At 42.1% G+C, this 72,089-nt stretch overlaps 2 protein-coding genes and 1 pseudogene across 3 annotated transcripts; 1 reads left to right on the top strand and 2 right to left on the bottom strand.

Moving 5' to 3' along the window:
* Positions 1-18,652: 18,652 nt before the first annotated feature.
* LOC147892532 (autophagy-related protein 18c-like) lies at positions 18,653-23,285 on the bottom strand. The gene is made up of 4 exons (XM_087387055.1): positions 22,293-23,285; positions 21,868-22,174; positions 19,668-19,794; positions 18,653-19,258 (listed from the first exon to the last, which is right to left on the bottom strand). The coding sequence occupies exons 1-4, from the start codon at positions 23,058-23,060 to the stop codon at positions 19,162-19,164; spliced, it is 1,299 nt and encodes a 432-aa protein (XP_087243181.1). The 5' UTR covers positions 23,061-23,285; the 3' UTR covers positions 18,653-19,161.
* A 15,838-nt stretch (positions 23,286-39,123) lies between these two features.
* LOC147892531 (serine/threonine-protein kinase AFC3-like) lies at positions 39,124-46,464 on the top strand. Of its 2 annotated transcripts, none has more exons than XM_087387293.1 (12): positions 39,124-39,384; positions 39,627-39,807; positions 40,046-40,072; positions 40,472-40,625; positions 40,722-40,773; positions 40,906-41,020; positions 41,274-41,365; positions 41,766-41,913; positions 42,116-42,180; positions 42,287-42,378; positions 44,833-44,938; positions 45,664-46,464. In XM_087387293.1, exons 1-12 carry the CDS (start codon positions 39,244-39,246, stop codon positions 45,805-45,807), a joined length of 1,317 nt encoding a protein of 438 aa, XP_087243419.1. In that variant the 5' UTR covers positions 39,124-39,243; the 3' UTR covers positions 45,808-46,464. The 2 variants fall into 2 exon arrangements, with proteins under 2 accessions (XP_087243419.1, XP_087243418.1); XM_087387292.1 differs by having other exon boundaries at positions 42,287-42,384; positions 45,664-46,459.
* Positions 46,465-56,508: 10,044 nt separating this feature from the next.
* Positions 56,509-61,337, bottom strand: LOC147892530 (uncharacterized; annotated as a pseudogene).
* Between the last annotated feature and the right edge of the window lie 10,752 nt (positions 61,338-72,089).

Raw genomic sequence — 72,089 nt, 5'->3', positions numbered from 1 at the left:
CATAAGTAGTCATCTTTCATTAGATACCTATCTTTCAGGGAATAGTTATTGGTGGACTGCCCCTCTCGCACTTGTTGCAAAATCTCACCAAAATCTACATCATTGGCATATTGCTCTCTCATGTCTTCCAAATCCTTAGGATAACCAATAGTTACATTGTTCACCTAGGTATTCAAGACAAAGTGTTTGCCACTCTGTTCTGGGCTCCCGGAGTATGGACAATCTAAAAATGATACATTGACAGCAGATTTGCCCATTTCATGGTGATTTCATGTGCTTCTCGAAGAGCTTAGTTTGAGTCAAGAAATATCTCAGACGTTGGTGATTAGTCTTTATTGTAAAGTCTGCACCCAAAAGATAATGCTTCCATGTATGGAGGGCATGAATCATAGGCAACAACTCTTTCTCATACATTCCCAAATATCTCTCGGCATCCCGAAGTCCCAGGTGTCGTATGCCTCTGCATGACCATTCTGGTGCAATGCAACACACTCCCCATAGGCATCACAATCCACATCAAAAGGCTCATACAAATTAGGAACTATCAAAATTGGTTGTGTGGCCAGCTTCTCTTTCAGTGTAGTGAATGCTTTCTTCTGTAGAGTACCCCATCTGAAAGTTGCATTTTTCTTGGTTAAATCATGAAGTGGAGTTGCTATATCCACAAAATGCCTAATGAATCTTCTATAGTACGAACACAGGCCTAGGAAACTACGAACTTCATGCACAGTTTTCAGCTCTGGCCATTCTTGGATGGCTTGGATCTTTGCCGGATCCATTCGTATCCCATCTTTGGATATTATATGCCCCAAATAGTGGATCTCTTCCAAAAAGAATTCACTTTTCTTGTTTTTTGCATGGAGCTGGTGATTTCGCAGCTCTCGGAAAACGGTAGCAAGATGTTCCTTATGCTCTTCTTTGTACTTAGAGAAGAGAATAATGTCATCGAAGAAAGTGCCTGTGAACTATCTATAAGGGCGGAAGATACGATTCATCATTTTATTGAAGGTAGCCAAGGCAACATTAGCCCCAAAGGCATCACCAGATACTCATAGAGCCCAAAAGTAGTGCGAAACATTGGAATCTACATTGGATTATTCTAGAGGGTTTCAGCATGAGGGTTGCTAAGGCAACTTCATTGACGAATTGGCATTGGACCGAGATGTGTCGGTGAGAGGGGGTGTTGGAAAGGTCACCTCCCCATCTGTAAGCCTCCAAATGACGAGAGCGTGGGGGAGGGAGACCTAGGGAATCTACCCATAGAAAGGAGAGGAGAAGTGGTTACCACATGGACAGCAGCAAGGCTGCCATGTGGGCAGCACATCCACCCGGAGCTTTAGAGGTTGCATCAAAGGAGCTGATGTGTAGGAGAGATGGTGGAGCATATTGCCTTGGATCTAGCTTGGCAAGAGGCGACTAAAGAGCGGCACACGAGTGGAGCTGGAAAGAGAGCGCTGGCAGGGCCAGTGAAGGAGCCCTTTTTATAAGGGCTGGTTGGGCTAAAGCAACCAATCGGTGTGAAGGAGCCCTTTTTATAAGGCCTGGTTGGGCTAAAGCAACCAATCGGTTTGGCCAACCAACCTGGTCGGCCCACAGTCCAAGGGGTTGGCCTGCATATGGGCTGGACCCCTACGTGGAATTGAGGGCACATGCGGTTCAGCCTCCTGATGGGTCGATTGATTTGGGGCAGGATTGCCACTATAAAAGGAGGGACTATTGGCTCATATTTTGCACCCAGCGGATCAGCAAACAGAGGAGCAGCAAGAGCTTCATCTCAGGTCCTACATCTAGGAGGCAAAGGAGGGCCAAGAGTTGTTGCAGACTGAGCTCATTTGGCGCTGAACCCTAGGCTGTCTACTAGGGCAACAAGGTGCTGAGATCTTTGGACAGAGAGTCTACATATGCTCAAGGTGGAGCACACAGGCTCAGAGATCTAGAGGTACCAGCAAATAGTAGGGGAACCTTTGGTAAGATCAGAGAACCTTTGGTAAGATCAGAGGACCACATCCTGGTGGGACTGGAGCTATCTTATGTATAGTGTCCATAGCTTTGGGCGGAAATATATTCTTTTGGTGGATTCTATATCTAGCTTGGTTCACTATCTTTTGGTGGATTCTATATCTAGCTTGGTTCACTGTCTATTTGCTAGTCTGCACAACACATCTATGTGCAGCACATTAAGTAAAGGAGTTTGTGATTCCACCAACACCACAAACTGTGTGAGCTCCTGGGCTATTCTGTCAGTCTTCCACTGTGTGTACCCTCTGTTAGTTGATTTCTAACAGTTTGACTATATCATAGATTATGAAAGATGACCTCTTGCTGGTCACCCTTGTCTGCTGTGCTTGCGCTGATCTCTCTACCTTGCTGCTTGTGTTTGTCTGCTGCTTGGTGCACTGCTGTTGGTCATTGCATTGCTGGTAACTTCTCTCTCTCTTTCTTATTGCTGCTTGTTCTTGTCTACTGGTACTTGTTGCTCTCTGCACTACTGCTTGCATCTTGGTCATTGTGTTGCTTCCTGCTTACCTGCTGCTGCTGTCAAGGCAGTCCAAACAAATGCCTAATGCAACATTGTTGGGCTACTTAAGGCAGCTTACACAGCCAAATGACAAGTCCCTCCCCTTGATCAAAATTACTGATACCTACCCATACCTCCACGTCAACCCTCCCCCTCCACCCCTAGCCTCTCCTTCAAGGCCCCCTCCCATCACATTGCCTCTTTTCATAAATAAAGATCCCTTCTCAGCCCTCTACCAGAAAGAAATACCCTCCAGAGGGTGAAATATGCACCCAAATGAAGGGGCCTTGTTGATAGCCACTCCTGCTAGCACAAGAAGATAGTTCTTGTCAAAAATGAAATCTAACATTGGGCTTTCTGTATTCACTCAAGGTCAGGGTTCTTTATCCTCCTTCAGGACTTGATTTGCCTTGATAGTCCTACTATCCTTCTACCAATACTCTTGTGTGGTGTGATCTGCCTTCTTCATGTATTGTCACCGAATTCATTGTATGGCCTGGCTGATACTTATGGCACCATGTTCCACTTTGGTAGAGAGCTTTGCCTAGCCCATCTACCGACCTTGGGGACTTCTTGCTCGCCTTCACGCCAGCCTATCAACAGCCCCTTATGCCCACCATCTCTGGCTGAGTATACTTATGGCACCATGTCCACTTTGATAGAGAGCTTTGCCTAGCCCATCTACCGACCTTGAGGACTTCTTGCTCGCCTTCACGCCAGCCTATGAACAGCCCCTTATGCCCATCTCTACTGGGCCACAAAGGCTCCTAACCTTCACACTCAATGCCATAACTTTAGTTTTTGTCAACCACATCTCCCTTTTCAACCTTTGATCCATTATATTTTGTTTTTTTGCAATTCTTAATAACTCTGAATGGGCTAGGTAATCTAGCCTCCTACCACCTCCAGTGATGTTTGATCCTCAGATGCTTGATGGTTGAATTTCTCAATAGACCAGCATGCAAAAGTCCCATTATTTAGGAATAGTGACACATTTAGGGCATTGCAAATTATTGAAGGATATTCCCTTCAAACTTACTCTCTTAACTCCTTATGATGGAAAGTGCCATTGATTTTAATATGCTCTACCCACGTCAAAATTCCTACCTTCTGTTGCAAAAGTTTGACATTAAGTGTAGAATGCCATACATAAAATACAAGTTAATGATCCTAAGAAAGAACACAGTTACATATTACCTAATGGCTTTTGTGGTGTCGTAGAAGTAGTCATATTGCTAGTATCTATGATAAAATAATACAATAAAAGTTGAGCAAGAGTAATCAAGAGGCAAATCAAAAGATGATGAAAACTGTAAGCTTAGTAAGTGAACATCACCTGCAGCATGAGACGGATTCAAAAACCAATTAGATCCTTGTAATTCTTATCCACAATTGTTGCTTTGCTTGGATGACCAACGCTCCTAACTTGATGACTAGAATTCATGTCATTGGCCTTCATAACATGCAACTTTGATTTCGTATGCTCAATCATGCAACCCTATCTTTGGAACAATATCCACTTATTTTTCAACAAGCACCTTATGTAGGTCTTAGACAAAGCAGTGTAAGCTCTCATAGTTTTAGCAACTAGATGAAGTGACTCATTGTTCTCACTTTCGAAGGTAGTGGCATGTAGCATCACTTCATATATTTGATTTTTGCTCTTAACCACGACGTCATCTAATGAAGACTTAGCATCATGACTCCCTTGTCCATGGCTCATGTGCGTCATGTGAGGCAATGTGTTGATGTGTCAGTGTGTCATTGTATAAAATGTCATGACCCTCTTGTCCATAGATCACACTCACAGAATCTAAAAACAATGCTTTACCATCTTTTATCTTTGGACATGAGTTCAAACCTATCACAGTGAGCTTTATCTCTTAACTTTTCCTTAGCCATATAACTTTCTTTAAGCCATAGATGGTGTGGTAAGGTGATTCAAAAGATGATTCTTGAAAACATTCTCAATGACACTCAAAAGTCATCCACCATTGCAGTGACAAGTAGCAATTGAGCAGTAGACTATCCAGTTGGCCAAAAGGAGTCCTATAAAAGGTCCCCGTAGGGGGCATAAGTAAATTAATCTAGCCCTCTATAGGCTGCCAAAACAGGTCCTCAGGAGTGCACACAAGGGTACTAGAGGGAGCAGTGAAGGGAAATAGCAAGCTGCAGAGAATCCATCCATTAGACCACCCTTAGATGTGCTTCTAGGCACAAGAAAACAGGGCACTCCAGTCCTATAAAATGCCCCCATTGGGGGGCATAATCTAGTCCTCTGCAAGCTACCAAAATAGGTCTTAGGAGGGTGCACAAGGGGGGCACTAGAGAGAGTAGTGAAGGGCATGTGTAAGGTGCAGAGAATCCATCCACTGGACCAGCCCTTAGATGCAGAGAATCCATCCATTGGACCATCCATCTGTAACCGTGATACCTCCCTCGAACCTCAATGCTCATGAAATGCCCGAGGGGGGAAGTGATCCATCCATTGGACCAGCCCTTAGGTGCAGAGAATCCATCCATTGGACCAGCCCTTAGATGCAGAGAATCCATCCATTGGACCATCCATACAGACTAGCCCTTAGATGCAGAGAATCCATCTGTAAGGTGCAGAGAATCCATCCATTGGACCATCCATCTGTAAGAGCATCTGTAAGGTGCAGAGAATCCATCCATTGGACCTATCCTCCTCATATGGAAGCTCGTAGATGGGGAGCTGACATCTAATCCCAACATCATTGCATGCTACATATGAAGAAGTAAATCATAGGCTTCCTTGAAAATTACACATATAGCCTTATGCTAACGCGAAGCCCTTAGATTTTATTTAAAGAAAGCGGGTGTGTGAGAGCTTGAGAAAAAATGGAGACATAAGGGAAGGGAGCCATAGTAAATTGCTGAAAATATCCGTATAAGCTACGATGGGCATGTTTTATTATGCTCACAAGGATCATGTACAAGGGGTTTTCTTGAGGTTTATGCATGCAGGTGACATCCTCCCCCTTCTTCAGAGTGAATCTCCTGAGAAGCAATTGGAGACAGAATCCCCATGCCCAAGTCATGTCACTTATCCAAATTCTCGAAGCTTCAATATTCCCATTGTAGACCGATTGGTCCACTAGTCAATCTCTCCAAAAATGATTTTTGAGAGTTGATCTCTAAGTTTTCTCTCTTGCTCGATGCGTCTAGCTAGAAACTAAGTAGTAATATGATAACACCCAAAGTCTAGATATTTGATATGATCTTGACTTTTTTACCTTTAATTTTCTCGAGGGTTTCTATATTCTAAGCAAAACCATCCGAGCATTTGAGCAAATTGAATCGTGAATGTATATTTTTGTCTCAAAGTTCATAAAATGAACCATACATAGGGACCCCTTTTGTGAATAAAAGGGTCTTTGGGCTCTTTTGTTTACATTGCCCATATTGGGCAATTTAAAAAAAGAGGTCCAAAGGCCCCTTTCTTCAAAGAAAGGGCTATTTGGGGCTATTTTTTCCATGGACCACATGAAAAAAAGGCCCAAAAACCTTTTTGCTGAAGAAAGGGGTATTTGGGCCTACATGTGCCCAAAGACCCATTTTTTCGAAGCAACCCCCTTTCATTGAAGAAAGGGGTTTTTGGGCTGCTCTTTCTCACATGAAAGCAACCCCCTTTCATTGAAGAAAGGGGCTACCCCCCAAAAAATAAGTCACAAATATGGACAGATAAACAAAGAAATAGAGTCATTTATAAGGTGCACCTATAAAGGGACAAATAAATGAACTGCCCTAATAAAAAAAGCTTCCGTCTATTTACTACAATCCCAGGTGGTTGTCGTTTACGTATCGGCGAGCTTAAGACCTTCATTGGGACACTAGGAGGGACAGGCTGCTCTCTTGCTAGATCCTTCATTCCAAATTCAATGGTATGCAAACAATGTGGTCACAGAAGGGTTTGACAATGCAGATTTCAAAGGGTTCATGGCAGATGAGGCCCAAGCCAACTAGAGAGCTGTATGTGCCACTTTCAATGGTGGACTTGACAATATAATGGAAGGGAAAGAGCGTTCTTGCCTTTTCCATTGGGAGCAAAGTCTTCATTCTTGATTTCTTGGATGCTGGCTTGGCATTTTACCGCCATGGAAAGGGAGAGAGGTTGGCCTTAAGGGATGGAGAGGTCGACTTGGTGTACTGTTCGACTATAGAGAATGCTGCGAACATCTTCATGCAGGCTCTTGGAAGAGACTTGTTGGAGAGGTCTTGTTATGGCGCTGAATACGCAAAACAGAAATCCGCCCCCTTCGAGAAACTTTGCATCGGTAGGCCGTGTAGGGTATTTGGCACCATGTGTTGGTAGTAAGAAAGCCCTTTGAATGGCTGTACTGTCAAGGATAATGTTTAGTGGGGTCTAATGTATAGTGATTGTACCATACTTGCCAACGTTTGCATTGCTAGAGTGGTAAGAATGGACAAAGTCCCTGATGTATGTGGTCATTGTAGGACTGTCCTCCAAGGATTTTTGACAACCACCTGGGATTGTAGTAAATATACGGAAGCTTTTTTTATTAGGGCAGTTCATTTATTTGTCCCTTTATAGGTGCACCTTATAAATGACTCTATTTCTTTGTTTATCTGTCCATATTTGTGACTTATTTTTTGAGGGATAGCCCCTTTCTTCAATGAAAGGGGGTTGCTTTCATGTGAGAAAGAGCAGCCCAAAAACCCCTTTCGTTGAAGAAAGGGGTCTTTGGGCCTCTTTTTTCCACATGGCCCATCTGAAAAAAAGAGGCCCAAAGACCCCTTTCTTCCATGAAAGGGGTTTTTGGGCTGTCCTTTCCACATGAAAGCAGTCCAAAAACCCCTTTCTTCAACGCAACGGGTTTTTGGGCTGCTCTTTTTTAGAAGAAAGCTTTCTCTTTTTCCCATGAAAGCAGTCTAAAAACCCCTTTCTTCAACGAAAGGGGTTTTTGGTCTACTCTTTTTCATATGAAAGTAGAGCCCGAAACCCCCTTTCATTGAAGAAAGCGGTCTACCAATCCTTTTCATATGAAAGCAGTCCAAAATCTCTTTCGTTGAAGAAAGGGGTTTAGGAGACCCCTTTCTTCAACGAAAGGGTTCTTTGGGCTACTTCTTTCTAAAAATGAGCAGCCCTTTTCATTGAAGAAAGGGGTTTTTTGATTGCTTCTTTCTAAATACGAGTAGCCCAAAAACTCCTTTCCTTGTTTTTGGGCTGCTTTCATGTGGAAAATGACAACCCAAAATCCCTTTTCGTCGAAGAAAGGGGTCTACAATGGGCATCTTTATGGGGTGGTTTTGTGACTAAAGGGGTACACAATTATGCAACAACATTGTTTGTCTAAAGATAATATTCACCATGATTAGAGAAATTTTGCTCGGCAGACCAAAAGCTTAGAGAAAAGACACACCCTTATTAAGCCTAGGCTTATGTGTTTTCAAATTTCCATACATAAATATCATAAGAAATTATTTCTATGTGAACACTTACATATATGAGTAGATGGTGTGCTGCCTAAGGCATATTGAGAGATATAAGGATTGTGGCACATTAGAAGATATTCATATCTTGTTTGTCTTGTTGGATTCACTCCAGGTTGGGTGTGGAAACAACCCTTGTGGGAATTCTTGTGGACAACACATCAAAATGGTTCGGCTTCACCTTCTCAAAATTGCCATCATATTGAGCATCCTCATGGCAAATTTTGGGGGGTGCAACTCAGCAAGTACACGAAATAATGAAGATGTGGAGCTTTTGCTGGCATTCAAGAGGGGCATCACCCATGATCCTTTGGGGGTGTTAGGAGGTTCGAATGTTGGCAACAAATCTGTGTTTTGCAATTGGAAGGGAAGTGAAGTGTGTGGTTATGCAAGTAGCCCAGGTGAGTAAGCTAAACTTGACATCTAGCAATTTGGAAGGTTGGATCACACCAACTTGAGGTAGACTCTCACATCTCTCCTCTTTGGATTTGTGTCACAATTGTCTTTCTGGATCCGTTCCTCGTGAATTTGGATTCTTGCAAAATCTCCACATTTTGTATCTCTGCAACAATCATCTTGTGGGTGGCATTCCCACCACTCTTGGCAATTGCACCGCCCTCACGGATGTCCAAATCCATACAAACGAAGACTGGTCACCTCCCATCTGAATTTGGGATACTTTCGAATCTTTGGATTTTGGCCATAGCGTATAACAACCTTACCGGTTCCATTCCCAAAAGCTTATCCAACTACACGAACCTCATTGCTCTTGACCTTGCTAGCAACCAACTAACCGGGGTAATCCCATTGGAGTTTGGAATGCTCACCAACCTTCAAATTCTGTATCTTTGGGGAAATCAGCTCACTGGCCTCATCCCCTCCAACTTAGGCAATTGCACCACCCTTATAAACCTTGAGCTTATTAGAAACCAACTAACCGAGGTGATCCCATCGGCATTTGGAATGATCACCAATTTTCAGACTATGTCTCTTTCGGGAAACCACCTCACGGGTCTCATCCCCTCCAACTTAGGCAACTGCACCACCCTCACATACCTTCATCTTTATAGCAACCAACTAACCAGGGTGATCCCATAGGAGTTTGGAATGCTCACAAACCTTCAAATTCTATATCTTTGGGGAAACCAGCTCACGGGCCTCATCCCCTCCAACTTAGGCACTACACCATCCTCACAAGGCTTGAGCTTAATACCAACCAACTAGCCAAGGTGATCCCATCCGAATTTGGAATGCTCACCAACCTTCATACTCTGTATCTCGAGGAAAACCAGCTCATGAGCCTCATCCCCTCCAACTTAGGGAACTGTACTGTCCTCACACACCTTCAGCTTGATAGCAACCAACTAACCGGGGTGATCCCCATGGAATTTGGAATGCTCACAAACCTTGAGACTCTGTATCTTGAGGAAAACCAGCTCAGGGGTCTCATCCCCCCGAGCCTTGGGAATTGCAGCGCTCTCACAGTGCTAGATTTTTCTTCAAACGAGCTGATGGGATCGATACCCTCAGAATTCGAGATGCTCCATCGCCTTGCAATCTGCTATTTGGGCACTAACAACGTCATGGGTGGCCACCAGTGCCATAAATTGATTCTTAATTACAACCACATTAGATGGAGCAAGCCATTGATGTAGATGGTTGTAGAAAGGCTGCATAAAGCAAGCAATAACAAGAAGACTTAAAGTTGAATGTAGAACATCGAGACATTTTAGATGTAAATCTTTATGCTTTATTGTGTTTGTGAAATGATGTAGTGTAACTGCCACATGAGTGATATCTATAAGCAACATGCTTGGGATACATTGATGTGTAAACATGAGGATGTAATTTCATCTTAACCTCAAAATCAAGATATTTTGTAAATTTTTAAACCTTGAAAATAACCTCTTTTAGATTTTAAGCAGGGTTTTCAAACTTCAATCCATATGAAATACATTAATGGATGGTTTTTTCTAGCATTAGCGTCCATCTAAAGGAGAGTACCTTTAAAATGTGTGCAAGTAAAAGAGAGTACGTTTCAAATGTTACTTAGAATATTATGCGAGACAACATTTCTAAAAGGCTTGGCTTACCACATGGAAATGATATATTCTGCTTAGCCATGTTTACACATCAATGTATCCCAAGAATGTTGCTTATAGATATCACTCATGTGGCAGTTACACTACATCATTTTACAAGCTCAATAAAGAATAAAGATTTACTTCTAGCCTTGAATCTCTCCTTACATCTAAAATGTCTCAATGTTCTACATTCAACTTTAAGTCCTCTTGCTGGCGCTTACTTTATGGATATTTTCTACAACCATCTACCTCAATGGCTTGCTCCATCTAATGTGGTTGTAATTAAGAATCAATTTATGGCCCTGGCCACATTAGTGTTGATAAACCTTACTCTTCATTGCAAGGCTATTTGCAATTGTTACTTTTCTTTTGAGTCTCAAGTTTTGTCCTAAGATTGACCTTGTGTTCCATCAAGATTTCTTGCCCATTTCTAGTTATTTGTTTGGCCAAGTATCATGAACTCAATGGAAATATCCATCAAAACATTCCCGTTCCAGAAATATAAAGACAACACTCCATGTTTCAAATTTGTGTTAAAACATATGGGCAAATACCAATTGACTTTATGCAATCTAGTACCACCAAATCCCCATAAACTGTGAACTTAAATGAAAAATTATAGCTCTAGTGTTAAAGGAAAAGCTAATATAGCCTCCAATATGATCTAATATGTCTTGGGTGGCGCCTTGATTTGAAGTTAAAAGTTTGGACATCATTTCAAAATGACGCAACTACATTGTTGGATGATGACACAAACAAGAACCCAGATCAAACTGGTAGTGTCTAAAGAAATGAGACATGCATAGCATGAGTGACAACATGTAAGAAGCAGACGAAATAAGATTTATGTAGGGTTTCATAAATTGTTACTCATGAATTAGCCTTTTGTGGACTTAAGTTTTAACAAACAAGAACCCACATTAAATTGGTAGTGTTTAAAGAAAGGAGCCATGCATAGCTTGAGTGGTGAAAGCATATACGAAGCAGACGAAAGAAGATTTGTGTAAGGTTTCATAAATCATCACCCATAAATTAGCCCTTTGTGGACTTAAGGGTCCTCCCTCCTTTCCCGGCAGCGATGGGACTTGGATGCTAGTTTTCAATTTAGTAGTGACTTGAGTGCATGGGGCAAAATCTTGGGCAAATCGAGTGACCACCATGCTCCACAATATACATCTAAACACTCTATTTCTCTTCTTTAGTACACATTGTGAGGACTTAAGAAGACTAGAAGAGGAGGGGATAAGGTACGTGAACACAACCACACAATGTAAGATCAGAATAACCTTGACCCACCCTTAAGTAGCCATTGACCTTTAGCAAATCCACAAATTGTGCTAGTGCTTGTGAGTCACATGGGGAATACCTTTGAAACATGTGCAACTAAAGGAGAGTACCTTTGAAATGTGTTCAATTAAGTGGAATACCTTTGAACTATATGGAACTAAGGGGACTATTTATGTGAATTATACTTAGCAAAATCACAAGATAGATGAGCAAGGTGAGGGTGAGCTGTGCTGAGCATTGTAGCTTCATTTCTAGTGCACCTGCTGGTACACTTTTGCATGCTCAAGCACTCCCATAAGGGAGAGGGGGTTGATGGATCATTAAAGCAAAGGAGGTGTGAGGTTGATTGCCTTGGATTTCCCAATAGGGCTCCAATGAGTTCCAATCTTGTCAAAGTGGGGGAGGTGGTTTGTCATCCCGTTGGGTAAGAGCACTAGTAGATCAGTGAATTTTTTGAGACATGCAGTTGCTTTGGAGGAGGGGGAGGGTCAGAGGCCACCGACATTCAATTGGTAGGAGGTAGAAAATGGAGACTCACCAAAGAAATACTTGGCCTCTTATGTAGACACTGTGTCTCAAAAACTTAGGAGTGGAATTTCACCACTTTCTAGGGAGGTGGTTTGGGATGTTTGTGTACTGATGTGGCCAAGAGAGAGGCAAAACCATCCAAGAGAGAGATGCATGAGAATGGTGTCGACCACACTAATACATGTTATCTACACTTTGACGTGATTAAGCTAGAAGTTGAGAGGCTCGCTAAAGTGTGTTTACTTAATTTGCACCAAGCAAGTTCTAGAGCTGGGTGAGTTGTGAGAATGTTTTGTGTTTGAGTGCGAGTTTCCTTGAGAAGTCTATGAGGCCAAGTTCATGGGGAAATGATTTTTCCTGATGCGTTTCTGAAGATATTAGGAGCAATAATCTAAGTAAACCATTTTATTCATGGGTGCGATGGTCTTGTTGATTCCTTTGAGTCCTTTGTCCAAGGTGGATGAGTTCTTGTGCAAAGATCGCCCAAGATGGGTTGATTTCCTAGGGTGCCTGCTTGGATGGGCACAATGCTGGATCTGGTGGCAAATTTTCTTGGAAGAATTTTGGTGGTTCCTCCCTTGGCAACGAGGAAGCCGTTTGGTTCCAAAAGGGTGTGGATCCTTTGGGATCGTAGCCAGACTAACCCAGTTTTATACGAGTTCATCTTTCAGAGGAGGTAGTCATTTACTCAGTGGGTCAAGTTTGGCCCCTTTCCGGATGCGTGTTTTATAGGTAAAAAGATAGGTCATTATGCAAGAAACTTTCCTTTGTGAGAGGGAAACATGACCCTCCCTCATGAGGATAAGGATGATAGCCCATCTAATGGTGTCCGACAAGATTCAGAGGGAACGAAGCAGAAGGGTGTCATCATGCAGGGTGAAGGTGAGACCTCTCAATCCTCACAACCCAGGTGAAAGAGAACCAGCATACATCATGCCAAGCAAAGGCACAATCCTTTAATTCAAATAATTTAGGGTAGGGTGACAGACAAAGTCTAGTGGAGGATCGAAGAGGACAATCAAGTTCAAATAAGTGTCATGCAGCTCAAGATCTGCCTAATGTGCAAATCTCATCAAAGTCTAGGAGTGAAAATCATATGGAGAATGATGGAAGTGACAAATGGAAGGTGGTGGGAAGAAACAAAAAAACTTGAGGGGAAGGCAAGAGAAGGTGGCCGAACTAGTGGTTGTTCATATTAATGAAGATGAATCCCAAGAGGAGATGCCGGATGCTAGTGGTAAGAAAAGACCTTGGAAGACAATCAGGTGTCCAAGAAACCACTGAAAGATGGTGGCCAAAATCGTCCACCTCATAGGGAAATGTAAAAAAGGATAAAAAATCTAGCAAGAAGTGCAAGGGGAAAGGAGAACAAGTTTAACTTCTTGCATGATGCTTACAATGCCCTCACACAATAGGTGAGATAAGGGGTGGGTGCAAGGAGTGCCATTAGTTCCTTGGAATATGAGAGGGTTTTGTGATAAAGTTAAACAAAAAGGGTGTATTGCAGCTATTAGGAGGTGGGGGATGGATATTGTCCTACTATAGGAACAGAAGTGTGGTCAAGATGATGGTGTGTGATTGCCTTTAGGAAGTTGTGCTTAAGTGTTTATGTTCATTCTCCATTAAGGGGAAGGGGTGGAGTTGCTCTCCTCTTGAAGAAAATTCAAGGAGGGAGGGAGGTGTTTAGAGCCTTGAATGGGCAGTTTCTGGATGTGACAGTGTCGGCTTCAAGGTTTGGTGATAATATGGTGTGTGTTTATACCTCCAATGAGCCTTTTGTTAGAGCAGAGTGCTAGAGAGACTTGAATCAGCATTTAGTAGGTCCTAGGTGGATCTTGGCAGGGGATTGGAATATGATGTTGATCAAAGAGGATAGATTATCTAGTAATAGGGTGACAGGGGTAGAGTTAGAGGCTTTTGGGAAGAGCTTTGTCTTGATAAGGGCCTGATAGATGCTATAGAGCTAGGCTAAGAGGGCTTGAATGGCTTTTCAAGGAAAAATAGAAGGAGGGGTACTCATTTTAGGGCTAGTAGAATTGATAGTTTCTTTTTCTCAAAAAAAGGCCAGTGGCTTTTAGCTCCAATGGAGGGCAAAGTTGTCGTTGGATGCAAGCCTCTCATATCACATTCCAATGGGATGGTACTTTTTGACTATAGGTCAGGTGAACAACTCATTTGATGTGCCTTTTAAGCTTGATTGAAAATGTATTCTCTTTGGACTTCTGTGATAAAATGGAAAAAGTATGGAGGGGAGAAGTTGATACCAATTTTGACCTAGGGGCGATGCAAAGAGGAAAAGAAGAGGATTAATGAGAAGTTGATGACTATAGGTCTTAGTTGAGGGAAGCCGTCAATGCAAGTCTCGAGGATCCTATAGTTTCCACCTTGCTAGTAGAAGCAAAAGAAGCTCTCAAAGTACAGGAGCTTGAACAAGCTGAACACTTCAGATTTGCCTTCTCTGGTTATCAAAGGGAGATTATGAACTCCCTTTGCAACATGGTATTAAAAAATACAAGTTTGGAACTATGCAAGCTCATTAAAAAAATGAAAATTGAGTTGGTATTCCTCACAAAACTGGGAAAATGGAGTGAGTCATTGGAAAGGAATGCAAGTAAAGGCGCAATGCACCACAAACCCAAGCTCACCTCATTCCAACAACTCTTGGCAGCACAGTCGCATTCCTTAATAGAGGGCTCTAATCCCATGTTGAACTCAAGGATGAGAGGTGTTGAGACCAGAAAGTGGTCATGGATGAGGCAATTGAAGCCCATGTTTAGGTGACCCCATAGATATTTAACATGGCACCAGAGCAATGATGGCTCTGATGATCAGTGTGCGTAGGTGCAAAGTGATGGCATGACTCCATGTGGTGTAAAGCAAATGATCCAATGACAATTCGTGTAGTATACATGATCTCCCACACACACTTCATCATCACATCTCTGATTTAGAATCTCCTTCAGAAGCTTGACATGATTTTTGGTGCTAGCTCTCACATCTCAAAATTATCACTTAAAATTTCTTTCTTTGAATTGAAGATGGTTAGTGGCACTCCTTTGGCTGCCCATGTCAATTACATGCGGAGTCTTATGACTCAACTTGCTTCTATCAACTCTCCTATTACTACAGATGATGCTATGGCAGTGTTGCTTAAGAGTATGCTTGAAGATTATGATCATATTGTTACCACTTTGAAAAATCTTCCTAATCCTAATCTTGAAGGTATTATCTCTACTCTCCAAGAAGAAGAAAGGCACATGGAGCTCAGGAAAGGCAATGACACAGCTTATGCCATAAAAATCCAGAAGGGCAAGTTTTCACCTTGCAATCATTGTGGGAAGACAAATCACCTCTCAAAGGACTACTTCAAAATCAATCCATGCAAACACTGTGGCAAAAACAATCATCATGAGAAGTTTTGCAAAGCCAAAAAGGAAGCAACTTCAAAGACAGAAAATGCCAATCTACTTTCAGTTGATGTGCCTCCACAAGATGAGGCATCCTTTGAAGATTATGCTTTTTAAATCATCTCTATATATGCTCCAGATCTCTCTTTTTATGTTGAGTCAAGGTACTCAGCCTGGATAGTCCTTCAAAATGAATGAAATAAACTATTGTGTTTTGTGTGTTTTGTAAACACCTCTGGTCACCTTATGATGTAGGCCATGTGTATGTGTTTTGCTCCATGGTACCTCCTGCAGACATTGTGTGCATGTACATGCAGGGGAGATAACCATTGGAAGGTCTTTTTGTATCCCTTTTGTTTACCTTACACCCATGGGAACCCTTACTAGCTTGAGATCCTAGCCATTGATAGATCCATGACCACCATGAGATGGCATGAGACACCTTGTGCTAGCTGTATCCTTGACATAGCCTGAGGCATTCCCTTGAGGGGGGTTTTGTTGGGATATATCAAGGTGTATGCCTCAGGCACACCTTGGTTTCTATGTGTGAGTGCTAGAGGCACAGTTAGGTGCCCATAAGCACAGTTAGGTGGTGGTAAGCCACATAGGATGATTGAGAGAATCTAGGAGCAGATTGAGGAGATGATTGTGAAGCTCTAAAGTCATCAGTGATGTCAATGAGCATGTAAGAGGTGCCTACATAAGGACCTCACTCTTCTTCATTCTATATGCAAGTATTCTGAGTTTGTGTTCACTCTATGCTTTCCTTTCAGTTTACCAACAGAAGTGGCATGGATGGAGCCTCAGGGCTGTACTAAACCAAGGAAAATCTATCCATTTGTAGTTCCAAACTTGCAAACCATCTTTGTGTCGTTGCAACCTCCTCTACTTCCAATGCGATATAGATGAAGTCAAGGCTAGCCACATCATTCGAATGTCATGGTACCAAAGTCCCTAATCCTATGGAGATGAGTGACCACTTGGAAGATGCATCAAGCTATAGAGGGTTAAGTATGGCACCACTGGGTTGTTGCGGATCATTCAAGCGAGAAGCAGAACCTGAAGTCTCTCTATGCGAGACCAATCTCAAAAGGAACTACCATACATCGCCACTAAACAGACCAATGAGACAAAAAGAAGCGAGTTGGTTCGAGGTTTCTAAAAATGCAAGTGGAAGCACTAGCACTCAAGTTTAGCTAGAGTGGGATATCCCATGCTCAAATGGGACTTCATAGCTAGTCATACCGTGAAGATCGAGCCTAACAAGAGCGCACACAGGTATATGTAAGATGCAACAATCTCTACAAGGCCCATCAAAGGTAAACTGTCCTCTGTATGCAAATACTCGAGATGTGTTGAAGATCATGACCTTGGTTTCACACAAGTTGACCTTCAAATCATAAGTATCGCAAAGAGACGCGTCCAAACGTTGCTGGAGACCCTTAACGAAGGGGAGTAGGACCACGTCATCTGCATATAGTAAGCCAACTAACAAGGATGTACAAACCAAAGAGCCAATCTTTATAACATATTTCTACCCCAACTCAAAATAACATGAAGCTATGTTGCCAAATGCAAGGAAGATGATACCAATGCACAAGATGTAAAATCAAGTTCAAAGAGGAGAGGGAGCTTAGGGATAATGTTACACACTGCTACACAATCAATAACACAAAAGCACATGCAAATATCTAGACCAACACAAGGCCCAACCTAACAATGAAATAGTATATCATAATCCATTATTCAAGAGCCAAAGCCATTATATCTCTATAAGTATATACCATGCTATACTATGCTAGGAAAAACTTCAATGATGAAATATTTACTACATGAATCTTTCAACTCAAGCTCTCAATAAGATTTGCAATATGCCCTACAACCTACATAAAAATAATAAAGCATGGTAACACCAAACTTGCTGCCCTAAAGTTCTGATCAAGTTGGCCACCTCCGTAAGTTATTTAAGAACACATGTCAAACTATATGCAAAGTCACAAATTGCCCTTGGAAACACACTCTTGAGTTTTAAACAAGTTGAATACATTCAAAAGGGCCTGCCCTGGAAGCTCAGAGAGAAGAAGAAGAAGAAGAAGAAGAAGAAGAGGAAGAGAGAGAGAGAGAGAGAGAGAGAGAGAGAGAGAGAGAGAGAGAGAGGGAGGGAGAAAAAAATGGGGACAAAAATAGCAAGCAAGAAGAAGAGAGAGAGAGAAAGGGGGAGTAAAAAGTGGGGACAAAAATAGCAAGCAAGAAGAAGAAGAGAGAGAGAGAGAAAGGGGGAGAAACAATCAAATGCCATATTGACACGCAAACAAGACAAAAATAGATTTTTGGTCATCTTTCATAAAACGGACTCATCACTATAGCCTTTGCTCCCGGGCAGGCCAAAAAGTAGAATCTTTGCAACAACTTTGATGTCATGAGCATCAACACGTGCACCATCAAAAATATGCAACGAGTATCATAAACAGTGTGTGCATCAACGACTATCATGTGTCATACATACTGTAAATGTGTAATAAATGGTAAACACATCATAATGGATGACTAAAGTTAATAAAATTACTATGGAAATTGCCATTATACAGGACAACAATACTTTCAAAAGTTTACCTGCAGTCAAACCCACATGAAAGAAAGACGAGCCAACTGAAAAGAATTGAATATCTGCAATGCCCTCTAACTCCCCTGACGCTCATAAGGATCAAGCATTACTCTACAAATGCCACTTTATTACTTGAATGCCTCTTTTCACAGGAATTTCCTTTAAAAATTTGGTTTTTGCAGTTTCTGCAGAGCCTCTTTTCACAGGACATTTCCTTTGTAACACTATTTACTCGAATTTTTTAGAGGGGTACTGCTTCCTGTAGTCTTTGTCACATTACATGCATAAACACAAGCTACTTGCAATCTCTGTTTGTTTGCATCTTACATTACATAAGAAAGATGTTTTGCTTTCAAGCCATAGCACAGCAATCGCTTTCAGTCAGATTTCGACAAAAAAGGATCTATTTGTGCCACATAACAAGATGTCTGTAACGGACATATATCATTCCTTAAGTTCACAATTAAAATTTTGCCAAGCAAAATGAGACTCCACATTTGTAGTCTGTCAGAGTCAGCCCACCCAAGGCATTAAGAATAATACTGCCTTTCAATTCCACGACGACGCAAAATCCAAAAACTCTAAGAGGAGCCCATTAGCCCAATGCTCCAGAAACGTCAAACCCAAACTTTACTTATTCTACAAGAATCCTTGCAACACAAATTCCAAACAATATGATAAAACTACAAAATGATATTCAAAAATGGAAGTGATGCCAGAGGTAAAACTGGTAGTTGCTCTATGACACAATTGCTCATCTATTATCAACAGCACATCATACACATGTCAGGCGAAATGCTTAACACTAGGTCAACACCTTTCATCTGACCTAGCCATACCTCCACAAACATAGAAATGGATTGCCATAGCATTTGCATCTGTGAACTTCATAGGACTTTATATGCAATTATCAGAGGACATCCCTCGCTTCTATGCAAGCGTATACCAACCAAGAATAGGTTTAGCTACCATATCTTTTTACAGCAACTATCACAAGGCATTAATAATACTTAGAAAGCAAACCCCAGATTCACTTCTGTAAAATAATTTAGACTCAAATGGAAAATACTTTCCCAATAATATTAATCCCAAGCTCTATGGACAGCCTTTTGGGTATACGCTAGCTTGGATTGGCAAACTGTCTTTCTTTATGAGCACTACCCTCTGGGAAAATCCAACCAACTAGGTAACAGTAATTGTGGACTGCACAGGTGACAGAAGGCCGAGTTCATTGAAAGAAAAGCATTGTCCAGGAGATCAAGCCATCATATCATTGTCGGGCCTCAAAAATCTAGCAAACTCCTGTTGTTGCATCTCCCCTCCATGGGCAGGATGAAATTCACACCTGTAGAAACTGCATTTGCAGACCAATGCACACCCTATCAGATAAGGCATTAAAATGAGTTCAAATTCTTACCTTGCTCTGCATAAAGGGAAGCCGATTGATTAATAAGGAGACCTCAACCATTGGAACACTCAATATATAAATGTACAAGAACAATGTTAAGACCTCAACTACGGGAACACGTGATCTATAAATGTATGAGAAAAATATTGAAGCGGCCCTCTTTCCATTCCACATTTCCTTTGCAGAGAGACAATTTCAGCAAAAGGAATCCAATGTGGGAACAAGATCATAGCCCTTATTGATGCAATGCAAAGTAGAAGGCTTTAGGTCCTTACAACTGGCCTTACCTCCTCAACTCTTGTAGTCACCAAGATTAACTTAAACTTTGAATAAGTCTCCACCAGGAAAAATTTACCTTCCATCCAACCCGACAATGACAACGGTATTCTTGTCAGATCCAAATGCAACCAGAGTTCTCACATCTTCAGGTAGTCGAAACTGAGCAAATGACCACTCCGAACTAAAATATTTTGGAAGCACGCCTGAAAACAACCCACAACTATCGTCATTGAACACTCCATTGATTACAAGATTAGGACCACACAAGTGGCTAAGCTAGAAAGTACCCAGGCTACCTTTAGTCAATCACTCGCGCATCTCAGCTTATCGCCACTAAGAACGTACAGATACAATCTTTGTTATGAGAGACACCACCCACAAACTTAACAAATGCAATCTTTTTTATGAGACAACAACCAAAGCATATCATACCACAAACCCCATGAATTTGGCATGCACGCACATATGAGAAATTACAGGAGCATGCAGAGAGACCGAAACCTGACAGAGGTATTGAAACTGGCTATAGCCTTTTTCTCACTTCTTGGGTATCAGCTGTGTTATGACTTTCGGTTTCAAAGTATCCACATTTTTTATGCAGCTGCTGCTATATGCAGAGCTTATGTAAATAACACTGCTTGCATAATATAATCACAAACTTCTGGTAAATTTTAACAAAACAAATAAATAAATATTCTGTCTAAGATGCTTGGCCTCTGGACGCAGTTCCAATGTGGAATGGTCCTGTCTGAAACCTGCTAAGCTCTTGCACTCAACGCACTGATGAAATTATACTGGTGGAAAGCCCACATGCACCACCTCATTGGAAAATGTCAGCAATCAATTGCCCGAGTGCATTAAAATTCTGGCTGCAAACTCTCGTGATCTTTGCCCTCTCAGTTTTGAATCTCTAAATCACTGCTCTGACTATTTGCTGTCTGAAACAAGAGAAGACCCGAGGGTGTTTGAGAAAGGCTTACGGTATTGCTGCTTTGGAGTATCATGGAAACTTTGAGCAGAGTCTTCTCATATGATCGAATCTGAATGGTCAAGTCTGGACCCAATGACTCTGCAAACACACTGATGAAAATCTATACTGCTGTCTCGAGCAACTACGACAAAACATGTCGATCATATTTGTTCTAATAGTTGAATGCACCCATAGGACCCCTGCATTCTGTATACGCTGAATAGTATCAGTTTGCCATACTGGTGGACAGCCCACACGCACCACCTCATTCATCAATTGTCTGAGTGCATTAAGATTCTGGCTGTAAACTCTCGTGATCTCTCGCCCTCTCAGCTTGAATCTCTAAATCACTGCTTTGACTATCTCCTTTTTGAAAAAAGAGAAGGCCCGAGGGTTTTTGAGAAAGGTTTATGGTATTTTGTATCATGGAAGCTATGAACAGAGTCGTTTTGGCTATCTACTTGCATGTGTATTTCACCATACTTGTGTTTGTTTCTTGATTGTATGCACCTGTATTGATTGTGATCTAAGGATATGTAATCCAATGCATACAAAAACCGACCTTTAGTGTATTTTGAACTAGCTATAACATCCCAAAACTGACTAAGCTTTTACTTATCCTTTATTTTAAGAACTGCATTGCTTATAAAGGGCTTTGAGCAGCATGCCAAAAGCTTAGGGCAACTTCTTCAATATGAGGAAGATTCACAAGCCCAACAGAACCCCATTGCATTAAATGTGTTGCAGCATGTATTTTCTACTTTTGGGTTACTACTAGCCTGGCAACCCTTTCCGGTCTTCAGGCACAGCGGCAGGGAGGAGCCTTTGTACAGCCATCATGGGCTCAGTGAGGCACAATAGAGGCACCTCACCCACCAATATATATATATATATATATAGAGAGAGAGAGAGAGAGAAGCACCTCCAAGGGAGGCCTCCTGGATTGAAGGAGGGCTTGGAGCAAGCTTTCAAAGCCCACATTATGCAGCCCAAGTTAAAGGGCTGAAATTTGAGATTTCAAATTATTGGGTGTCACTTCGAGATTGCTCTAAAATGTCCTGATATGATGGGGCTACTTGACTTCACAGCCCATACGTGGCAGCAGTTGAAGGAGCCCAAAAAGAAGTTGTACAGTGAGAGAGAGAGAGAGAGAGAGAGAGAGAGAGAGAGAGAGAGAGAGAGGTGGGGGGGGAGAGGAGAAGGAGCGGGAAGTTTGAATTCTAGAACATGACAAAAATTTGGAACGAGGTATAGAGAAGTGTAAAAGTAGACCGATTTAAAAAGTTTCCCACAAGATCGCCCTTACCTTTCATGAAGGAAAGGGTAGAACTGGGGTTGTTGCCGACAAAAGCCAGAGAACTAGAACCACTTCCAGCTGCTGAACTATTGCTGCCCGCCGGAGAACTAGAACCACTTCCTGCGGCTGAACTATTGCTGCCCTTACCGCTTCCATTTCCAGAATTCAGCAGATCGAGCCTTGGCTCTTCTCCAACTCTAGGAGCCCTAAGGCTAAATACGTGGACAGTTCCCTTGTCGCTAGACACCGCTAGCCAATGTGCATTTGGTGAAAAGGAGATGCTGTAAATTTCTGCTCTGTCAGCTCCACGTCTGACCTATTCATTCAGAAGAAAAGATGACTGTTAAGATTGCACAATTTGACGGAATGAAAAGGAAGACAGTAGCAATTTGATATATGATGACTGCTCTGAATCCCGATTGTCTAATTATTACCTCCCGCAAACGAGTGCCATCGAGAGAGTCATAGATACGAATAAGCGTGCCCTTATAGCTGGCGGTCGCAAGAAGGTGTCCGTCCATTGTCAGGGCAAAGCAGGCTAGATGTGACTCGTGCGCTGGGATAAACTTGGTCTTCTTGAGGCCATAATGCTCCACCCTCACCTGTCCGCGATGTAATCCTAGGCAGGCAAGTACGGTGGAATTCGACGCCGCAGATAAAGCACAGAGGCCACGGGGATTGGCTATGGTTTCAATTTGATGCAATAATTTCAGGTCAGCAAAGTTGTACACATAGATTTTGTGTTCCAATACCACGACGATCCTGTCTCGGCGCAGGCGAACCGCTCTTACCTCAGACCGGAAGGAGAGCTCACCAATACAGCGGTTCTGATGATCGTCCCAAATCATCACCTTGTTGGGAGGATACATAGGGTTAGGACCACCTCCAACCAGAGCCAGGATGTTGCACCGGAAGAGCATCTCCACCATCCCTATTCCGCCATTGTGGAAATCTCTTTGAAAAGTCTCCTTGAAGGGGTCGCAATTGTAAATCCTGAACCCTTTACTAGTCCCGCAAGCGAAGCAGCCATAATCTTGATTGAACGAGACAGAAAGCAGATCGCTTTCAAGGGTGCAAGAATCGAATTCGGAGCGGTTGGGGGAAGCCGGCTGTGCGTCCGTGGGCAAAGAAGCCAGGGGAGGGTCGGGAGGCTTGTGGAGGGGGAGGTCGGAGGGCAATGAGGGGTCGAGGGCGGGAGCCATGGATGGGGATGAGGAGTGCGAGGGTCAAAGGGGGCAGTTGTGGATGGCGAGGAAGCAAAACATTGTGAAAGGGGAGAAAGGAAATTTCTGTTGAATTGGAGGCGGGAATGCGGGGATCGGGAAGAGGAAACAGAAACCCTAAAAAGCTATGGCGATGGCGAGAGCTCTGGCTATGGCGAAGACGATGCAGAAGATGATGATGATGATGAAGAAGAAGAAGAAGAAGAAGAAACATGAAGTGAAGATGAAAGTAAAGCTGCCAATGCAAAAGCATTACATTAGTGCTCTCTCCTTCATTAACACTTCATGCTCCCCCAAGAGCCCCTCCTCGCGCAGTTAGCGCGTTCGCCGGTTTCATTAAGACCAGGGGACTCGCGTGGTTAGGACATTTTGTTTTGAGAGTCGGCTTTGCTATGTGAGGCGCTTACACCCACCAAACATCTCTTGGAAAACTCTTTCCTCTTCCTTATTTATTCGGTGCCACCTCAAGTGTGGACCCTCCGTATGGAGATTGCCTATTAGCGTTGGCCATGGTTAGCCTGCCCGTGTGTATGATTCAGGGGTGAATAAGAAAAAAAAACAAGGTGAAATTTTCACTAGGCTTGCCAAGGCCATGAGATGTGTGCCAAGAATGCAAGTAGTTGTTGTGGAATGAGGTAGAGAGGGCTAGCTTTTGCTTCCGTTTTGATCGTTTTGGGAGAAGGATGTAAGTGACTGAGTGGTTTGTACTTGATAGAGTCGATTTTCCTTTGATGTTGGTCCAAATGTGGTCGAGAGTTGATTGGTATATTGTTGTTGGTTCGTTGATCATTTGAGTGCATGATGCTTGTTGAAGAGCGTTGTCAATGTGCTTGCTACTTTTTGCCAATCGATGTTAATGTCTCCCAGCATGATGATTGAATGTTTCTTGGTTATTGTTGTTAGAGTGTTTCTTAGAGTTTTTATGAATTGTTGGACGGTTGTTTCAGGTGATTAGTATGATGCTATTATGTGCATCTCGTTGCAAAAGCATGCACGTATCATCACGGTGTACTAGTGGTGTGTGTTATTAGGGTTTGTGATTTTTTGTATGGTAGTGAAAGGCCACAACCGTAATAGCAAGAAATTTCATTGAAGTTAGCCAAAGTGGGGTTGGCTGGCTGGTCTTCGCTCATCTCTTGCAAGCATAGAATATTAGCAACCATGAGGCTTCTATCTAACAATATGTCTTGAAGGTGAGCGTTTAGTGATACTGTGTTCAAAGATTCGACGACTGTGTGGGTGTTGTTATATTCTAGCAAGTCCCAACCTAGCTCTGAAATATGCTTAGAGAATGCTTCCATAAGCTACTATTCCAATTCGATAGTAGGGAGAGATTAAATTCAAACACTTAAAAAGATTGAAGCAAAGGCACATGCAACTTTAGATACTGCCTGCACATGAAATGCGATGCGTTGCCCACCGACTCGATACTTGAACCACCTTTGTGCATGAAAACTGACTCGCTGCCTAGACAGTCAACATTCGGATGGTTTTTCAACCCGTAGTAGAAATATCGAATGCACACCATTACAAAATACACACAATTCCAAACAGATATGCCTTCGTTCCTCGAACCAAGAAGATACAACGCGTGTGACCCACACACAAAGCTGCTCAACAGAATAGAGGCACACACGAAGCATGCAGTAGAGGTGTCTCCTCCAATATTCCAAGAAGATGATGTGACAAATGGCATTAGAGAGCAATCGTGAAGAGCAGGATGCTGGGAGAAGATGCACAAAGTAGAAGGCAGGTGGGGAAGCTTATGGAGCCACCCCACCGCCATAGTAGTGAAGAGGGAGGAAAACAAACAATGATAACCCTCTATAGTTATCCTTCCATAATGTGTCCTAAAGGAGAACCCTAAGACCTAACCCTCTCTTCAAAGATAAGGTGGGACCCTTGTGCTTACATTGCATGGTTGGGACTACGAGGACGATGGTTTGAAATTTGCTTTTTGATGAATGCATTTAAGATAGGCACCCCAAAAGTGTAAAATATATTAAATGAGTAGGGTGGGTCTTTAAGCTCTCATAAGCCAAGTTGCAACATCTAAGGTAAGTGGAACACCAAAAATCAAAACTTGAAGGAATGTATTTTTCGCGCTCCTCATATACACCGAACTAGAACATTCTCTCACACACCTATTGCACATGCTCAAGCCACATTTTGTGCATGCAAACATGCAAGGCACAAGTGTCTCCTTACCATCCTTGACACATCATCAAAGATTAACATGATGTGGCATGCAGCGGAATTGTCTAATGTGGGTAGGGTTGATCATATCATCGAAGCTCAACCCAATGCAAAATCAAGCAAGGGCAGAACCCATGCGGTTGTCTACATGCAAGGTAAGGTGTCGTTCTTCACAAATTTATTTGCTTCATCGTTTTGGTAGGGATCAACAAGCATAATTTTGATTCAAAAAGCAAAGCTCAAAGAAGCTTCATTTCCTTAATGGACTTTGCATTCCCTAAGATCTCATACACAATTATTTTCACTAATGAGGCTCTATTTGATAATGAAAAAGGGTGGCTCATCATACTAGGTGACATGTTTTAAGTGTGCTTTTGAGAAATTTTCAAAATAGTATGATGTGGAGAAATTGCTCAGAAATTGTGTATTCAATTTGTAGCCTTTATTCCATGGTGGTTTGTACAAAGGTGCATCATATGGGGAACTGAACTTCAAACTACAGCAAAGCAATGCCACAAGGTCCTAAGCCAAATAGAAGTGCTTCATTCAGCTATAAAATTTGTGCTTTCCTACAAGGTCCTAAGCCAAAAAGAAGTGCTGCATTGAGTTCTTACAAATTTTGGGACTACATCAAACCCATGATATAAGGCCCTAAAACATTTCAAAACGAATTTAGGGTGATGATTAATGTCACGCACATTATCTATTCATTATAGTGGTCTCAAAGTTGTGGCCTCTAGTATCATTCCCTGCATACATTGCCTTTCATTCCCTCTTCTATCATTCCATGCATACATTGCCTTTTATATTCCAAGGGTCAATATACATGGCGCCATTCATGTCCCCGTAAGCACATAAGTCGGAGGCGTGGACATGAGACCATGGGGTTTCATTCACACCATGGAAATGGTTTGCCTCTGCCCAGCAGTCGACCCCATCTGCTGCTGCAAATGCATACTGGCCAAATCTACTCAAACGTTATGTCCCCAAAGTCACCTCTATGTTTCATTGGCATTTGTAGTTTGTCCCTAGCAATGTTCAAAAGGAACACTTCTGCTTGGAATCTTGGCTATGTCTCCTACAGAAGTAGTTGCAATATCATGAGCAATAGTGACTCTTGATGCCATCAACCCAGCTTGGTGTTGAGCCACTTGTGGCTCAAAACTTATATGGCTGGATCTGTCACCATGCTCCATGGCTGTGGCTATTAAGAATAAGAGATCCAAAAAATAATTTCCATACCTTATAACAGGATGGTGTTTTTTTTGCAATGTTCCTAGTCCCTCTATGGTATTCTTGTTACTTTGGATACTTCTGTAGATGATGGTTTCTAGTAGGCTCTTGGAATTGGGAAAACCAAACACTAAATTCCCCCAACTTTCCCTTTCTGCCTACCCGAACATCAGCTTTCCTTTCCCCCAATCTTAATTGCAGCTATAACATATAGCCCACAACATGATCAATTGTTGCAACTAGACTATAATATCCTTGACTTGGATTTATACTCCTCTTACTCTTTTAGCAACTACATCCACGTATGATTCTCTGAGTCCTTCAATAGCTACACCATCTTAGACGACAGGTTGATATGCTCAGTTCTCTGCTTGTTTTGGAGCTTTAGCCAGCTGTGTGTCACCTATGTTTGGCACCTTGCATTCTATTCTTCTCACAGGATCTCGCATCAAGTTTTGCAAGGTAAGCTTGAAAGTGTATTCAAGGTTAGGGAGACTGAGATTTCCAAAGTATGTGTATTTCAATTTAATTGAATTCCAAGGCTGGTTCATGGGAAGATTCAAGACATTCCTTGTCACTGAGATGGTTGGATTTCCAAAGAGATTGCTTTTCAGGATGGCCATAACGTTCCCCAATGATTCAATGTACTCTAGGCAAAATAAGCAATAGAGGATGCTTAAATTCTGGAGTAAAATTTTATTCCATTGGCAGACAAGAGAATAGTCTTGAAGAACAAATTCATGCTATTTGTATATTGTATGTGGCTCCTTGCAGGATCTCCCAGTACGTAGTCCCAAAATAAGCCAACCGACTACTAAGGAACTTCTTTGATGGGTGGAAGTAGACTCTCACTAGATATCACTATTGTAAGGATTGTGTTATCAACATTTCTTTGATGGTTGGAAGTAAACTCTCACTAGATATCACTATTGTAAGGATTGTATTATCAACATTTATGATGTACATCATATCTGGATTTGAGAATATAATATTTCCACATGATAAGGGCAACAATGTAGCTTTTAATGCAATCAAACACAAAATATCACATATTTTGGCTTTTAATGTGGCCAAGAGGAGACCCAAAAAATGCCTCTGAGATGGCTACAAGTGATTTCATTTGTGTGAGTGTGCAGGTGGAGTACTGATTTCATTTGCATGATGAACTCTACCTTGACCTCAAAGTGTATGCATTTTTCAGTTCCTTTGTATATGTTATGGAGTGACCCATGTAGTCTTGCTGGTGGCTACTAGCAATGCTGACGACTTCTTTTACTTATTATGGAGTGACAATTAGTTAGCATTCAGGCCTCTAACCGAATTCCATAATGATGTGTTAGGTGGAGTTTACTTTGTCACCCCAATAGTGACTCCTTTCCTCTTTGAGCATGAATTTCAATTCATGGATAGAACTCCTTAGTAGCATTGACCGTTGTCTAAGAGAAACTAAGAGAAACATAAGGCTTCGCCCAATCTGATGTATACAAAAAGAGTCAAGTCTAGTGTCCAACAAATAGTTCACTCCTATTTTACAATAGTTGGAGATAATCTACCATATAGTAATCCTCGTAGTTGCTAATGCCATATCTTTAATCCACCCAATCATGCCAAATATTTTACAATCGCAAATCTGATGGAGAGGTATGTCAACTCACCTGGTGCCATCACAACCAAATGAAAGTTAGAACAATTCATTTAAGATGTGGAAGCCAAGCTTCAATGCCAGCACACAATTGTTATCCATGTCACTCTATCTAGACTAGCATTAATAAAAATCTTGGCATTCTTACATCACAAAAATGAACAAAGGTTGGCATTTATAACTGTTCAAACTTAACTCAGGGCTTTTGGAAGGTCAAGTAAAATAGAGCCTTTAAAGTAAATGGGTATATGAGCAGACCAATCAAATGTAAGAGAAACTTAAAAATCCTTCCGTTTACTCGTGCATGATCTAATTGAGGATTAGAAAGAGTTTGAGATCCTTCCAAAGTGTAAGGCTGCAAAAATTTATGCAAACAATGGATGGGATTGACTACTAGAACTCTTTTACCTCCAACATAAGCCAAGGGCTACCTCAATAACCTTGTTGGGGACTAGGAGAAACTTTTAGAAGTATCCTACATATAAATTCATGCCCCTTAAGGCTTACAAAATGGCAAGATATCATCCACATGTTTACACCCTTCTCAATCCAAGGGCTAAAAAAATAGTAAACAATGTATCTATAGCAAAAAGATGGAAGTGTTGCTTCATCACCTTACCAAAACCAATGTTGTAGGCTTGTAGCCCACGCATTAAAGAATTTTTAGAGACTAAAAGGGATCTACATGGAGCTCTCTTGCTCCTTAAAGAGGCTTTGTTGGAGGCTGGAGCCCAAGGATAGGGTTGAATAGTCCATAAGGGTCTCCCATGAAATATGCCCAAGTTTTGGGCTTATCCCCATGAGGCCAATCGAGACTAAGATAGGTTGGGTGGAAAAGCCGAGATAATGGGCTAGCTTTTAGCCCTATATAGGCCATAAAAGACAGCCAAGTCAGCCAAAACAAACCTAGGTCAATTAACCTGGGTCTGAACAAGTCTACCAATGAGCCCAAGGATAGGGTTGAATAGTGGGGATACCCATGAAATATGCCCAAGTTTTGGGGCTATCCATGAGTCTCTTTGATATTAAACACTAAAGATACTCCAGTTACAAAACTGTATTGAATCCACAATTCTCTTAATGGAGGAGTTGGAACAAAAAATATCAATGTGCATGCTCACCATCAATATATGGCAGTGAGTAAAAGGCCTAGAACACCAATCACATAATGATCCATCGAAAGATGCATGTAGTTTGCTTGACACGACACTTCCTGTATTCCCATACACCAAAGTCCCAAACGGGAGGCTTCTAGAATCCTCTCAAAAAACCTATTAGATTAGGCAATGCTATAGTCGAGATTCATATTAGTACCCCTATGGTTGGTCAGCTTACAATAAGAAAAGTTGCATCATCTAATGGGACACTGGCTCAAAGTCAACAAACTGCCCATCAATTGTCAAGTTATCAGTTGTAGTCCAAGCATATAGACTTGCAAGTAATCGGCTCCAATGAAATGAATGTGAGACTTTAAGTTGACTCTCACTTTGACTTTTTACCAAAAGGGGTTGAATAGTAAGTGATTACTCCCACTTGTCATTTGTACAAGGCAATAATGTATGGTTGCATCTGGTTTACTTAAACATTTTATTTGAGTTGGGAATTGGTCCAATAATGAAGTAGGTTAGATTGTTTGCTAGGAAACACACACACACATACTATCCTTTTCCCCTTTTGTGTTTATGCATTCAATTTTTTCCGTTTTTGAAAACCTTCTTTGATGACCTTATCCCTAACCTCTCTTATCTGCCCTTACTTTAAAACCCCCTAAGCTCCCTCTCTCCTCCTTGTTTCCCTAATCTCTACTTGATTTCTCCCTATTTTTTGCTTATTTTTTCCTAAGTTTCTCCTCTTTTTTTTCTATTTTCACCATTTTTTATTTTCTTATTTCTCCCTAATTATTACCTATTTCTCCTCTCCCACTTTCTCCTCTCCCTTATTCTCCCTTATTTTATCTACCTTTTCCCTAATGTTCCCCCCTTTTTTCCCCTATTTCCTTTTCTCCCAAATTCTTCCCTATTCTTTGTCCCTCCTAATTTCCCCTACTCTTCCCCCCCCTCCCCCCCTTCCCCACTATTTTTCCTAATTTCCCATATTTTCCCTAACTCTTCCCTAATTTTTTCCTTATCTTTCTCGAATTTCCCCCTATTTTGCCCTTTCTCTCCCAATTTCCCCTAATTCTCCCTATTCCCCCTACTTCCCCTATCTCCTAGTTTTCCCTATTTTCTCCTCCTATGTTTTCCTCTCCCTAATGCCCCGCTTTTCCTACATTCTCCCTAATTTTCCTATTTTTTCCTCCTAATTTCTAGCTATTTTCTCCTTAGTTTTGTTTTTTCCTCCCTATTTTCCCTATTTATTCTACACGCATCTAACTAACTACACTAATAAACTAACTAATCCTCCCAACTACCCTTGACTCCCTTACTTTCCCGGCCTCTTTCACTACCTAATCATTCCCCTATGCCGACTGAGTTCCCCCCCCAAACCCTGTCTCTCTCACCCCCTAGCTAGTCCAGCCGGCACTACATTATGTGCCCTGCCTCCTACCTCTACTATTCCTTCCTGCCCCTCATGCCTACAAATTGTCCACTCCAGCCATCTCCATCCGCCCCGCATGTACCTTTTCCACCCTCGATCCCTCGACTGCTGTGCTCTCCCTCACTGAGCTCTATGTAGACTTTCGTGCCTCTTGGCCTCCGTGCGACTGCTCGTGCCACTACTCTCCTGCGACTGCTCGCACTACCGTGCCTCCCCCACTGTGCGCACTTACACAGTCTTTGACCGTCAATGCCTTCATTACTCAACCGAAATTATGAATTCACAGGTTTCTTTTTTGAGTTACTTTTTATTACTTCTTTGTCTCTCTCCCCCCCCCCAATTTCCTTCTTCATCATATTTTTTCATCCTCATTCTTTCTTCTCTGTTCTTTGCCTCGTTATAATTTCCCTTTTAGCCCCTCCTACCCCCCCCCCCCCCCCCCCCCCTTTCTTGATACTTATATCTATTTTCCCCCTTCTCAATATTTATATCTAATTTCCCCCTTTCTATATTTACATCTAATTTCCCCCTTCTCAAATATTTATATCTACCCCCCCTCTACCAAGGACACCCTCCCCATTGACAAGGGATCATGTGGGTCACTGGGGACCCTTGGATCCAAACCCCATCTATGGCCCAGATCAAAAGAACCTACTACACGAAAAATAGGCCAATTGGGTGCTAGGGCACTGTGGGGCACGGGGTAACCTTTGGATCAAGCCAACAATTAGCAGCATGTAGAGGCAAGCCAATTAGTGGCACCGACAAATGGCAAGCAATGACATCATGGCACGTGTTTACTCATCGGGCTGACGAAGCCCTAACCCAATGGATAGTCAAGCCACATGGAGTGCAAGCAGTGCATCACAAAGCTGCATGGTGGACCTGCTAGGACATGGTGACACAAAGGACAGACACGCAAGGTAGAGCTAGTAGCGGTGGCGACGGCTATTGGCAATGTGGCACTATATGTGCACACCATGGGCACATTCAATGGCATTGACAGGCAGCAAACCGAGGCATATCACAGAGGGAGGACCTCATTAGATGGCAGATGTTGCATAGACAATCTGGCCCACGAGGTGGATCTGTGTGGGGGATTGCACGGACATATGGCGACGGTCGAATATCTAACTGGATCTAGAGTACAAGCCAACCAACTACTTCAACCAAGGCAATGTCTCCAATTGGTAGTTCGAGGAGAAGGGTGATTAAGTTCCCACTTCTGACTGGCGCCAACAGAACCAATGACCAACCCAAACATTGACCATGAATAGGCAGCCAACACATGACTTGCATCTAGCAGGGAAGGAGATGGATCCAACGGCCAGTGACCATCGTCTTCATCTACAAAGCATAGCGTCATCGACCAGAGGAGGTTGCTGAGAATCAAAACGTAGAACAACATGGAGGGAGCTCGAGTGCCCAGTGTGAGATCAGAGCAAAGCAACGGTGCGACCAACAGAGGTGTGCTATGAGGAGGTGCATGCTCTAGAGCTTCAGTGAGATGGACTGAAGCTAGAGGAGAGTAACTAGGGAGAGTTTGAGGGCACCTTGAGCACTGTAAGTTTCTGCAACTTGCAAAAGGCTCTCTATAAGTGAACTTCTCCTAGTTGAATCGTGTCGCCCCTTCGTTCTGGTGTTTGTGTTAAGCATGCATGAGTTTGGTGATCAGTGAGTGTGTTTTGTTTCCTTGCACTTGAGTCGATATGTGAAGAGGTGGTATGAGTCTATGAATGAAGAGCACGGGATCAACAAGTCTGTGTGGTGTCAAAACTTAAGAGATGTAGAAGTTACGACAAATGACTAGAATGTTGTAAGCATAGAGATCACTGAGAGTGTGGCCATAACTATCTCCACCATCATTGTCTTCGTCAAGTAAGCCACCGGACCTATGTGAACATTGAAGGGTCTATCTTTGCATTGGAACCAGTAGCTCAGTGGTCATGATAGATTAAAACTAAGTGCTCTGGTAACCCTGTCAACCAAGCATGGCCGGCTCACTTGGTTAGCTAGATGCCTTCATAACGAGTAGACACTGGTTCAAACCCTCGACTGTGCGCTCATGAATGGAATATTTTGGAGGATCTTCCCTTGACCCAACCTAGCGTCGGTGAGGTGATCGTTTTGGTCCAGTTACATTCGATCCAGTTAGGCGCACAAAAGATATGCTATAACGATGTGGTAGAGGTCAACTTACGAGAGTGTATCCCAATGGTGAAGGAGTTTGTGTGTGAGGAAGAGTGGAGGGGTTCAATCCTCGTGGGTGGTCTATGAGAAAGGTATTGATGGAAAAATATTCACGGGTGCTTACAACTACATGGCAAACTGAGTGGTTGATGGACACCTGTGACTTTTTTCCATGTGGCAGATCTATGAGCCCGGCGGCTAGAGTTCAAAAGGTTGAGGCCCTTACTCTTTTGGTGCGTGGGCGGTATCAAATAGTCCCTATTCAAAAGAACAGATATAATGACCATGACTTAAAGGCCCAATCCAAGGGCAGGGATTTGAATTATAGCAGAGATTGACGGTGCAGGTTGTCTCCCCGCTACAAGAAGGCCAAAACCTTGAAGAGGCTTGTACATAGAGTGTCGCCCGAAGTCCACGAGGGATAAGGCATGAGGTCGAGAGTCTTTGGCCAACTCAGAGTTAGAGAGAGGCTTCCCTTCTTGCAAAGAGATCCCATGAGGGACACACGGAAGGTGAGGTATTATTTTTTCGATATTGCATTACACAAATGCATCACATTCATTAGTACAATGACATTAGTGGCAAAGATTTGGGTGTCTGACATTCTACACATCTTTTAAAGATTCAACATAAAAGAGACTATAACCTTAAAAAATCCAAAGTGACTATAACCTTAGTTTTTATTCTAATTTGTCACGAATGACTTCTTACAGGCATCCTTTTTTTGCTTTGCAATGCTATTTGAGTTATTACTATCATTTGTCCAATGATAACTACCTCGCCTTAAACAAGTCCTTGATGCAAGATTTTCCATGTGGAACATACATGCTACACATCAATGTGTGTATGTAACGTCTTTGGAATGTAACTACTTAGGAACATATATAGCACAAGTGATTGTGCAAGGAACATTTTTGGCACAAGTAATTGTGCTAGTACCCCATCAACATTTCCCACACACACACACACACACGTGTCTATGTGTGTGCGCACACGTGCATGCGTGTGTGTGTGTGTGTGGAAGATTTGACAACACCCCTTTGCATAGTCAAAAGACAAAAGAGCGAAGCAAGACAATGGAATATGACTAATTGCATTAACGGAAAAGTTTGTACAAGTCGGTGAAACCCTCTTTATAAGGAAACTAGTAGTGGGATTTTTTTGTAAAAAGGACTTTGTGGAAATTGTTTAGAAGTTGAGCTTGGATAAGTCCTGGCAAGCATCACTTTTATTGAAGAGGGGAGTCTGCCTACCTGCCACCATCCAACAAGAAAATGTGGTGAGAACTTGCTTAAACCTTAGTTGGGAAGACAGGTGTCATAAACACCCCTAGGGCCCTTGTTATCGGGGTCACAATAAAAATAAAAACTTGCAAACTTATACAACTCAATGTATACTTATAAATGCAAAAAAGACGATCTATTTAGGGAACCAAGTTAATTTGAAAGTAATGTGAATGGGACATTTAAGGGTAGGTACAATGAAGAAGAGGGGGGTTATGACATAGATGTGTGTGTCTAAGGAGAGTTTAGATAAAGAGGAAAAAAGGGTTTTGAAAAAAGGCAATTCATATGTTAGAGGAGAGTAAGATTAAAGGAAGGAACGAACCAATTTTAGTCATGAGACCAAAGAGACAAAGGGGAAATAAAGAGAAACAAGCTTATTCATAAGAAAAATATAAGAGAAAATCAAATGGCGAAAGAGATAAGGGGGACTAGGGAGATAAGGGATAGAGAAGCTCGGACGAAATGGATGGAGTAGTGAATATAAGTAAAAAGGGCTAGAGAGGCTAATAAGTTAATAGATATGCTAAATAGAGAGACTAGATGTATGATTATTAAATAATAGAGAGGCTAGTAAGTTAAGAGAGAAGAAGTAAAAGCGGAGGGGTGGGGTAAGTACATAGAGGTAGGGAGGTTAATAAGTTAATAGAGAGGCTAAAAGAGAGAGGTTAATAGGTTTAAAAAGGTTAGAAGTGGAATAGGTTTAAGAGGTGGAGAGGTTAATAGGTTAAAAAGGTTAGAAGGGAAGTAAACATACTTTGTAAAGGAATCATAGAGGGAAAGAATTAAAGGAAAGAAATGAGCATGGGGGTAGTAAACTTAAAGGAGGAGAGGAAGAGATTTTTTTAATTAAAAGGGAAAAAGGCACAGAGATAATGAAAACTAGTGAGGTGAAGGGGGACAAGCGTTAGATTTAAAAACCCGTGAAATGAAGAAAGGAAGGGTGTTTTTTAATTTAAAAAGGAGGGCGTAAATGAAGAAGGGCATTAAAGCATGGACCTGTCACCTGTGAGTCCAACGAGGGCTTGGAGGGAGGTGGTGGTATAACCGAGGGAGATTTTCTCACACGAGGTAGGATAAAGCGTGTGTGTGGCCATCACGCAGACTCCAAAGATTCTAGAGAATGTGGGCACGGCCAGCAAGGAGCAGAAACTGCAGACGGACTTGGAAGGCAATGCCAGGGTCCTAGAGTAATTAAGACAGCGTCTAGAGGTAGACTGTAGAGGCATGTGGGGGATTAAAGAAGGCGAGCGACGGGTGTACAGACTGTAAGAGAACGTAGGGGGGAGTAAATGAGTAGAAGAGGGGGGGGGAGGGGGCAATGACTTGGAAGAGGTGAGGTGATTTATAGGTAACGAGGTTTGTTAATCGAGGAAGAGAGAGGGTCGGGGATGTAGGGAGTCGGGAGAGATGAGGAGGAAAGGGGGTTGGGCTTTAGTGGATAGATTCTTGTACAAAGGTTTAGAAAAAATAGAAAATAAAAAATTAAAGGAAAGAAATAAGAAGAAATTAGGAATAGAGAACAAAATAAGGAAAAAAGCAAAAATTAGGAATTTTCTAGGAAAGTTTGCAAAAAAAACCTAGGATACATAGGAAATAATTAGGGAAATTTATTAGGAAATAAATAGGGGGAAATATATTAGGAAAAAATTAAGGGGGAAAAAGGGGGAAAAGAAAATAAGAAACAATAGTAGAAATTAAGAAAGAAGGGAAGAATATATTAGGAAATCATTAGGGGAAGAAAGGGGAAAATTTTAGGAAAATTAAGGGTAACTAAGGAGGAATGGGGAAATTTGTTTTCAAAGGATTAAAAGGAAATTTGTATGGTCAAAAAGTAAAAAGGAGGATAGTATCTGTGTGTGAAGTTAGGAACATGAGGGTAAACAGGGGAAAAGTAGCTAAACAGGAAATTTAAGAGAAAGAGACGGGAGAGAATCCTAGAGAGAGAGTGAGGGAAAAATTCTGGAGAGAGAGAGAGCCTTAGCTACTCTCCTCTAGCCTCGGTCCATCTCATCGAAGCTCTAAAGCATGCACCTCCTCGTGGCACACCTCTGCTGGTCGTGCCATTGCTTCACTCTGATCTCACGCTGGGCACTCAAGCTCCCTCCACATCGTTTGCATTCTGATTCTCAGCAGCCTCCTCTAGTCGATGACGCTATGCTTTGTAGATGAAGACGATAGTCACTGGCCATTGGATCCACCTCCTTGCTCGCTAGATGCGAGCCATGTGCTGGTTGCCTATTCATCGTCAACATTCGGGCTGGTCATTGGTTTTGTTGGAGTTGGTTGGAAGTGGGAACTTAATCACCTTTTTCCTTGGACTACCAGTTGGAGATGCTGCCTTGGTTGAAGTTGTTAGTTGACCTATACTGCGGATATAGATAGCCATTGGGCCATTGCCATGAGTCCACACAATCCCCCACACAGATCCACCTCGTGGGATGGACTGTCTGTGCGGTAGTTGCCGTCCAATGAGGTCCTCTCTAAGTGATACGTGCCGGCTCACCACCTGCCGCCACATTGCCAATAGCCATCGCTACTGCTCTGTTGGCTCTGCCGTGCATGTCCGTCCTTCATGTCACCACATCACAGCGGGTCCGCCACATTGGTTTGCGGTGCACTGCTCGCATGCCATGTGCCTTGATTGTCCGCTGGCTAGGGCTTCATCATCCCAGCGAGTGAATGTGCACCATGACGTTGTTGCTCACCATTGATCGGCACCACCGATGGCTCTTCTCCGCACACTGGCATTGGTTGGTTTGATCCAAAGGGCGCCTCCTGGCCCACTGAGGGCGCCATGGTGCCCTAGCACCCAATTGGCCTATTTTCCATGTACTAGGTTTTTTGATCTCATCCGTCGATGGAGTTTGGATCCAAGGGTCCCGAATGACTCACAAGGTCCCTTGTCAAAGGGGAGGGTGTCCCCGGCCGTTACACCCCCCCTCACTTTTCAACCTCGTCTTTGGAGCCGGGGATTAGGATATAGAGAATTGTAAGTGATTAGTTGATCTCGTAAGCATCAAAGAGGTGCCTCAGTCCTCCAGCTGTTGGACGAAGCTGGCTGGCAGCACTACCGACAAAAATATATCTGATTAGGTTCGAATTGATTCAAATGATCATGGTGCTATAAAATCTCCTCCAGGTCCTTGGACTCTCTACAATCCACAACCAGAGCCGATCCTTGAATCTTCTGATGACATTCAGGACCTGGGTCTTCATGGATTCCTTTAGCATTGATGCATGGAATACTGGATGCACATGATAGTGCTCTAGGAGTGCCAATTCATAAGCCAGCCAATTCGTCTCAGGATGCGGAAAGGTCCATCATACTGCCTTGTCAGCCGGTGAGTGATCTCGCTTGGGTACTCAAATTGGTCCGGGTCCAAACTTGAGATATATGCAATCACCTTTAGTGTATTATTGTGGCCGTTGCTTGGCATTGTACCATTTCTTCATTTGCTTCTACGCTTTCTCAAGCCTTTGGACCCATGTTTCATGAAATGAACCTCCTGTTGGTGATACACCTCCAACACGTGGATGTATTCATCACTGCTTCTCCAGGTGCTAGGGGTTGATACCCGTAGGCCAATTCAAAGGGAGAGAAGTGGTAGATGCATGTTGCCATGTATTGTGGCAAACTCAGCCACATCCAAATATAGCACCCAATCGGTTTGATCTACTTGTATGTAATGACGAACATAATCTTCTACGAGCCGATTCACACATTCCGTTTGCCCCTCAGATTGTGCATGATACGCACTGCTGAACTCCAGTGTAGTGCTCCTGTGAACCTTCCATCCCGATCATAAACTATCTCCTGGGGCAATCCATGATTCTTAACTATGTGTTTGAAGACCCTCTCATTGGACTAGTCAAGAGGAGAGTAGCCCAAAGCAGGGGGGGTGAAAACCATTGTCTATACTTATGTAAGAATAGAGTGTTTATTAGAGCCAGATGGCACCTTACAGAGGAACCCTTCATTTGTGCGGATCCATTGCATGTTTAAACACATGACTGAATGGAGGGCTCTTCATGCAACCTCTATACCTACAATGGGTATGGCCTTCCAAAAATTAGGACACTGATAGCAAACTACCTAGAAACACATCCACCTATTTGATGATTGAATGAATGGGGGGCTTTCTATGCAACCTTATACCTCCATTGTCTTATAAACTACACGGAAACCTATCCACCCAATTGATGAATTTACTTCCATTTAGCTCTAGCTCCCACAATTTCACAAACAGAAATTCTAAGGGCTAGGATAGACTAATTTTTTTGCAAGCTTTTTGTTTTGTTTTGAAAGCTTTTGTTTTGTGAAGGTAGTTACACCCACCTGGAGAACTCTCTCCCCCCACCTTATGTATTCGATGCCACCTTACATTGAGAGGTGCCCATCGCTCGGCGTCCAATACAAGAGCTTGCTTTCCATGGCAAGCGAGCATGCCCTTCATACCGAAGTCTTGTTTTTTTCTCTTTGCTGCCCAGCGATGGGCACCTTGTCGACTAGAGAATTTTGGGGTCCCTCCACATCTAAGCTTTGTGCCGATTCAATTGCATTTATGTCAAGGCGCATTTTTCCACAGCCAAAGCTTGGGGTGGGCGATGTATGTGTAAAGCGTCTGCCCATGAAAAACCGACCGTCGCAGTTCAGGTGCCCCAACAATGGATAGTTGCTAGGTAGGAGGTATGGAATCCCTCCGTTCTTGGAGATTAACGAGATAGATAGCACGGATGGCGTGACTCCTGTGCGACTTTCAGGCAGGCGCTAGCGGTTGTGAGGCAACACTCTCGTGAGGCAACACTGTAAAAGCATCTTGAGCACGAGGCTAAGACGTGGAGGAAAAGTGAAAATGATGAGAGCGAGCGTGGAAGGGGGGGTCCAAAAGTTTAAGGATAGGTGTAAATGAAAGAAGGTAAGAAGATGGCTTTTGGTACTCCAAGTCTTCTTCATCATTCATCATTCATATAACAAAAGGCTTTCTAAACTTCGTTTCTGTATTCCGCCATAGCCATCCTCTCTCGAGCTTCGTCTCCGCCATAGCCTCTCCTCCCCCCTTTCCTTCTCCTCCTCCTCATGGCCCTCGACCTCGTCTCCATCGCCCCCCCCGAAAATCGCCCCAAAAAACGCCCCCGCCTCGCTTGGGATGACCCCGGCCCTTCCTTCGGTGACCCGATCCGTCGCCTGCCTCTCCCCCCCGCTCCCCGCCTCTACTATGTAAGTTTCTTCCCCTCCCTTCCGATTTCTGCTGCCCTTTTCCTTCTTTTTGCCCTCTGTCTCCGTCCTTGCCTGCCTTGGACTTTCATTGGGAGACGGATTTTCCATTCCGATGCGATTATTTAGGCGGAAGAGCTAGGTTTTGGGATGAGAGATCGGCATTCTTCTGGTGGGAGGCAAACTGTTCATAGGAAGGAAGGGTAAATTTGATGCTCGGAAATGGATCGCTGCCTGTGTTGTAGGCACAGCCTGCAGTTTATATTGGCCAAAGTGCCCACCGTTCTTCCGAGACAGTGACGGGCTCTGGTCTTGCCCTATCTTCTGCTCTTCTGAATGGATCTACTCGAGCATCTCCTCCCTGGCGTGCAGATGACAAGGACGGGCACTACAATTTTGAGCTTGGAGAGAACTTAACGCCTCGCTGTAATCACATACAAACTTGGATGTCTCCTCAGCCGCTCATGATTCTGTAGAATTGGTGGTTGTCGGTTTCGGTATTAAATTATGATGTTCGTGTAAAGCAACTTCTTGGGTTGGTTCGGTTAATTTCTATTGCATGAATCTCTTGCTCTTGCCCATGTGTGAGTTGTTATCTCACATGCTTTTGTTTATTTTCTAATTCCCCGAATTTCTGTTTGTTTGTGCGGTGTCCATGTTGCAGATAAAATCCTCAGCAAAATGGGAGAAGGTGCTCTTCTGCTTCTTGTCATGCTTAAAATATTATCAATAGTACATTTAGCTGCTTCCCTTAGGATAAGTAGATTTTTTTGCTAGTGTTTTGGTTGTAGGAGCTCCGCTTTTGCAGGGTTGTCTACCCTAGTCTTTGATTCTGTGCGAGCGCTGTCCCTTCTAGGTTTGTAGGGTTGGACTTATTTTTTTATAACCCACGAACCCTGGACGCTTATGCATGGCTGGGAGCATATTTTAGCGTTTGTAATTCTGAAGGTGCAATATGTTAGCTAGTGATCTGATGGAGTCCATGTATTGTGTGTTATAGTATTGTTTAGGAAAGGAAATTGTTTAGATCGAACCCCTTTATCTGAGTCTGCTGTGGGGTGCCTGAGCTCATTCAGTACATGTGGTGCAGGTACGTTTGGCCGTGTTTTGGAATGCTGGGATCGTGAAGCTCAAGAGTACGTGGCCATCAAAGTCATTCGCAATGTTCAAAAGTATCGAGATGCAGCCATGATTGAAATAGATGTTCTGGGTGTGCTTGCGAGAAGTGACAAGTCTGGTTCACGGTCAGTGGTCCCCTTCAGTGCAAAAGTGGTTCTAATGCAATAAATTGTCCGGCTAATCTGTCACGGTGGTTGCTAACGTATCATCATTTGTTACAGAGGCTGTGTCCAGATTAGGAGCTGGTTTGACTATCGAAATCACATTTGTATTGTAAGTATTTAGTCTGTACTCCCATCTTGAAGCGATAATAGCTGCTCATTTATTGATGGAATATGTGGTCTCAAAGTTTGTTTTGTTTGAGTTATAAAGCTGGTTTTCGTATGAACGTCCATTGCTGCACAGGTTTGTGAGAAGCTTGGACCAAGCTTATTCGATTTTCTACGGATAAACAATTACCGCCCATTCTCTGTTGATCTTGTCCGGGAGTTTGGCCGGCAGCTTTTGGAATCTGTGGCATGTGTGTTGCCTAGCTCTCTGGCCTTACTTTTGTGGCCCTTCTTAGGCAGTGAAATTGACGTGCATTTTTCCTGCCAGTCTTCTGGCTTCTTGATTCTGATTCTTGATGGCGGTTTAAGAGAGTTTTGTCATCTTTCGTTTAGGAACAGCTGTTTTAGTGAGATTTTCAAGCCTTTTGAGGATTTTTTCAATTATGCTGCTTTCGTGCAGTTTGTTTGAGGTTGTGATCAAACCTGCTGTGTTTTTTCTTGCAGACATGCATTGTCTCAGCCTGATTCACACGGATTTGAAACCTGAGAATGTACTTCTTGTATCTTCAGATTATGCTAGAGTCATGGATCACCAGGTAAAACATCTCTTTTTTGTTTCCATTGGTTCATTCTAGTCTTACTGTGGGTGTGAGTGTGAGTTAGCCTCAACTTATACCAGATGGTTTTCGTTTCCAACTTTGCGTTTGCTCTCTTTTGTGTGTCTGTTAGTGTGTGCCCATGTCTTTGTCTGTGTTGTGTGTGTGTGTCCGTCTGTCTCTGTCACTTTGTTTGTCTGCTTTGTAGGTTTGTTCTTTTAAGGGGTAATTTTTATCACAATAAATTATTTGTTTGATCGGATGCTTGTACCAACTGTTTTTGTACAGTTGGGGGCATTTTTGTGTTTAATCCCTGCTGTGTGAGAGTTCAGTTGTGTTGTTCTCTATCAGTCGATTGTGAATGATGATCTGTTACTGAGGATTGTTGGTTGCTAAACAGAAGGCTACACAGCATTCTTCACAGATGAAACGAGTTCCTAAATCAAGTAGGATAAAGTTGATTGATTTTGGTAGTGCTACATATGATAGCCAATATAATTGCTCAGTTGTCTCAACCAGACACTATCGAGCACCTGAGGTGATTTTAGGTCAGTAATGTTCCTGGAATATTTTGCCAGGTTCTCAAGTAAAGGATAAAGCTTTGATTTTTATCTTTGCTCAAGTGTTATCTACCAAGAAAGTTTGGTTTATGATGTTTCAATGCATTGGTTGTTAACACCAAATCATCACTTTGCCAAGCACGTGTATGCTTGGTTTCTCCTGTAAACAAAATGATTATCTTTGTGCCAGGTCTTGGGTGGAGCTATCCTTGTGATATCTGGAGCGTTGGTTGTATTTTGGTTGAACTATGCTCGGTATAAATCTCATTTGTTTGCATGTCGGCAACCTGTTGTGAAGTGCATAGGATCAAACTCTTTAAGGATGACATGTCGCATTAATCAGGGAACGTTCATGGTGTAGGGTGAAGCTCTCTTTCAAACACATGAAAATCTAGAGCATCTTGCAATGATGGAACGTGTGCTTGGGCCAATTCCCTCACTCTTAATCCGAAGGTCTGGGTATGTATATGCCATAGATATTGCAAACAATGTTCAGTTATGAATGTGGTTATTATGTGGGCCACTTGGAAATCTTGGGCGTGTTCTTTGGCCTCATGGCTATGGTCGTCGTGTCTTGGACACTCCCACTCATTTGGTTCATCCTCCCTTGCATTTGGTTCGTATGTTTGTGGGGATGAGTTTTAATAGATTGGGGATGCTGATGAAAGTATTTCTTTGGAGTATTGATTACTATGCTCAGGAAAGATTCCAAATTCTTCTCGTCTTTCTGGTAATATGTTATGTTCTTCCCAGATATTGTCAATCTGAGGAGCAACATTACCCTCATGATTTAGCTACTGGATTGAGCGTAAGTTGATGTCAATCAGCTTGCGATAGACAGGCCCTTCATGGTTTTATATGTTTTGTCAAAGATTTTGCTATTGGAATATAGCTTCCCTCTGTCTCCCTACTGGAATAGTCCTGACATCAGCCTTGTATATGACCAAGTCTGGCCTTGCAATTCTGACAAGCTTATTAGGGAGACCTCAATAGAAAAGAGTCTCGCGTGCCTGTGGGTGTGGATGATGTTTGCTATTTTGTTGCTCAACAGGAAAAAGGGTGCTCCTAAGGTCTAGGATGATATAGGTCTGGCTGCGCTTGTTTTACCATCTTAATTTGACTCATTTTTCTTACTCTTAATTCTGGCTACTGGAAGTATCTCTTATCTTTTATGTGTAAACTCTCTCGTTTGCCTTTAACTTAATTCTATTTACGCCTTGGTCAAAATGGTATCGAATTCTTAGCATGGAAAAGCCAAGGGCATTACTTAATTATGTTTTTCTCTTGATGGATTATGAAATATCTGATTAATCTGGGATGCCTATGCAATATGACATTGATGCGGCCTGGATGGCACCTGAGGGTTACTTTGTTCATCTTAAAGAGGGACTTCTGGTTGAGAAAACATTATTGGAATGTCAGTTTGAGTGAACATATATTGATTATAATTTACACACGGTAGTTACAGCTTATTTTGGCTGATGCTATGCGTTACCACTAGCATGGCTGTACACCATCTAAAAGGAAAGTGATATAAAACCAAATCTTCGTTAGCTTTTGGAAAGAGAGGATTAGCTTTGAGGGATCTGTTAAAAAAAGAGATTGAATGAGCTTTAACTAATATTCAGAGCAAGATCTCCAGATGAGGTTCTTGTTGTGTGAGGGGGGTAAATTAGTCCTCGGAGTTCCTTGCACTTGTGGCAGAATGCTGAAATGCTTACTCGGCCTCAGCTTTTGATTATAGTTTACACACGGTAATATATGTAACTGCTTATACTTATTTTTGCTGATGCTATGCGTTACCACTAGCATGGCTGTACACCATCTAAAAGAAAAGCTATATAAAACCACATCAGCATTTTGAAAAGAGAGGATTAGCTTTCAGGGATCTGTTTAAAAAAAAGATTGAATGACCTTTAACTAATATTCAGAGCAAGAGCTCATACAATTAGTCCTTGGAGTTCCTTGCACTTGTGGCAGAGTGCTGAAATGCTTACTCAGCCTCCTATGTCTAATGATTGCCCTTGGTTCTGGTGGAAGCATGGATAGTCTACATATTCGTCAAGAGCTACTGGGTTGTAGGAATGGAGTCAGTAAGTCTCCAAGGCACCTCGGCTGCTAAATGGCTTGTGCTCATTTGTTTTTACAAAGCCATGCCTTGGTGGTCTGCACTAGTCTTCATAGGTCATTTGGTGTACATACTATCAGCACTACTGTGTCGTGAATACGAGGTCTATGCCAACTCTCAGGAGTCCAAGCTACTGTCCCCTCCAAGGTAAGTTTGCAGGATGCTGTTTTGTTACTTGTCATGTTTATCTCCAAATAGGTGGCCCAAACGTTGGCAAAATATGATTGAGTGAATTAGTGGGATGTGAAGGTTGACGCTAAGTGAGGTATAATTGCTAGCTTTTTAATTGGCTTGGCTGATTAAGACACTGTGCTCTATAGGCCCAGGTGAGGAGTCAGTCTTGGTCCTCTTCTTGCTTGACCCTGTGTGGATAGATTTAGAGCTCCTCTCCTGATTTATGTTCTTTTTCATCAGAGGCTAGGTGCATACTTAAGCTACCTTGCCTTTGTGTATGCTTGTCCATTGGGTGCATGGGTTAGGCTGTTAATCATGCAGTAACTGAAAGGCGTGTTCTTGAGTTGAGACATTTCCTATCGATACAAGATAGTGGCTGTAAAATTTGTTCTATTTGAGTGATTTTCTTAGGAAGCTCATCTGTAAACAGCAGACTACTTGGGCGATTTTTACTGGATATCCATTCCTGATTTTGGTCAATTGTGGAATATTGTTTTACATGTAATCTGGTTTGAGAGATAACGTGCTAGTGATAAAAAAGGTCAGCTGATTACAGTATTTTGATATGTTTTACTGAATTATCGTTCACATTTTGGATTGTCCAGTCGGAGAGCAGAGAAATATTTCAGGCATGGCGGTGAATTGAATTGGCCGCAAGGGAACACCTCAAGGGAAAGCATTCGAGCTGTTCGCAGATTACCACGGCTAAGAGTACTCTTCTCTCACAGGCTTGTGCATGTGTATGCGTGTACCCATAATTGATCCGCCTCTGTAACTGCTTTACTGAATGTCAACAGAGGGGGTGTGAGGGGGAGAGGGAGGGAGGGAGTGGCGTGGAGGGACTGGCGTGCTAAGGGGTGTGAAAAGGCTCCTGTTACGACCCTTGGCATATGCAACGAGTCTGCCTAGCCTGAAGATTCTCTTTGTCTTTTATCTTAATGCCTGAGCTTGATGGAGTTTGCCTAGGGCGGTGGAGATAGATGCTGTGATTTCCTAAATGCCTAGAAAGGCAAAATATAAATCAGATCTTTTTTGGGAATCTCTATCTTGTATGTAGGCGGTGTAACTGGATTACATTTGTTAGATTCTTTCTAGCAGATTGTCCCATGGTATTAGTATTACAAAAGAGTTCAAGAGTGTTAGGGTTAGTATCTGACTTACGAGAGCAATGGGATTTGAAATGGATTTCTTCTCTTCAGAGAGATGTATTGGCAGGCAATTTGTTTTTGAGCAAGACCGATATTTTGGTTTGGACGACTCTAGAGTATTGAGTTTTTGTGTTTGCTTGAGAGAGGCAGGCAATTTGTTTCTGAGCAAGACCGATGTTTTGGTTTGGACGACTTTAGAGTATTGAGTTTTTGTGTTTTCTTTCTAGAGTTTTTCCCTTTCTATTTGTTCTGTTTCTCAACATGCTACTCTTCCGGTACTTTGTGCAGAATCTTGTTATGCAGCATGTGGATCATTCAGCAGGGCTTCTCATAGATTTGTTGCAAGGTTTACTCAAATATGACTTCTCAGAGAGACCAACTGCCAAGCAGGCTCTGGAACATCCTTTCTTTAGAGGTTCTTCAACTAGATGATACTATAAATGACTTCTCAGAACTGCAAAAGCAGGCTCTGGAGCATCCTCTCTTCGAGTTTCTTCAAGGAGATGCTGCATTCAAGTTTCAAATTGTTGTGTTACTGCATCGAGCACAGTTGATTGAGGTCGATGTGAGGAGTGTTTAAGACAGGAAGTGAGAGCTCTCATCTGACACGTAGATTTACCTTTCTTGTACCATGACTGCTGGGTTAGAGCTTAGCAGTGTTGTACATTAAGACTTTTGGGTTAGCCTGATGGGTCAGGAAGGTATAAGCACCTTGAGAGACAGCGTGAAAGCTTTGTAAAGAACCCATTCTGCCTTCATTTTATCAAGTTCCGGCACATCCGAACCGGCCCAAGTAAAAAGAGTTTCTTTGAAGCTTATATGCGGATTCTCTGTCAGGAGGATAGAAGAGCTCATGCTGGGCGAGGGGTGTTCACATGGTTGGACAATGTATGCAGGTTTCATAAATAATTGTAAGATGATGAAGCTAATAATTTATGCTATTATCTCATGTACTATTTGTCAAGATCTTAGCTTTTGCAACCGACAAAGAACAGAGTAAATTACAGTTTTTTAATGAAGAGGAAGGTTGCCCTGCATTGTGCTTCAAGCTCTTCATATCTGGAGCATGCCAAGTTGGCTTGGCTGTTTGTATCATGTCCAGTAGTAATAGGTGGAATTTGTATAGTCTGAGCAATACATGCTAATATCTCTCATGTCCTTAAAGTGTTGCAGAGAGCAGATATGTAAACTTATCCCATTTCACAAAATGAATCGGTGATTTAAAGAGATCAGACCCAGCATATTGATAGCCTTTGTTTTATTTTATCATTAAATCTTACTAGACCTACATCTCGTGGTTGCTTTTAATGCTCTTTGTTCGTGGAGTTGTGATCATACCCTAAGACAGTAGTTTATGATATCTGGAAGCATCATGACCTACATCTCTTGTGGTTGCTTTTAATGCTCTTTGTTCGTGGAGTTGTGATCATACCCTAAGACAGTAGTTTATGATATCTGGAAGCATCATGGGTCATAGAAGTCCGTTTCTATGTTTGCAAACGTGAGAAAGGATCCTGGGGTGTGGAGTGGCATTGTCTTGCACTGTGTGTGCAAGCACTCCATTTTGGTTGCGGCTCGGTGCATGCATTTGTAGTTTTCTCAAAAGTGGTATTTCATCGAGATAATGGTGGTAGAGGAATGGGTTGAGAGTTTGTATATCTGAGAATCTTTTAGTTCGAGGCTCCAAAGTGTTGTTCTAGCTGGTGGAAGCGACAAGGATCATAAGAGTCCTGAGCTATGTCTGCAAAAGTCATGGGGTGTGGAGTGGCATTGTCTGCGTGAAAGCACTCCATTTTGGTTGCGGCTTGATGCATGCATTTGTAGTTTTCTCAAAAGTGGTATTTCATGGAGACAATGGTTGTAGAGGAATGGGTCGAGAGTTTGTATATCTGAGACTCTGAGCTTGACGTAACCATGTTTTAATGGACATTGCAATGGTAAATTGATGTCCTGCTTGGCATTCAACACCATCCCTAAGAACTGAGCTTTTTGTTGGAGTACCAATAGTGGAAATTTTCTTTCATGCTGCTTTGTTCTTGAGTTCCATCCAATCTTCTTCAGTGTTTTTACATAATTACGTGTTGGTGGTGTTAGTTCATTCATGGTGGAGAAGAGTGATTACATCCCCACATTGTCTATGATACAAAACTGAGGAATTTTGTGCTGTCACGAAAGACACATTCGACACCATCCCTGAGAACTGAGCTTTTTGATGGAGTACCAATAGTGGAAATTTTCTTTCATGCTGCTTTGTTTGAGTTCCATCCAATCTTCTTCATCTTCAGTGTTTGTACATAGTTACGTGTTGGTGGTGGTAGTTCATTCATGGTGGAGAAGAGAGTGACTACATCCCCACATTGTCTATGATACAAAACTGAGGAATTTTGTGCTGTCACGAAAGACACATTAAGATGCTCCTTAGATTCCAAAGCATTAATTGCACACGTACTTGTTTGAAGTATGTCTTACGTCAACGCAACACTGTTTTGTTTGAGTGTTCCATGTGTCTCTTGGCTGTCTTGGTTCTCTGTTCTAGTCATCCTACTTTTTGCTTTTCCCTTGAATGAATAGGTACCTCCAATAGGTATCCTTGGGGGTATTAATTCATTTCTTTCGACAGGAAGGGGGGGGGGGGGAGGGGTGTAGATGTCGATTAACACAGAGGAAGGCGCAGATGTTGATTAACGTGATTGAAGGTCAGATTGATTAATGTTAAGGCATATGTCTGTTTGGGGGGGGGGATTAAGTGCGATTGTCGGTGGCTTCTTGAAGAAACCACTGAATTTGAGAAACTTCTGAGTCTGTTCTTATAAGAGGAGGGGGGGGCGGGGTAGAGTACAGGCAGGGGGCTGTGAAGTCTTCTCAATACAAGGAGGAAGGAGGGGAGCAGGGGAAGGGAGGAGTGGGAAGGAGGAGGAACGGAGCAGAGGAGTGAGAAGAAGGGAGGAGGAGTTTGGAGGAGGGAGCGGCGAAGGGGCGGAAGGAGGACGAGGAGTGGGGAGGAGGGAGTGGAGGAGGGGTGGAAGGAGGAGTGGAGAGGAGAAAGCGGGAGCAGGAGGGCAGCGGGAGGAGAAAGCAGGCTGTGATAAGGAGTGTAGATAATTAATAGGTTAATTAGGCAATATAATAGGTTAATTGGCGAATGCGAGGGGGAGTGTAGATTATTAATTGAAATGGGAGAGGAGCTGAATACGAGAATGGTGCTTGTAAATTGTTTGTTGTGATTCAAGTGTACTCCCAAATTCTTGGAGGACAATGCGTTGGTTTAGGTCTCAAAAGGAGTTGATTTGTGGTCTTTCAACCCCTTTTGAAGTGCATGTTGTCTCGAGTGCTTGTTGGTTGGATCTTGCCGTATCATGGGTATCTTGACCATGTTGCTCTTCGTTGTATTTGTCCTCCAATGTTCTCAGCCATCGGATATTTTACCAATATGTCATGGGCCCTTGAGTTGTATGCTTATCCTTTTGAAGTGGCATACTTATATGTCAGAAGCCTCCGAGACTTGTTGCAAAGGACCCCCAAGTACCACCCAACGCGGTCAGGGGAGTCTGGAATGGGCTCACCCCATTACACCACTAACTGCCCATTGTGGGTTTAAAAAGTTTAGTGCCCACCCATGGGCACCCCTTTACACACTACCCAATAATGGTTTTGTAATTTGCGGGACCCTAAACTTGGCCCACAGAAGGGTTTTCCAAGGGTAGGACGTGGAGTCCATGTAGAATTGGAAGGTTTGGTCATGGGCCGTGTATGCGTAACGAAATGCTTGCCCTTGCTCACTCATCGTTAAAAAGCTCACCTCCTATTAGTTCAATTGACCGCCTGGCGATGGTGCCTCTAAGTTTGTACACAGCCTTAGGCAACGTGTGGGTGCCCCACAAGAGTCTTGGGCAATCTTGCATGGGCACACCCAACTCCCCATCGTGGTTGAAAAATTGAGTGCCCACCCATGGGCACCCCCTTTACACACCACCCAACAATAATTTTGTAACCCTGAGCACACATGTGATTGGCACTGCCCAAGGTTTCCCACGAAACTACAAGGTTTGGTCATGGGTGTTGTGTCTGTAATGAGATGCCCGCTTTAAAAACTCGCCTCTCACTCTGTAAATAACCTTAGTGGATGTTTCTATGTACGAAGCGCTTCACGACACTTACTTCCTAAGGATGTTTTATACAGCTGCCCATGCCCACCCATGGTGGCCATGGGCAGGCAATCTTGCTTGTCCATGATCCAATGGGGTGTACAAATGGTGCGCTAGTCTCTAAACACCCTTAGTGTATGTGACTTATGTAGTGGCTGAATCTTTTAGAGCAAGCTTTTGCCTAACTACTCAAAAGGCCCTCAATCTCAACAAGGGAGCATGAATCCTCGAGCGCATGGCCTCCTAGTTCATTGTGACATACATGAAATGTTTTTATATTTGTTGATAGAATAAATGTATAAATGTAATCAAGATTGTCTTGTATTACTTTTTGTCCTAGAGGAAAAGACAAACATTCAAGGATTTATGTTGAATTTATTTTCAATTATTGCTCCTACTTGAATGATAGGTTCAAAGTGGGAAACATGTGTAGGATTGTCATCATATATGATTTGCAATGGAGTTGAGTTGAATTATTTCTAGTATTCAACATATGTTTAGCAATGACCATATATAAATGGGCCTTTAAAAAAATGATGAACTCTATATAGAATAGCAAAGTGATATCCGCCATTCTGTGTTGCTAAAACACTCATGCATGTGTGATATTCATCTCAACTTTGTACATCTTGTAAGCCACCCATGAAATCCAAGGAGGGAAATGTTTATAAATAATCTATAACTTGTTTTTCATTATTTTGCAAGCAAGTAATGAATTATAGGATGTGTGAAGAATTTTAAAGGGCCAAACAAGTAGTTACCTGGTAATTTGTGACATGACATACGAGGTGTTGACGCAAGAGGCTATTAATCAATTCATGTTCTTCCATGAAACCTTATAATTTTAACTCGATATTGGTGGAGGTATTCACACTGACCAATCATTGTCTACAATAATTTTTTATTGTTTGAGCAATACCAAGCGTAAATACTTATATGTATGATAGCATGCCAGTAGGCAAAGACAATGAGTATTTCCAAGTGTATAATATGAGGTATGTATAATACAAGATATGTATGCTAGCATGCCAATAGACAAATAAAAAGAGAAATTGAGATCATACAATTTTGAGTATTTGTAATAGTATCTGTCTTTTAGTACTTTGTCTAATTTTTCAAGTTTTTGTAGGTCAAAATATTGTTTCCGTATTTCCAAGAGTAAGTATGTGTGATAGCATGCCAATAGGCAAAGAAAATGAGAAAGTCAGATCATGTGATAAGTTTTGGTTATCTATAATTGTACCTCGTGTAAAAAAAAGAACAAAAAAAGTAAACCTATAACACAACATTATTAATCTTCAACACATGGTTAATCAATATACCATGTGAGCAGATCCTTACGAAAATACTTCAAGGTAGAAAGTTGGTACTGAAGGACAAATTGATGTAATGGGGTGTAGCAAGGGGTACAAGGGTTGTGTGTAGATTAGTGTGACCAGGTTTGGTGGTAGGAGGTTCTATTACGTGTGATTGAGAGATGCATGGGGCTGATTGAGAAATCAGTGGAGTGATTTGTGGATCTGGAAATGCTCTCCTTTGGGGCACATGCATTGCATCAGTTGCCCTTATAAGGGCCTCTCCTCTTTTGAATAAGCATCTCTTTTGTTCCATTTGCTGAATCCTTCATGCTATTCCATCGTGTGGTATCAGAGCCACATCCACCCTCCTTGAGCCCTCTTTGAGTGCAATGTCATCATCTTCCCCAAATGGAGCTTTTCTTCAGTTTCTTCCCATAGACTTTGCTTAAGCTTGTTCTCTCCATTCTCCGAGCCATTTCCCCTGTCTTTGAGCTGAAGTATCCTTGTGTTGGGGTGAATCCTTGGCTAGGAGGAATCAGACAATGGTTGCGTATTTTTCTCATGCAGACACGCTTTCCAACCGTTGAATATTCGCATAAGTCTCCTCGGAGGAACCACCATTCACAAAATGGCTCTAGCCGCTCTTGGGCGATGCTACAAGGAGCATGATGATTAAGTTTGAGCAACAATGGTCTAGTAGATGAGGAGAAAAGGCAGAAAAACCAGTCAGAAATGGCGAGTCTCTCTCAGGCGACCTGACATAACATTGCACCATTGTTTCCTAGGGCCTCCTCTCTAGTAAAAGACCTTTCATTTCACTGCAAAAGCCCATTCAATGCTTGCTTCTACAGCTTGAATTGCATCCTCCAATCTTTGCTTATTTCTGAATTCACAATTTGATAGTTTTGTGAATTGGAGGGTTGACCAAGTCAACTAGGATTTGGGGCTTCTTAGTTTGATTGCAAGAATATTTAGTACTGACTATGCTGGGGTGCTAGAGTTCAGCTATTGGACTTGTGGAGTCTCATTCAACTACAAACATTCTACTTGGTGTATTGATAGCTTTGCATTCATGGTTTTTGAACATGCCTTCTTCTTGTGGTTCTAGCAACACTCTATGTGTTAGGAAGATAAAGAAGAAGAAAACTCCTAGATACACCAATAGGAAGGTAACTAGACTCGAAGGCAAATCTGAAGTCCCTCACTATTATCAATATGCAAAGGACCTTGGCTTTTTAGATTTCATTGCATCTATATGGTGATGGTTCTTTTTGAATTGTAAATGGATTAGACACTCGTAGTTTTGGTAAGATCTTCCCTATGGCCTCCAAAACCAAGATAGATAAGTTTGAGGGAGAGGTTTTTCATACTTGGCAGACTAAAACTAAATTTATTCTTATGAAGAAGGGGATTTGGAATGTGGCTAATGGAAAAGAACCACTAAGGAAGGAGAAGCTTTATGGCTCCCTAAGGATGAAAAGGCACTAGCCATAATTGCTCTTGGATTGAGTGATTCTTTTATCCACCACATTGATGGCTGTGAGACTGCTCATGCTGCATGGAGTCCATCTTGAGCTTGTCTTTGGAGCACAAGGGAAGTGTTCCAAGTTTAGCTTGCTCATCAAATTCTTTGATCTGAAATTGGACAGAGGAGAATCCATCTCTTTACATTTAAACTCCATGAAGAGCATAGTAACTCAGTTAGCTAGCATCAAGTTTGATCTTAATGATGACATTGTAATTGCTATCTTACTCAAAAGCCTAACTGAGGAATATGGCACTAGTGTCACTACTCTCACCAATATACCAGAGATTAGTTTGGTGGAAATTGAGGTATCCCTCTTGGAAGAGGAAAGGAAAATCAAATAGAGGAATGACTACAAAGAACATGGGGCATAGTTGGTCAAAAGCAACTTCAAGGGATCCACGACCAAGAGCAAGATGAAGTCCAACTTTTGTGGAAAGCCTGGACATTTTGAGAAAGAGTGCTATACAAAGAAGAAATGTTCAGCAAACCTTGTGGAAGAAGTAGAGAAAGAAGAAGAAGAAGAACCAGAGGATGTTAAAGCTCTCACTGCTTTCACCACCGAATCAATCTTGACAAGGGTGATGACCCATATGTTTTTTAAGTTGTTTGTGTGTGTGGTCAATAAGGGTTCTTTGCCCTGGGATGTCCCCCTTAAATGATTGTTAGTCCTTTGTTTGAGGTTTTACCTTGTTGGACCCGTGGGCATTTCCATACAGTCATTGTCCAATCTTCCAGTTGTAAACCAAGATCCATAACTAGAGTGAGTCACATGATGGGGTCATGAGTGTTGTTACTAAGTGTGAACAAACCATGAAGCTTCCCATGTACTATTGCTGGGGTGAGGTCATCAATTTGTGGGGGGGTATGAAGGACAAATTGATGTAATGGGATGTACCAAGGGGTACAAGTGTTGTGTGTAGATTAGTGTGACCAGGTTTGGTGGTAGAAGGTTCTATTAGGTGTGATTGAGAGATTCATGGGGCTAATTGAGAAATTAGTAGAGTGATTTGTGGCTAATTGAGAAATTAGTAGAGTGATTTGTGGATCTGGAAATGCTCTCCTTTGGGGCACATGCATTGTATCAGTTGCCCTTATAAGGACCTCTCCTCTTTTGAATAAATATCTGTTTTGTTCCATTTGTTGAATCCTTCATGCTGTTCCATCAGGTTCCTTGTGTTAAGAGAAAAAACAAAGAACAAAACAAGTAAACCCATCACACAAGATTATAATCTTCAACACATGGTCAGTAAATATACCATATGGGCAAATTGTGGAAATACTCCAAGGTACAAAGTTCGCACCCTCTATCAAAATCTAGAACGAAAAAAGGAAAAAAGTAAACCCATAATTCATTATAATATTCAGCACATGGTCAAACCAACCAACCAAAAAAAAAATCCCATAGCACAACATTATCATCTTGAAAGTCAAAGGAGAAAACGGTGAATGCTTCAACACATGGTTAATAAATATATAAAATGAGCGTACAAAGTTGGAACCTTGTATAAAAAAACAAAAAGAAATAAGTATAACCATAGCACATTATAACATTCAATGCATGGTCAATCAAGATATGATATAAGCAAATCCTTGTGGAAATACTCAAGGTATATAGTTGACACCAATTACTCCATTATTGTGCCTTTTGTCAAAAAAACAAAAAGAAAGAACTAAAAAAGTAAACCCATATCACATTATACTCCAAGGTATACAATTGACACCAATTACTTCATGAGTGTGCCTTTTGTCAAAAAAACAAAAAGAAAGAACTAAAAAAGTAAACCCATATCACATTATAATTTAAAAAAACATCTTCAATCAATACACCATATGAGTAAATTCTTGTGAAAATACTCCAAGGTACAAAGTGGTGAGAATCTCCATGAAGAACTCTCTTAGGACATTGGTGCTATGGGTTTAATTTTCGATTTGCAATCAAAAATTGAACTCATAGCACAACATTATCATCTTGAAGACATGGTCAATAAAAAATACACATTGTTTCCTAGAAAGAGAGAAGGGATCTAACTGTATAATTAATTAAATGTAGATCTCAATATAAAACTATGTAAAGATAGAAGTGATTAAATGTAGATCTAACATCAAACTAACATTTTGTTTCATGGCATTGTGATGTTGCCTAAATACAAATCAAAGTTTATCATATTAAGAATAAATATAGAAAAAGAAAAGCCTCTATAATGATCTATACAACAAACAACATCAAGTGATTTTTTGAGCGCATGTTCACAATTTCACAGATGAGGGCATTGTTGGTAGCCTGGTTTGCACAAAGCAAGTACTCACAGAATTTCAAAGCAAGGGTCCAAATATAAACATATATATGAAAAGAAGGCAGTTGCAAGAACAAAGAGGGACTTTTCAATCACAGGATGTTTGAAGAGTCACTGCTAGTAGTTGCAATCTCTAGCAGAGCTAGCACCGATAAAATTTTAAAGCAAGGGTATACACAACGAATTTAATTGAAGGAAAGACTAGCAAGCATAGATGCATTTAAAGAATATTAATTGATGAGCATAAGAGCTCTGCCATTATGAACAACACAACACAATTTAGAACTGTCACTACAAAACAAGAAAGAAAATTGTCAAAGGTCTTTACACTTAGGTAAGTTGGGTAAGAAGACATATTGAGCGTATAATTTAGCATTAATCACACCATCCTCTGTGCCATAGCCAATGATGAGCAGGCCATGGTTAATGTCATAAGGCTCACTTGACCAAGTTTAGTCATATACACCCCTTGTAACAATCAATTGCCATTCTTATGATGCAACGGGGATCATAATTGTAGGCGTGCAATCAAAAGATGTCAATTTTAAGCTCTCAATACTTACCTCTTGAGAGAGCCATCAATGGTGACATTGACTAGTTGCTTCCCTAGTCTTGATGGACATTGAGAAATCTGTACTTACTTTCATAAAAAAGTGTCCTAGACAACCTTTTGCCACATGGATTCTTCTATTTTTGTGCTCTCGCTCTCTCTCTCTCTCTCTCTCTCTCTCTTCCCCCCCCTTCCCTTTCCCTTTCCCTCCCCCTCCCCCCTCCCCCCTCCCTCTCGAGTAGTAAAGGTACTCCTTCTCTGCCTCCCTCCCTCCCCCTCCCTCCCTCCCTCCTATAGTAAAGGCAGTGTTCACAAATTACTTGTACTCGCTTGTTTATACCACATTGCATTTAGCATTGCATTTAGCACAGAATCACACATTTGTGTGGGGGGAGAGTTGACACACTTGCTCTCCAAAAATTATAGGACCAAGGAATGTGCCCTTCCTTGGGCTTATATCAATTTGTGTTTAGCACATATCATTTGCATATATCACATAGCACTTTCAATTTAGAACATAACACTTTGCATTTGTCATATAACACTTTGGATTTAGCACATAACCAATGTAAAATTTTAAGACCAAATTATTTGCTCTGCGTTGGATTCGTACAACTTTGCATTTAGCACAAAGCAATTTAGATTTTGCATATAGCAATTTGAATTCAGCACACATGATTTTGCATTTGGCTTACAAAACATTGCATTTAGCACATAACGACACATTTGTGTGGGGGAAGAGTTGGCACACTTCCTCTCCAAAAATTATAAGACCAAGGAATGTGCCCTTCCTTGGGTTCATATCGATTTGCATTTGGCACATAGCAATTTTCATATAGCACATAGCAAGTTGAATTTGGCACATAGCACTTGGCACATAACACTTAGCATCTAGCACATAACCAACATTTGTGTAAGCTTACTCTCAAAAAATTGTAAGACGACCAAGGGATTTGTTCTTCCTTGGGTTCATTACAATTGCTTCAAAAATAACATTGGAGTCAAAAGTGCCACAGATTGACAAGGCTCTACATGGCCAGGCAGCTCGAAAGATATGGTAAAAGGTCCTGGAGGCATAGAGACTAAGTGCGTGTGAATCCTTGTAAACTCGTTGCTCACCTATAGTAGTTCTACCTTTAATCACAACCTTGCCACCCTTTAGTCACAACCTTGCCATCACTCTCCATAGAACAAATAAATTCATCTATTGCTACCATCAAGCATTAGAGCTTATTTTCTCTATACAATATACACAGATTACTACACAAAGTTCTTGCATTAGACATATGATATTTAAATGTGCTCTCTATTAAGCACCTCACATGATAATCTGTATATTTAGAATAGGATTATTCAGAATCTTACCTTTGGCCTTTTTTACACCAGGAAGAGCATCCCGAAAGAGAGAAGCATTCTCTTGACTCCAATATCTACAACTCTAATTGTGGGATCCACTTGCCACATTGTTGTTGCAGTTCCTGTGAAAATGATAGCACGTTTCACAATGCTGATTATACTATCCCATTGCTCCAAGGTTGGGGGATAAGGTAGAAGCAACATGGCTCCTCCAATTTTGTTGTTTTACGTCCACTAGGATCTTTCTTCTCTAGGAGACAGGGTTTGCATTGGAAGGGAAACTAAATCCTCTTTCTCTTCTTGTTCCTTGGGTCCTCACCCACAAAAAGGCCCAAAGACCTTCTATCTTATACGTGGCCTTGAGCTTCTGCCATCACATGGAACCATGGCTGCCTATCCTCATCCCTATTAGTCCTTTGTCTGTGCTGATAGTTTTATACTTCCATTGCATCAAGGGTGAGGTCTATTTGACCACTCAATTGTGTAAACCTATCAAGGCCTTGATGCTTAATGAAGTTTATGTCCCGGGTCATTTATAAAGACCATGCTTCCACAACTTTGAATGTACCCTAGTTGGTGTAGGAGAGGTAGAAACAGACTTGGGAATCGACTATCATCTTTGAGCATCTCCTTCATGGCGATGGCTGTAGCAAGATGACCTTGCAAAAGCATGTACATAGAGTGCAGTTTCACCTCTGCATTTGAGAGAACATTTTGTAAAACGTAATAATATATACTCTCAATTTTTGAGAGTTAGAGTTTAAATACAGATCTACAAGTTGTATGGCAGGAGCCGCATAGATAGTCTCTATAAAGTAAACCTCCAAGAAAGTTTGTTCTTTATGTCAGGACCAAAATAGAAAGACGAGTAGAAATCACCGATGATCGTTTGTGGAGGCTCCAACCCATCGTTCAGGAAGGCTAGTCAAGTTTGGTACGAATCACGGTTGTGATCCTAGAGATTGCTCCATCAAATCAACCTAACGATACCCCTACATGTCCTTTATTCCTCTGATCTAGTTTCAAACTTTCTTGGCAGTTCTCGAAGCAAAAACCCTCTCATAGGCTGCCAAAACGCATTGCTTGAGGATCAAAAATTGCATGGGTGTGATTCACTTTGGGTCGCCCAGTGCCATGAAAATCCATGAAAATGCATTCTACTAGACTCTAAATTGGGTAGAGTGATGGAATTAGAAAAGCCATAGACAAATCAATGATGTACACAACATAAGTAATAGGCAGAGGAAAAACATCAACCTAGAAGATCTGCCCACCAAAGTGAGTGAGAGGAATCTTCTTCCAATCGACCTGTTCATTGGCAATAGCATAGATGGAAAATGCGGAGGCGTAGGGATGGATCCCATGAGGACAAGGGATGAAAAAAAGGATCGCTATCAGATGGGTGTGATTCACTTTGGGTCGCCCAATGCCATGAAAGTCCATGACAATGCGTTGTACGAGTCTCTAAATTTTGGTAGAGTGACGGAATAAAATAAGGTGAACATAGATCAATTGGCCTGCGTTTAAAAAAATAATATTTGGTAGCCTCAATTTCTGGTCAGATTAGAGCCTTGCTTGTTTTTTTAACACTCAAGATAAGGATGAGAAGATGAGAGAGTGGTTCAAACACTACACAAAATATGTTCCATGTGATGTGTTTGTTGTTGGTGAGTTTTCCCATATGTGGTCAATAGTACTTCCATATATTGTCGTGGGTGTTGTAATGAGTTGTTCCATGTTGTTGGCCTTCATGTATTGGAGAAGGTTGTGCTTTTGTGCATTGTGTGTTGCGTAGTCAATGTTGAAGTCTCCTACAATGTATGTTTTTTTGTTTGTTTGAACATTGGTTTGTAGTTCTTGTAGGATGTGTATGAGCGTGCTTATCTTCCCTCTTGGTGGTTTGTAGATGTTTATAATGGCTACCTGTTCGTTTGTGGGCATTTCTAGCAATGTGAAGAGGCGACCACCCTCGTCCTTGTAAATGTTTGTGGAATGTGTGATGCCAATGTCATTCTTGAAGTATGTGGCTAGGCCTGATCCTTGGGTCGTTGGGATGTGGCAAAATCCTAACAAGCTTACATTGCTAATGTTGCCATGTGCTCTGATGTTTGTGGGGTCAAATGCGAGGGAGTCCATTGTGAGGTCCTACACTGGGTGGATTGTTCTTATTGCCACCACTGGCTGGATCGAGAACTGTGTCCTAGTCCCATTGTTAAGATGGTTGTTCCCTATTTGGAACTCCCTTGTTATTTTTACTATTGGTGTCCATTGAGGCAACGTTTGCTCATTATATTTGTTCTTGTTTTGTGCACGTGTTCTTTCTCCCATTTTTGTGTCTAGAAATTCAACCCATAATGTTGTGTTGTGGTTGTCGTTGTGTGACCCTCTGTATGTTCCCTCCACTCCATTGACTATGCCGTCACTAATGTCCAGATTTTCAAAACATATTTTGACAATCATCCCTTTCTTGAGTTTTAGCATGTGTAGTTATGCTGTTGTGTTTGGGTCTGTGGGGATGTTTATTTTTTGCTACACGTTTTGTGTTTATGATCAATGGCATTGAGGATTTCGAGTTTTGTTTATAGTGTTTGGAAAATGTAGTTGTCTTTGGCTACCTTTGTGTAGAATAGGTGCGGGACTTTGTGTTTCTCAAGGGCTGGTCTTGCATAAGCGTCGTTCAATATTTCAATGTCCTCGTCTGTCTATTTGCCAATGCGGATCTTGTTTAGCAAATCGAAGAATGGTCCCTGTTTTTGTCACATGGGGTGGTGTAGTTCGTAGAAGTGGATTTGTGTTGCCCAGCAAGAGCCCATCGCTGATGTCCCTTTTGATTGTTGCGAGAATATCCAAGCATCGTTCACTGGGCTTGCCTGGCAGAGATCACTGGAGAATAATATGTCGACTCCACCAAATGGCTCATCGTGGTTATGCTTCAACTCACACATGCGCATGTCGGCTGCTATAAATGTGTTTAGGCCTACCAGTGAGATTTCATTAACCACCACAAGATTCACGTTTTTGTTTAGAAAGGAAAGGGCTTGTAGCTTGTCCATGCCCAGACTCATGTACACACTTGTTCAAAGGTAGATGTAAGGCTACATGGATTGTGTTTCTGCCAATGCCTCTTGCGGCTTTTCCTGTGTAAGCTAGAAGGAGGGCCCTGCATAACTTGGGGTCTGCTATTTGTTTGTGGTTGTAGATTTTGGCGCAGAGCCTAGACAATGACCATCAAAGTAAACGCTTTTCATGAGCCTATGTTGCTTGATAGAAATAGCTTGATTTTGTCCTGGGGCCTCACCCTTTTTTTGAAGGAGGTTTTCATCTAGTATGGCTCGTTGTTCGGGGTTTGTTTGGTGTACCATCTACAATTTGTTTGGCATGACGACATGATGAGGGCATTGTGTATTGGAGAGTCCTTGTTTCTTGTTAGTGTCTTCTTGCATTTCAATCCGAATATCAAATTTTGCGATGTTTTTTCTCGTACTACTTGACTGGCTCGTTGAGGTTTTTATGCTCGATTTGTCACATGATGGAGCTTCTATGCAGGAGTTGATTTTGTTGAACTTTGCCTCATTGTTGGAAGTGATTGCCACAATGTTTGTTGTGTACATGTTGTGCCAGGTTTTGAATTTTCCATCTAGGGAATGCTCAATAGTGGAGAAAGGCAAATACAACAAGCATTGCTCCCCATAGTGGTCTTCTAGTTTGTTGTAGTTATTGTAGCGTATTATTCTTGGGCACTTTATAGCCCTTGGGACCCCTTGTTTAATTGTGAATTTGCTTGCAAAAGATGCCAAGCATGTGCCACTTAGGCTTGGCCCCCGTCACGTGTAGTTTGAGATTATATTGGGGAAAAAAGGTCTATGCTTGATGGGTCCGGCTTTTCAAGGATGGCCCTCTTTTTTAGGAGTAATGTACGGTCATTTGGACTGCTTGTGTTTATGTACAAAAACTCCCTCATGATGGCCGAAAGAGGTAGGGACAAGCAAAGGTATTTTTCCTGTTGTGCACTTATGTGTTGAGTGTTCAGTATTGCGTTACTGACGTTGCAAATTCTTTCGTTGGCTAGACTCTTGTTGTGGATACTTTTTGTGATTGCTGCTTTTACTGTGTCATGTGTGTCCTTGTCGATTTTAGTCATGTACAAAGTATAGTACAAGGCTGCACCATGAGGGTTTAGAACAAACTGGATGTCGGTGTTTGCCCCCCATAGTTTTGTCATCTACTCGTTGAAATTGTTGGTGTATATGTCCCTCAGTTGTCTTCTCAAGAAGATTGTAGGTTGTTGAATGCTGGAGCATAGCACTAGTATGTATTCCTCTTCTTGCATTCTTGTTTTGGCAAGGAATATTTGGAAATCCAGAGATTATGTGTTGGTTTGCCCTAAAATTGGGGCATTTTTGATCCATAGCAACCCATGATTGTGCTGATTGCCTCTGTTCTGAAACTCTCTCATGAAGAAGCGGACAAGATTTGTCGAATGAGGATTTTCATGGTTTTGAAAATGCAAAATGCAGACTGTTGGTCCATATGTTTGAGCTCCCACTTTGTAATGTCTTGGAAAGTCATTGTTGCAGTGCTATCATAAAGCGCCTTTGCCCATAGAATAGTGTGGGGAACACAAGCTCTTCACAGTGAATTATCAAAGAAAAGGCTCAGAGGTTTGCAACCCTCTGATGGGGCTATGACAATAGTTTTGTCATGAAAGTCTACTACTTTTTGCGATGTGTATATTCCATGCACAAATATGTCCGTTTCAATGTCAGCCTCATCCTTATCCTCCTGCCCCATCGTGGGCTTCCTATCGTTAGTGTCATTGTTTCTTGGATGTTTCGCATATGTTCTAGCCAAAGGTCATTAATTGTCTCCATGCACAAGGGGCTTTGTAACAACTCCTCCAATGCATGCATTGTCTTGGTAGGGTGGACCAAGCCTCTATTGTAGTTGTGATTGTATTGCAATCACTGTTTGATCGCAAACACCATGGATGCGCTATCATCAATGAATCGGGGAAGCACCTTTTGAGCTCTCTCAGCGTCAATGAAAACATGCACTACGCTATCGTGGAGGTCCAGCTAGCCTTCGTAAGTCAGTTCTTGAATTTGTGCAATTGGTATTCTAACGGAGACCAAGCGCTCCTCGGCTTTGTTCAAATTGGATGTGTAATTTATCTTTTTGGAGAATGCCATCCTCGCACTTGAGAAAGTGGGGATCATGCTTTTCTTGATTTGCCTACGACAGAGCGAGCAAAGGGATTGGGTAGAAGATGTTGTGCATTGTGGCCACAAGCCATGGGAACCCATGAACTTCGTGTCACTAGGAGTAGCTGGGGTCTCAGCTTCTATTTTAATGTCAAGCATCCACAACAACAACATGGAAAGCTTGGTGTATCCGATATTTTATGGTAATAAAGTTGTTGTGCTTTGGTGATGTTGCCACCCATTGCTAGTTGGTCTTCTTTCCTATTGCGTTTTTCATGGGAACATCGGCACTGTTGGCATGCTGGTGGTTTGTTGGCTTGCTTCTTTGTGGACGTTTTTGATTTTTTGCACCGCCAAGTTTGGCAAATGATTTGTAGTTGACCACATCTTGTATAATTTGCTGCAAATCGTTTTTGTGCTGTACTGTGTGGAAGCTTGATGTGTTTGGAAATTTAATGCGATTGCTTTTGCTGGCTTTTGGGAGTTGTTTGCCACTATCTTTGCCAGCTTTGCCTCATCTTTTGCAACCCAAATGTTGTGTGCACATTTCTCCCTGGTCGAGGATAGTGGTGTTATTGTTGCTGGAAGTGTAGTTCGATCTAAGAGTAGTGTGTGCATGGACGTGGCTCCTATTACACCAACCAACATATGTTGATTGAGTTGTGCATCGTTGGATGCCAGCACAGTGAAATAGTCTCCAAAAGTTTGATGGAATGCCCGCAAGTAGTCATGGATGGTGGTAGAGGTTGTAGATGTGGTCTTGTAGTGCTTTCACAATTTCTGTCCTACAATTGTTGATGCTTTGGTCTATGGTGGGATTGAAGCTAAGGTGTGAAGGGCCTGCTATTTCCTTGGGGTGACCAAGTGAGCAATGGTGCTCGAAGATGTACAAGAGAGCCTCGTACTCGTACATTGGGTAGAATGGCAATAGGCTAGTCAAGATGTTAGTACTTGCAGGGTACTTTTCCATGAACTCTATGTTCAAGCCCACCAGCTTCCACTTTGCAAGTTGAGTCTGTGTCCCTATTTTCTTGTGTTTGACCTACTTTTGGCATTAAGGCAAATGAGTATTCCACTAGTGTTCTTTATTTCTTTTTGGCTTCTGCTGTGTGAATCCATGGAGGTTTAACAACATCATAGAGAGCCTTTTCCTCCTAAGTAGAATGTTTATCCATGCTTGAGAGGATGCTACCGTTGGAAAATTAGGCCCCTGACTACAACGCAGAGCATGCACAATACTTGTTTATCAAAGAGACGGAATATATTCAGTGAGGAGAAGGCTTTGTATGTACAAGCCAAAAAGAGCACAAAAAAGCAACAGTTCAGGTTTTTTTTTGGGGGCGGTGGGTGCTATACGTTTGTAGAGATGTAGCAAAAAAACACAATTGGAACTTCAAATGCTGGCAAAAAATGTAGTCACGAAGCCGGCATTATTCACAATAAACTCTCTTGAGGGCCTCTTCTCGTACAGCATGTTCCTTGTCGCAACAATGATGTGAGACAATGAAACTCAATAAAAGGGCAATGCAGCTGGAGCACTTCATTGACATGTGCATTGCAAATTTGTATGGCAACTCGCGAGCCGTCGCGATGGACAACAAAACCTTTCAAGGAGGGAACATGTAGGATGGTTTGTGGACTGTCACAGTTGTAGCAAAAAAGCTGGCTAGGGTACTTGCTGACATGTGGGCCCCCACAGATGCCACAGTAGTGCTCAACGACTAGGCTATTCAGGCCGATAAAATGCAATACTCCATTCACTTGTTCATCAAAATAGTGTAAATTAGCGAAAGTTGAGAGACTTGGCTTGTAAAACTATGAAGCAATGATGCACATAGGCTGCCTTTCGAGACAGCTACCAAGATGGTGAAGTCAAATATGCCAACAAGCGCATGACTGGCCCACATAAATAAATATTCTTGGCAACATACATGACTACCCCTTCATCTATGAACTCTTGCACATTCGCTGATACAACACTTGCTTGAACAATTGATTTCTTGTATGTACTACCACATGATAATAATTTGTGTTAGTCCTAATGCTCTAAGGACATTCCCTTGCCAACTACAATTATGAGGATATCAAATCCTAAGGCTCAATTGGGTGGCCGACCCAGTCCACCCAAAACGGTCGACTGGGGGTTGGTCCCGAAATAGGCCACCGACCATACGATAGAACCGGTGCGCAGAACAGAGCAACGGTCACCGTTTGGCCCACAGCCATCCAGGATCATCTGAGGCTCCAAACGGGCCCTGCAACCCGAGAGTGGGTTGCTGCGGGAAATGCTCCGTCTACCCTCAGTGTGGTCAATCAAGGGATGCCTTCCCGCACTTGCATGTAGCCTAGTTGGCAGTGTGCCAACTCTATCTGAAGCCGTCCAGCCAGCAGGCCATACATGGCCCCCATCCGGTGTCCAAACTAGGACCTACCGGATAACCAAGCTACTCAAATGCCTTCTCCTCATATGGGGGGCTTACAAGTAGAGTTAGTTGGTTCCCGCGTAGTTACACGCGCGTAGTTACACGAGAGTGGAGTATTGATATCTAACACCCCCCCTCAATGTCCACCCGCAAGTGAACTTACTTTTTCGATCCAATGCCTCTCCAGCAAGTCTCTTCCAAGAGCCTTCGAAGATGCCTCTCCAGCAAGTCTCTTCCAAGAGCCTTCGTGAAGATATCCATAGCATGATAGTACACCAAGTCGACCTCTCCATCCATGATGAGCTCGCGTACAAAGTGATACTGAATCTCAATGTGTTTTATGCGAGCGTGGAACAGTGGGTTCTTTGCAATCGCCATGCAACTCTGATTGTCACATGATAACTGCATAGGCTTGTTCTGCACTACACCCATGTCCCCCAAAATCCTCCTCAACCACACTGCCTCACAAGAAGCAAAGCATATAGATTTGTACTCGGCCTCGGTAGAAGAAAGAGCAACTATGGGTTGCTTCTTGCTGACCCATGACACAACTCCAGATCCAAGTGAGAAACAATACCCTGTCACTGATCTCCTGTTGTCCACGTCTCCTGCCCAATCCGAGTCATAGAATCCGGTCAAGATGTTGCCCTTGGTATAGGTGATGCCATAATCAAGTGTGCCTTTGATGTATTTCAGTACCCGCATCCATGCCCTCTAATGGTTCTACCGGGGCTTATTGGAAAACTTGCTTAGTACACCAGTTGCAAAACTGATGTTCGGCCATGTGTTGCACAGGTAAATCAAGTTGCCCACTAGCCTTCTGTACTTTCCTTCATCCACTAGTGGTGATGAATCCTCATTTGAGAGCTTCGCATCAACCTCCATAGGGGTACCAACTGTCTTGCACTCAGCCATGCCAAATGCCTTCAGTATCTCTCCAGCATACTTCAGCTGTGAAATGAAGATTTGTTTCGGCTCCTACCAAACTTGAATCCCCAAACAAAAATGCATCAGTCCGAGGTCTGTCACATTTCAAACTCTCTTCCTAGCAAATGCTTCGTCTGCGAGATCTTCTCTTCATGGTTCCCTATTATGACAAGGTCGTCCACATAAAGGACCATGATCATACACCTACCTCCTTATCTAAAGATATACAAATTTGCATCAGATGGGCTCCTCTTGAACCTGTTTTGTAGAAAGTAGGCATCAATTCGATTGTACCACGCTCGTGGGGTCTGTTTCAGCCTGTAAAGTGCCTTCTTCAGTTTGCAGACTTTACCTTCTGAACCGGGGATCTCAAAAGCTGGTGGTTGTTCCACGTATACCTTCTCCTTAAGATCTCCTTTCAGAAAGGCGGATTTCACATCCATCTGAAACACGGGCCAACTTCCCTGGGCAGCTAAAGCCAAAACACTGCGAATTGTGGTTAGTCGAGCTGTGGGAGCAAAAGTATCTTGATAATCAAAACCATGTACTTGTGCAAATCCTTTTGCCACGAGCCGAGCCTTGTACTTATTCCACATGCCGTCGGACTTGTACTTGGTCTTGTACACCCACTTGGTTCCGATTACCTTTTGTGTTTTGGTGGTCAATCCACAAGGTCCCAAGTGTTGTTCTTCATTATGGAGCCATACGCTGACTACATAGCCTCCATCCACCTATCATCGCCCTATGCCTCTTCAAGACACTTGGGTTCATCAGCATGGATCACTTCTGTCATCAAAGCATAGTTGACTAAGTGTTCCCGCGCCCTTCTTTGCTCCTCTAATCTCTTGGACCGGCGGTATTCAGATGGTTCCTCCTCAATGGCTAGAGGTTGTCTGCCATCCAAAAGCTACTTTACCCACTTTGGGAATGGCCATTGCCGTTGTGGTTCTGTAGGCTCTTCTTCATCTTCTTTGTCTTGAATCCTCCCAAGCACCATTGGGGGAGTTCGGTCTGCTGTTGGTGGTGGTATTGGATGGATATCCTGGTCCTGGTTGTCTGGGAAGGAAGCATCCTTCTCCAATTGATGCGGCTATTTTGAGAAGACCACATTGTGACTTACAATTACCTTGGTAACAGGGTTATAGAGATGGTAACCCTTCGCCTCTTCACTGTAGCCCAATAAAATACACTTTCAGCTCTTCGGTTCCCATTTGGTCTTGGTAGCATCAGGGACATGCACAATACAGTCACATCCAAAAACTCTAAAATTTGCAGTTGAAGGTTTCTTACCAGAAAGACTTGCAATGGAGTCATCCTGTTCATAGCCTTCATGTAGCTACGATTGAGGATATAAACTGCAGTGTTACATGCTTCAGCCTAAAAAGTCTTTGGCAAATCTTTCCCTTTCATCATACTCCAGCCCATTTCATAGATGACATGCATCTTGCATTCTGCTACTCCATTTTGCTATGATGTATGTGGTAGGGGTTTTTGCCTCTTGATCCTGTGACTTTTGCAGTAACTTTCGAATTCAGTCGATGTGAACTCTCCACCTCTGTCTGATCTCAGCTTCTTCACCTTCCTCCTTGATTCTTTCTCGACCATTACATGCCATTCCTTGAACCTACTGAAAGCCTCGTCTTTCATCTTCGAGAAGTATATCCATATCCTTCTACTGTAGTCATCGATCAGCATCATAAAGTAGTAGGAACCACCCAAAGCTTCCGTCTCCATCTTTCTACAGAAGTCCATGTGAACGAGCTCTAGAGGAGCCTTTGCCCTGCTGGCCTCTTTAGGAAAGGGCTGCCGATGCTGCTTGCCCATCATTCAAGCTTCACATACATCGGGTAGATCTGAAATTTCTGGTAGGACCGCAATCATTCCACTTTTATGCATCTCCTTCAAAGAACTATGGTTTAGATGACCAAACCTCATGCCACAGCTTAGTGTTCTTCACATCCGCTCGAGCACTGAAATCTGAGAGTTCGTAAATGTTGTTGCGCTGTGTACCTTTACCAATGACCTTCCCTTGAAGATCCAGGATCTGTGTACCATTCTTATCGAATTGAACTTTGAGGTCCCGATCCGTGATCACAGAAACGGACAACAAGTTTCTCTTGATATCTGGCACATAAAGAACATCAAACAATTGTTTTACAACTCCATCTGACTTGAGTGCAATCGTACCTTTTCCTTTTGCTAGACATTTTGCATCATTGCCGACTGCTTCCATGATGTCATTCCCTACCAGTTGTAGAGAGGTATACCAATCCTTTCGACTGGTCATGTGGCGTGATGCACCACTGTCAATGATCCAAGGTTCATCCGCAGGTACATGAACTGCCTTCATGCAAATCTCCTCAATTGCGACCAACAGCTCTAATGGTACTGCCTGCGTGCTGTTGTTGGACTCTTTCTTTACTCTGTCCTTCTCATCTGCAATCTTCTTTTAGCACTCATTTTGCTTGTGCCCTACCTTGTTGCAATAGAAGCACTTGATCTTCTTCTTTCTCTTTTTATCATCAGAAGAAGATGGGTTACCAAAGTCCTCACCCTTACCTTTCTTTGATCCGGTCCAAAAAGCCGAATCTTCTCTCGTCCTCATCTTTTGATGCATCTCCTCCTCTAGAAGCATCATGCTGAAATCCTCAAAGTTGAGGGGCGGATTTCTGTTTGATCGCGCAGATTCTTCACCCCGGTGATGAACTTCTCTGCTGCTTCAGACTCAGACAACTTCTTGTTCACGAGTTGAGTCTCTAGATTCTGAATCCACGTCTGATTTGTGGTCTCGTACTGATTTTTCAAGACCGTCCATGCCTCCTCTGCTGTGGTGACATGTTGAATTAACGCCATGACGAGATCACTAATGCTGCAGACAATAGAACACAGCACATCTGCATTTCTTCTTGTCCACACGAGAATCTCATCCGCAGTTGGTACTATCTGTTGTCCTGCATTGGCTGGATCCGGTGTCGGAACCGGCCTCACGTCCACCCCAGTAGCAGTGTCCCAAAGCTCATATGCGCTTAGGATGGTCTTCATCTTGAACTTCCAGAGAGGATAGTTAGAGCCATCCAACTTTCCGCTTTCGCCGAACGGTGGGATTCGCAGTCTTGCGGGTTGGGCCATCTCGCACAATCTGCTCGCAAACAGAAAAACACTACCAAATCTTCTTGTTAGAGACCAGGCTCTGATACCATGTAAGAAAATAATACAACGTCTATGCTCAACAGATAACAAGATCTCGTATGCAAGAGAGAAAACAAGATAGTATGGAGAATCAAAAATTTGATTACTATAGAACTGATACAATAGATGGCACTGCCTCCCAACCGTGCACTCCTATGAAAGAAGCTTCAATGGCATGCTGGAAATAGCAGAAGATAGAGGCTGAATGCTAAGGAATAAGGGTTGCTGTAGCCAGTGATGAAATGGGCTTCACGGGCTTGCTCTTATATAGCCACCAGTCATAGTCAGTTAGGATCAATTGGGTGGCCGACCCAGTCTACCCAAAATGGTCGACTGGGGGTCGGCGGTCCCGAAATAGGCCACCGACCATATGATAGAACCGGTGCACAAAACAAAGCAACCAACCTACGGTCTCCATTCGGCCCACAGCCATACGGGATCATCTGAGGCTCCAAACGGGCCCCGCAACCCGAGAGTGGGTTGCCCCAAGAAATGCTCCATCTACCCTCAGTGCGGTCAGTCAAGGGATGCCTTCCCGCACTTGCATGTAGCCTAGTTGGCAGTGTGCCAACTCTATCTGAAGCCGTCCAGCCATCAGGCTATACATGGCCCCCATCTGGTGTCCAAACCAGGACCTACCGGATAACAGAGCTACTCAAATGCCTTCTCCTCATATGGGGGGCTTACAAGTAGAGTTAGCTGGTTCCCGTGTAGTTACATGAGAGTGGAGCATTGATATCTAGCAATTACTCCCAACATCATGTTGGAGCTTGCATATGTTGGCTTCCCCCCTACCTCAAATAAACTAATGCTTCTTTTTTCTTTATAAAAGCACTCAAGGATAAGGTTAGGTGGATTACTAGTTCATTTGATTGCATTTTCAATGATATAAGCAACTTAATCAATTCCTTTCTTAATGTAATCCAGAATACTTTGAAGAGGTATGCCATGGAAAAGAAGTGATACATTACAATTTTTTAGATTTCAAACATCCGTATTCTGGGTACGCAAAGCATCACTTTTAGACCTAAGAATTAGTATTTCTGAGGGCAAAAGACACATCTTTGTAGGGCTTACATCATCTTGTGCTATGAAAACATCCCCCTTATAGGTGATGATAGTCTCTCTCCAATATTTCAAAAGTTGCCAAAAGTACCTTCTCCAAAAAAGCCCAGACAAGGTTTGAAAGATTGGTACACCATAATTCCTTAACTCGATGGTCTAAGAGGTCATCCAAAAAATTTTCCCTTCCCCTATGATTTAAAGGAAACGATAAAATTGATAGAATGGGTCTTGAATTTGTCTTGTTTCCAAGTCGGCTCTTTCGTATTTCATCAACAAGTTGATCCCAATGGGCTACCCTTGCTCTCTTGCATAAGGAAGCCTCCACTTTGAATGGTATGACTTTCAATTTATCTCAAGGTTAGCCAAACTCAAGAAATCCAATCTACTTTAGTAAGTTTTGCCATGCATTTAGGTACCTAGATGATATTATAGTCTTTTGTAACCAAGTAATTAGAATGTTCCTTGACCCAACCAAGATTGCGATCTTGATAATCTTTTTTGGATTTACCCACTCAACATTGTGTGCATAAATGAAGACTATACTTCTTCCTTTGTGTTAACAACATTCCCTTTGTCACTTGTGCCATGTTTTGCATATAGAGTTCTTCCTCATCCCTCCTTTCACTAGAGCTTTCACATCTCATTTCTCTTGGAAGAAAGAAAAGCTCCCCTTTCACACCCTAACCTATGTCCAAGCCAAAAGCAATAGGTTATCCTAGGTCAAGCCTTTCTCATCATTTATTCCTCATTCCCCCCTTTCATAGTTGCACAATAGATTCTAAGTTTAGCTTATATTTTTCATGTGAATGGGTTTCATAAATGAGTAGCTATAAATAGGAGCATCCATTTTCATTTATTAAAAATCATTTCCTAGCCTTGTATGGCATAGGTGGCTCCAAGCTCTTGGTCTAAGCTTGGATAGAACAAGAACTATCAAAGTTAAGAAAGACATTTTTTTAATGCTAATTACAAGCCATATGCAAAGAGAAAAATAGAGTGTGATGATTGTCGAACCTAGGTCACATTGCCAAAGGTTATCCTAACAAGTCTAAGGCTAGGCATGATAATACTATCAAGAAACAATTCAAGACACATGCAACATAAGTAGAGTATCCTGCTAAAGGGTCAAAAAGAGGTAAAGCATCACATAAGATTTGCCATGCAAAGAGCTTTATATATAAGGGACATCAGATTATGTATAACATTGGTTGCATCAAAGAAAACTAACCAAGATATGTGGATACTAGACTCAAGTACATCATAGCACATGTGCTATAGATGTGGTTTGTTCAAGACTCTTGATCCAACCAAGGGAGATCCATAACACCTATTTCATTAATTTTGGACTTTTTGTGTTGTTTTTGGACGAAGCCCAAAAATCCTTCCCAAATGAAAACTTTACTTTATGAAAATATCCTTTCCAAATCAAAATTTTACTTTCTAAAAAGTTTCTTCCCAAATCAAAAGTTCACTTTGTGGCACTGTCATATTCACATAAAAATATTGTTTTTTCAATCTATACTTTTGCACCAACATGCAAGAATTTGAAATAATCCTATATTAGAAATTCTAGCTATATCTAAGTTATTTGTTAATTTAATTATTTTTAATATTTTTCCTTGACGTTTTTCCTTCCCAAATCAAAAGTTCACTTTGTGGCTCTATCATATTCACATACAAATATTGTTTTTTCAATCTATACTTTTGCACCAACATGCAAGAATTTGAAATAATCCTATATTAGAAATTCTAGCTATATCTAAGTTATTTGTTAATTTAATTATTTTAAATATTTTTCCTTGACGTTTTTCGTTGACGTGATAAATTTATAAATCCATGAAAGGAGACTTAAGTATTTCATGAAAATAACATTGTCACTCGGCAATATGCACAAAATTTAACAAAACTTTTAATAAATAGAAAGAAGACATGATGCCATAAGACCAAAGAGGGATAATAGCAATTGTAGCTTTATGTATATGATTACATTGAGAGACGTTGCTCTTAGCTAGAGTCTTTATATCCAAAATGATATAGATTGAACATATGTTTACAATTTAAATTGTTGCTCTTAAAGAGCCTCAATTCGTGCCATCTGCATAATTTGACACCCCATTGTCTTATTGCTCAATGTCACGACAGTCCCTTGCCAGTTGCCATCTGCATAATTTGACCTAGGCTTGTCTTGCCAAGCCTTGCCCCTTGGGTGCATTGACTCCCCATTGTCTTATTGCTCAATGCGATAGTCCCTTGCCAGGTGCCATCTGCATTAACTCCCTATTGTCTTGCCAAGCCTTGACCCTTGGGTGACATCCAGTGCAAAATACAAGTGCCATCTGCATTAACTCCCACAAGTTATCTTGCCAAAGCCTTGCCCCTTGGGTGCATTGACTCCCCATTGTCTTATTGCTCAATGTGATAGTCCCTTGCCAGGTGCCATCTGCATTAACTCCCTATTGTCTTGGCAAGCCTTGACCCTTGGGTGACATCCAGTGCATATTTTGACTCTCATTTGACATACGAGGTGATGACTCTGATTATAATTGTCTTGGATTGGCTCCTTGCCTAGTACCCAAATAAAATTCTTCTGAATCAATGGACTTCAATACAAAGCTTTAATCATGGACATTCTTCATTTGCCCTATCTCCTTCTACTTCCTCCATGGCGAGCATCCTTAAAAATTCGTGTATATGCAAAATAGTTTGCTGTGGTATTTTTATTTTTCCTTCTACCTCAT

Source organism: Dipteris shenzhenensis, chromosome 16 (genome assembly GCF_047967505.1).
Source record: "Dipteris shenzhenensis isolate YYH24624 ecotype China chromosome 16, Dip_SZ_1.0, whole genome shotgun sequence".
NCBI classification, from domain to species: domain Eukaryota; kingdom Viridiplantae; phylum Streptophyta; class Polypodiopsida; order Gleicheniales; family Dipteridaceae; genus Dipteris; species Dipteris shenzhenensis.
This window is presented reverse-complemented; position numbering and strand designations above follow the sequence as displayed.

Excerpts from the sequence above, each read along its gene's own strand:
- LOC147892532 (XM_087387055.1), bottom strand. The coding sequence starts at position 23,060 with ATGGCTCCCGCCCTCGACCCCTCATTGCCCTCCGACCTCCCCCTCCAC. Across the intron at positions 22,175-22,292 it reads ATGGCACTCGTTTGCGGGAG|GTCAGACGTGGAGCTGACAG; the intron begins GTAATAATTAGA and ends CTGAATGAATAG. Across the intron at positions 19,259-19,667 it reads ATTGTCGGGTTGGATGGAAG|TTTCTACAGGTGTGAATTTC; the intron begins GTAAATTTTTCC and ends CTGCAAATGCAG.
- LOC147892531 (XM_087387292.1), top strand. The coding sequence starts at position 39,244 with ATGGCCCTCGACCTCGTCTCCATCGCCCCCCCCGAAAATCGCCCCAAA. Across the intron at positions 39,808-40,045 it reads AGAGAACTTAACGCCTCGCT|ATAAAATCCTCAGCAAAATG; the intron begins GTAATCACATAC and ends TCCATGTTGCAG. Across the intron at positions 42,181-42,286 it reads TTTTGGTTGAACTATGCTCG|GGTGAAGCTCTCTTTCAAAC; the intron begins GTATAAATCTCA and ends TTCATGGTGTAG.